Here is a 72,089-nt window from a genome sequence, read left to right on the forward strand (position 1 = left end):
CAGTACTTCATTCACACACTCTATTTTCCATCCATTAAATAAGATGCAAAATAAAAACCTGTATTGACACAACTCTGCAGCCAAAGAAGCGATCAAATATCGCACCACATATTCTCAGAAACATCCATGTGGCCTTCAGAGAATGTTTATTTTGATGCAATTGATTGAAAGATAAAGGTTGTCCATGAACACACGGTTAGTGTTCACGCTATCCGTTAAAATATTGTTCCACCATCTCCTGGATCCCTGCACGATATTTCGGTGTATCTAATTGATGCACGGTAAATTTATCCAGGATGTTCCAACTTAGAGGTTTACACTTAACACACAACACCCGGCACTCAACACCCTCTGTCTGAAAAACAAAATGTCCCTTTTGTATAGGTCCCCTCTTCTCTTAAACCTATGCCGTCCAGTGTTATACTCACCTATCTTTGGCAAAGAATGTTGACTATCTACCTTATCTATGTCCCTCATTATTTTGACGACCTATGGAAGATCACCCTCTAAGCCTCCTACCCTCCAGGGATAAAAGTCCCAATCAATCCAGCCTCTCCTTGTAACTCAGACCATGAAGCCCCAGTAGCATCCTCGCAAAACGTGTCTCCACTCTTCCTAGTGTAGTAATACCCTTTCTATAATAGCGTGACCAGAACTGTACACAGTATTCCAAGCATGGCCTGAGTAATGTCATGTACACCTTCGAAAATAATTTCAAAATACTCGATTCGTAGTTTTGACAAATGAAACCAAGCATTCCGACTGCCTTCGTCGCCACCCTGTCCACCTGGGACTCTACTTTCCAGGAGCTGTGAGCCTCTACTTCTAGATTTCTTTGTTCTGTAACTCTCCCCAACTCCCTACCACTAACTGAGTACGTCCTCTCCGATTCGTTCCACCAAAATGAATCACATCACATTTGTCTAAATTGAACTCCATCTGTTATTCATCGGCCAGCCCAATTGATCAACATCCAGTTGCAATTCTAGACCGTGGGCAGCACGGTAGCATTGTGGATAGCACAATCGCTTCACAGCTCCAGGGTCCCTGGTTCGATTCCGGCTTGGGTCACAGTCTGTGTGGAGTCTGCACATCCTCCCTGTGTGTGCATGGGTTTCCTCCGGGTGCTCCGGTTTCCTCCCACAGTCCAAAGATGTGCAGGTTAGGTGGATTGGCCATGATAAATTGCCCTTAGTGTTGCCCTTAGTGTTGGGTGGGGTTACTGGGTTATGGGTATAGGGTGGAGGTGTTGACCTTGGGTAGGGTGCTCTTTCCAAGAGCCGTTGCAGACTCGATGGGCTGAATGGCCTCCTTCTGCACTGTAAATTCTATGTAAATAACCTTCCCAACAACATTGGTGCAATCTGAAAACCGTGAGTTCTACATAAATAACATTGGACCCAACGTTGACCCCTGAGGCACACCGCTGTTTACAGGCCCCCAGTTTGAAAAAACAACCCTCCACAACCACCCTTTTTCTTCTGTCGTCAAGCCAATTTTGTGTCCAATTGACTACCTCACCCTCACTCCCGTAATATTTAACATTGTGCAACAACCTACCATGCGCTACCTTATCAAAGTCCTTCCTAAAGTCCATGTGGGCAACGTCAACAGCACTGTTCTCATCTACCTTCTTGGTTACTCCTTCAAAAAGCTCAATCAAATTCGTGAGACATGATTTTCCACTCACAGAGCCATGTTGACTTTCCCGACTCAACCCTTGCCTCCGTAATTGCCTGTAGATGCTGTCTCTAGGAATACCTTCTAACACCTTACCCACCACAGACGTTAGGCTCACCGGTCTGTAGTTCCCAAGCTTTCCATGCGGCCATTCTTCAACAAAGGCACAACATTTGCTGCCCTCCAATCTTCAGGCAACTCACCTACTGTTGTCCATGAATCAATTTTCTCTGCTCAGGGTCCCGTAATTTCCTCGCTAACTTCCCACAACGTCCTGGGATACATTTAATCAGATCCACTTTGATACGCTTTCAGACTTCCTTCTCTGCAATTTGTACACTCCTCAAAACATCACTATTTATTTCATAGTATCATAGAATTTACAGTGCAGAAGAAGACCATTAGGCCCACAGAATATGCATAGGAGCTTGGATAGAGCACCCTCCTTAATGTCATACATCAATCATATCTCCGTGACCCAGAACCCCCACCTAACCTTTTTTGGGCAATTTATCATGGTCAATACACCTAAACTGCTCATATTTGGTCTGTGGGAGGAAACCGGAGCGCCAGGAAAAATCCACGCTGACACAGCGATAAAGTCTCCACAGAAAGTTATCCGAGGTCTAAATGGAACCAGGGATCCTGGAGCTGTGAGGCAGAAGTGCAAAACACTGTGCCACCGTGCCACTTCTGTGGCACTATCTTTGAGTTGGGTGAACGTTTGAGATTTGAAATAACGTCCAAGTGTTTGTTCCTTTACAAATTTGCTCCCTCATCAAAATCTTTATTATTATTGTCACATGTAGGCTTGCATTAACACTACAATGAAGTCACTGTGAGAAGTCCTGGTCGCCACACTCCGCTGCCTGTTCGGGTAGACATAGAGTGAATTCAGAATGTCCAAGTCACCTAACAGCACGTCTGTCAGGAGTTGCGGGAGGAAACCGGAGCACTCGGACGAAACCCACGCAGACACGGTGAGAATGTGCACACTCCGCACAGACAGTGACCAAGCCGGGAATCGAATCCGGGACACTGGTGCTGTGAAGTAACAGTGTTATGCACTGGACGACTGTGCCGCACAGACACCACATCGCTAAACCAATTGAACCTTAACATTTCATTGTGGATGTTTTAAACTGATTCCTGAACACATACTTCCTGCACAATTCCAATATATTTGCTGTGAGTGTGAGCTTCAGTAATTTACGCCCTTTCGACTTTTCCATGGGCGCATTTAAAAAAAAATAATGAGTGGGCGAAGGCAAAATATTACTAAATGTTGTTTTGGAGCAATCACTTTTGTGGATATCAATTTTGTTGTCGAATGCAAAATACATCCCTCACAACCATCAAATTTGGGATGTATTTTGCATTCCACAACAAAATTGATATCCGCAAAAGTGATTGCTCCAAAACAACATTTAGTAATATTTTGCCTTAGCCCACTCATTATTATTTTTTACTGACTGCAACCTCTTTCTTTGGGGGGGGGGGGGGTATCTTGCCATTTCCAGGACCTTGTACCGTCTCATTGGAGACTAAAACAATTTTTAAACTTGGCGATTCCGCCAGATAAGTCCTTTCGTGGAATTTGACCATTCCCCACGTCAGGAGATGTTGAACTGTTTTTTCTTCTTCCTCATTAATTCATTTTGTTTCGCCTGAAGACGAAATGGGATGCTGAATGAAATGAGCAACAGCTTGTAGATATTGTCACTTCCTCTGTGACTCTACATTATAATATAACTTATTTTTAAAATGTTAATACACCTAGCCTGCACATCTTTGAGTTGTGGGGCTGAGAGCACACAGGCACGGGGAGAATGTGCAAACTCCACACGGACCTGACCTCGGGCCTGGATCGAACCTGGGTTCTCGGCGCCACGAGGCCGCAGTGGACAGCCATGCTCCCCTTACATTGTAATATAACTGAGCAAAACTGTGGATTATTTATGATTTGCGGCACAGAGTAAGCCAATTCTGCTCCAACAGTCCACGATGGCCTGCATGCTTCATATGAATGTAAGCCATCCTCTTCCATCATAATTTGCCATAATAATCTTCTGGATCCATTATCATCACCATTCCCCTTCCACACCCCTCTTTAAAATATATCCACTATAATTTTCAAACAATCCTTGAAATAGCGGATTCCTAATTAATATAATAATAATCGGTTATTGTCACAACTAGTCCTCAATGAAGTTACTGTGCAAAACCCCTGTTCGCCACATTCAGGTGCCAGCTCGGAGAGGCTGCTACGGGAATTAAATCCGCGCTGCTGGTCTTGTTCTGTGTTCCACGCAAGCTGTTTAGCCCACTGTGCTAAACTAGCCTCTATTATTCTGATCGGGAGAGAAAACTTAATTTGTATTTATTGTTACAATTGTATTTTAATAACTTCCGTTGATGGATTCCAGTCATGTTGTTAACCGAAATCTAAAATGGCCTCACTATCTCCAAACTTCCAAGAAAATTTAGTGTTTCACCGAACGATGTTTGGAAAGCTCTCTGCAATTATTTTCGTGCAGGCTGGATAGAAAGTTTGTGGAATCAGCAAAGGCCAACGAACCATAGGGACATATAAAAAGGATGGATCATTTGGTCATTTCTATTGTGTAGCCAAGACAAAGCTACAAGCCTGTTTCTGGTGGCGGGTGGGGTATAGGGGTCGGGGCTGGGATGGAGAAACATCATTTCAACCTTTCGTGGAGGCCAGAATTGAAAACCTACCCCATCGGTTTTTGTTTCAGCCAAATGTCCTCAAGGTTAAGTCTGTATTTAAGTAAAAACACGCTTGACACTTTAGAGCAAATAATTTCATTACCGATATCTCAGAAGAAACATTGGAGCTCGGAGATTTCACTGGCATTTAAGACATGGCCTGAACGTTTTTGACGAGTTCACTGCTTTTAGAGTCTTTCCACACATAGGTTAATTGTACTGAATCGCCCAATGCAACGTTATTTGCACGGTACCAGTTACTTGGCAGTAAATCTTCCAACAGACCGAGAAACTAAAGTCGCCTGGCTCTGCGAGAATAAAATCCCCCCCCTTCCACCCCAGACCCCCCCCACCCCCTTCCACCCCAGACCCCCCCCACCCCACCCCCCCCCCCACCACCCCCCCCCCCCCCCCACCACCCCCACCACCACCACCACCACACGTCTCCCTCGCTCTCTCGGAATGCAGCCGACACTCCTTATTCCTTAATTAAACGTTACAACTTCGATCCACAGGAATTTAATTATTTTAAGTGGCAGTGGAATTTCAATCATGCACTAGCTCCCTGCACCAACCACTGAGGCAAGAATAGAACTGCTTGACTGGGGTCTGTACTTGTAACTGATGGCAGCAGTAATAAGCTTTCGGAACCTGAGCTCATTGGCATCTGTCAATGAGCTCAGGTTCCGAAAGCATATTACTGTTGTCATCTTTCTCCTCCGTAATTCGTCTGAATGTAGGCAGCATAAATTAAACAAGTTGAACAGGCTGCTTGTGGATACGTGTGTTGCAATTACTTGCGCATTATATACATACGTGTATCACGGTAGCATGGTGGTTAGCATCAATGCTTCACAGCTCCAGGGTCCCAGGTTCGATTCCCGGCTGGGTCACTGTCTGTGTGGAGTCTGCACGTCCTCCCCGTGTGTGCGTGGATTTCCTCCGGGTGCTCCGGTTTCCTCCCACAGTCCAAAGATGTGCGGGTTAGGTGGATTGGCCATGCTAAAAATTGCCCGTAGTGTAAGGTTAATGGGGGGATTGTTGGGATATGGGTTACGTGGGTTTAAGTGGGGTGATCATTGCTCGGCACAACATCGAGGGCCTAAGGGCCTGTGCTGTACTGTTCTATGTTCTATATGCATAATAGCGGGGATCTATTTAGGGGCATTACAGCTTTTGTAGTGGAGGGTTCTAACCTTTGATATTTAAATTGGTCAAACATTTTTCCATTTTTGTGCTGAATTATCTGAATCCGAGGGCCATTTCATGCATATCATACTAATGTTCAATCTAAAGTGCTTTATCACTATTTAAATTAGATTTAGATGTATTGTCACGTGTACGGAGATACAGTGAAATGTATTGTTCTGCGACCAGACAAGACAGATCATTCCACACATGAAAAACGTGTAACATACGATAAATACATGATGCAAGTACATAAACGTAGACATTGGCAGAAACATGCGGAATGCCGTGCTACAACTGTGGCAGAAATGAGTGGACAGTGTGGATGTGTGGACAGACCAGGCCAGTCCAGAGGAGGTCCATTCAGGAGTCTGGTAACAGCGGGGAAGAAGTTGTGTTTGAATCTGTTGGTGCGTGTTCTGAAATAATTGTATCTTCTCCCTGATGGAACTGGTAGATGAGAGAATAACCCGGGTAGGAGGGGTCTTTGATTACTCTGCCCGTTATCCCAAGGCAGCGGGAGGTGTAGACAGAGGCAATGGATGGCATTGCAGATTGCGTTATGAACTGGGCTGTGTTTCACTGTGAAACTTCTTCGTAGTTTCTTGCGGTCTTGGGCCGAGCAGTCACCGCACCAAGCTGTGATGCAACAGACCTGGAACTCCCTCTCCAGCAGCAGAGTGGGTGTACATATACCTGAAGAACGGAAGCGGTTCAAGAAGACAGCTCACCACCAACTTCTGAAGGAGAACTACGAATGGGCATTAAATGCCGGCCTAACAAGCGATGTTCACATTCCAGAAATGATTTTTTTCTAAACACGAGGAATGGCATTGAGGAATGGAGGTGGCTGTGACGCAGTTTTATTCACGTAAATGTGCCAATTGATAGGAATGTTCAAGAGAGGTTTGAGCTGTGAGTCATCTGATTTGTCAGGCCAGCGTGTGAGTATATAAAGAACACCGGATTCACTTGTGCAGATTTAGAATCCACTGTTCCTTTGAAAAGTCTTAATAGAGAAAGGAGGCAGCTTTCCAAAGAGCCATAGAACAGATAATATTCGTTGGGAAGGACAGCAGGGCGAACAAATATGAAGCTCTTGTTTGTTATTGCCATCGTCTGCAGTTGTATAACTGAAGGTGAAGTATATTTTACTTAACCTTTCGCAATGTGTAACATGCTGAGATCGATTGACTAACTAGAGTTGTTAAAGAATCTAACGTAGGATCTGCAATACAAGTGCACATCGTCGAAGAACATCGGTTGTCAACGAATTGTTGTGTTTCTCCCATCATTCAGTCCAATATTAATTGTCGTGTCAACATTAGAATTCAAATTAAGCCATTTCCTCTGGAGGAACGAAAACTAGTGCTGTAAACAATCACCAGAAAATATAAGTGAAGGTATCAATACAAATGCGGCATTTTATTTTAATTTTATCGTTCTGTCAAATTCACCTTGCCAGGAAGTTCGGCACGACAGATCTGCTGCGCATCTGACGCGTTTACAAAGCTAGAACATAGAACATAGAGAAATAAAGCACAGAAAAGGCCCTTCGGCCCACGATGTTGTCCCGAACTTTTGTCCTAGGTTAAACATAGATCATAGAATTTTGGACACTAAGGGCAATTTATCATGGCCAAACCACCCAACCTGCACATCTTTGGACTGTGGGAGGAAACCGGAGCGCCCGGAGGAAACCCACGCAGATACGGGGAGAAAGTGCAGAGTCCACACAGACAGTGACCCAAGCCTCAGAGCTATGAAGCAATCGGTCCATCCACAATGCTACCGTGCTGCCCTTAAGAACAAATTAATGTACACTTTTTATTCTACCACAATCCATGTACCTATCCAATAGCCGCTTGAAGGCCCCTAACGTTTCCGACTCAACTACTTCCACAGGCAGTGCATTCCATGCCCCACCACTCTCTGGGTAAAGAACCTACCTCTGACACCCCCCCCCCCCCCCATATCTTCCACCATTTACGTCCCCTTGTAATGGTTTGAAAGCTCCGTGAACATTCACACCTACATGTCACCTGAATCTGAGGGGTAAGTGGATGACATTAGGGAGAAAGGAATAGATAGATAAAAAGATGTGATTCGACGAAACGGCTGATCGGAAACTTGTCGAAATTATTAACGTTGGAATTAGCCAAAAGCACTGTTTATTGACTTCTATTGTCTCCGTTTCGAAATCACATGTCCCTATTGTTACTAACGTGTTTATTTATTGGCTGTAAATTAAAGCACTCAACGAAATCATAGAATTCTGCAAGAGGTGATGTTGGGCCTTTTGGAGTGGAGACGACATTAGGCCATGGTTCGAAATATCTGATCGAAAACAATAATTTACTAATTCTAAAATGTGATCAGCTTTCTCTTCATATTGTGGTCCGATTTATACGATTATCTTCTGATCAGCTGACATGGGTTTACATTATTGACGTTTACGACACTGCGATAAAAAAATGGATAAAACAGTCCCACTGAAGGTCCATAAAATGAGTCTCAGAAACTGTCTGATTGTGCCTGTTTTTTTTTCATTGTACAGTTCGATCTTCCGTCTGTTATAAATGTTCTGGAACAACATGTTCCGGAATTATTACGTTGTGTCTGCCTTCCAGCACCTGCCAGACTACTTCAATCACAAGATCTACAGGTAATGTAACTCTGCAGCAAAAATAAGTTTAATGTCGTAAACACATCGTGAACATTACATACGCTGTTAATCAATCCGGAAAAACGTGCCCCTAAATCTAAACTGCGAACCGTGGAAATTAATTGTGGATAAATAATGAATATCAGAGGGGATGTTTCACATTCCATTCATAGTCAGAGTGCCAGAAATTTGCCCTGATATCGGAAGTGTTTTGGAGTTAATTGATTAACTTCGTCACAATAATGTATTTCCACGGCCTTAAATGTCTGGAAAGAAGAGTGTTTTGGGCCAAGAAACCAAGAATGGTGCGAAAATATAGATTGTTTTCAGGGAAGGGCAATTTTGAAAATGTTGCCCCTTAGTGGCACAGAAACAGTACAAATAATAGAAAAGTCGCTGCGGAATTCAAAGAAAAATACTCGAAAGGAGGAAGGCAAGGACCTGAGACAAAGCTTGTTAACAGTCCCGGTGCACGCACGCTGGGATATATTACATCCGACCGCGATGTGTCAATTTGCTCCTTTTGTGAATACAACAAGGACATTTCATCCAGATCTGCGGTAAGCTGGGGTCTAGCTACAGCAGAGGCAGAGATGCCGAGTGCGCAGTGGGAAAGAGAGGAATCGAGATTGACCTGAAGTGGAAGCCACAGCGATGAGGATGAAGGCCGATAGAATACAGCGAAGTATTGAATGCAAACGGGAATAGGAGGAGTTAGGAAATGAAGTGTTTGTCTTTGTGTATGGGGGGGGGGGAGTACGGGGGATGTATTGATCCTGATGCGAACGACCCTTTCAACGTTTTCAAAACTCAGAAAAGAGTTAATAAATTTTAAAAATTTTGAAGGATTTGAAAAAAAGTGCTGCACCTATTCCAATTATATCCTCATTAATTTTCCTGAAATTTACAAATTGTTTTACCCCAAGCATTCGTGGCTTACAAAGTGGTAGTAGAGAGCGGGAATTTGGGTGCTGGTTTTATTGGCAATGGGAATGAAAAAAGCCTCCTGGTTTCTTCTGGCGCTGGGACTAGTTGCAGCACTAGATCATTGCTGTGACAATCATACTGAAAGAATGTCAAAAAGAAAAATATATTGTCAGTTTAACTCCACTCTGTGTTTATTTACAGGAGCAATCAATACCACGTTGATTGAACAAGGATGTCCGGGGGCCACTCAGGAAGTATCTTTCACCAGCCGCCTCGTTTTCGGCTCCAAAAACGTCAAATCATGTAATGGCGCAACCTGTAATACTGCGACGGTGGCAGGTAAATTTTCAAAATATGCGTTTCTCACCGGGAGCCAATTTTCTTCTTTTTATTGGATGGATTTACTCCTCAGGCCAGTTTGATCGATCCCTCGTTGTGATAGTTTTCAGATGCTAATCATTTTGACTATGGTCCCACTTCTCTGCCCCTCTCACCACTTCAAACCTATTTCTTTGATCCACCTTATGGTGAAAACCTAAATAGCCATTTAGTTGACTTGCTCATATGGTTTCTGGAATCAAAGATCAACAATGATCTATCCAGCACAGAAACAGGCCCTTCGGCCCTCCTAGCCTATACCGGCCATGATACCATACTTGGCCAAATCCCTCAACACTTCCTTGTGACGTATCCCTCTCAATAATTTTTGGCCAAAGAGAAAACAGAAGTTCATATGGAGCTCAAAAATTGTTATGTAAAAAAAGCATTTCTGTAATGCTGATACTTCAGACTAAATATTGTTGCCAATATTTCCAATCGATAAATATCCTGCCACCTGATTTAGATTTGCCCATCAAACGTGATAATCCGCGTATAACCTCAACTGACCCTGTACCAATGAGTTCAGCCTGAGTTTCCTATGGAATAACTCGTCAACACTTTACAAATAATGTGAGCCCTCACATTGGCAAACATAGAAGCACCTGTCAGCATTTTAGTCTTTCGATTCCGTGAGTGATCCTTGACTCTGCTGTGTTGTTGTATCATGTCGGTTAAAAATATAATTCCTGTTCCGTCGCCATTGCCGGCATTCCACCCCTTAGAACATGAGTCTTGAAGTGAACTCGACTGGAAACTGATAATAGGCAGGGAGCAACACCAATGAATGATTAAAGCGTCCAGGAATGAATTCGCCCCTGAGCGATGAAGAGACACATTGACAGCCAATGTAATGGCACTGATGATTTCCGAGACATTGGCTTAATTTTGCCTTTGATTTCAGATCCGTCCAATAGGACCCAAAATGGATTGGAATGCTACGGATGTTTTAACAGCACCTCTAATTCCTGCGCCACTAGTGAAGAAAAAGTGAAATGTGTGGGCCAAGAGGATCGCTGTTTCAATGGGTCAGGCACTCAAAGTTTAGGTACGTTTATATTTTATTTTTCATGAGCTGATACTCTATGTTCCTGGTTTCTCTTACCCTCATAAACTGATAACTGGCAAAGATTTGCGGAAAGAACAGATATAAAACACAAAAGGAGTGATGAAATTTCTAAACAACACACTACATTTCACAGATGTTCTCTTCAGTTGAAGAGAGTCACAGACTGTAAGAGAACCGGAGTAGTATATTTGACGTATCTTTTTTACGGTCACAGTGAAATAACCATTTAATTTATTCACGTCACGGTGGTTGAAATAGCGCTGCTGCCGCACAGCACCAGAGACGCGTGTTCAATTCCGGCATTAGTTAACTATGTGGCGTTTGCACTTTCCCCCCTGTCTGCATGCGTTTCCTCCGGGCACTCCGTTTCCTCCCACAGTCCCAAATGTGGGAGGATGATAGGTGCATTGACCATGCTAAATTATCTCTTAGTTTCCAGTGATGTGCAGATTAGATGGTGTTACGGCAATAGTGTGGGGGATATACAGAGGTGGGTTGTTCTTTCAGTGGGCCGGTGCAGACTCGAAGTACCGATTGGTCTCAATCTGCACTGTAGGGATTCGATGATTCTAAGATCACTCTAAACTTTTTTACCTTCAAAAACTTTAATCTGACAGCATGCCCTTATGTTTTCGTAACCTACTGAGCACCAATATCAGGTGGAGGCCAAATGAACAAACAGCTTTTACTACCAGAGCACCTGGTAAAATATTGCTCCTTCCTTTTGGCTTCATATGTTTCAATATCAATAATTCCCTTATTTTGTATAGCGATCGCTTCGCTTTGAAAGAATAACAATCTTGGTGTTTTAACACAGCAGCAGGACAGCGTTTACGCAGCTTGTGGTGAGCCCCTTTCTCAGGCCTTCCCTAAGCCAGCGTCTAAACCATCTGCAAGTTACGGCGTGGGGTATGTTCCACTTACCCGACTGATTGCAGCTGCAACAGCGCTCAGTTTTCTCGACACTATTCAGGGAAAATCTGCCCTTTTGGGAGATCTGCGTGAGAATCCCAGATCGTTCATTTGAATTCAAATTATCAATTAGATCTGGGATTCAATTTTTAATTACGATTGACCTTCAACAAACATACACGCCCTCGGGCAAAAGGAGAGGGCCGCCGTAACTGTCATCTACAAGATGCACTACCCAAACTCTGTCTGTCTCCTAAATCTACAGAATCCAATCTGTTCTCAGAAATTGCGAGTGTAAATTAATTTTCATCCATTCAAGGGGCAATTTAATTCACCTAAACCGCACATCTTTGGGTTCTGGCGTGACCCCAATGCAGGCACGGGTATACTGTGCGGTCTCCACATAGAGAATGACACGGGGCCGGGATCGTACCCAAGTCCGCAGCGCTGTAGGCAGCAGTGGTAACCACCTCGCCACCATTACGCCCTTCATAATCCAATCTGACCAACATCATGATGAACTCTGACAGGACCATTACCAGCTGAAAGTTCCTTCCAGGTCACGCAACACTCAATTGGACGTAAATCTTCACTGGCGCTGGTTCAGGATCCTGATACACCATCCCTACCCGTTTGTGACAAGGGGAGAGCGTTCAAGAATGCAGTTCAGCATCACAATTTTAAAGACAATTGAAGATGGACAGGGAACTCTGGACTGGAAGCTCCAGCTTGGAGAATGTGACACCGATATCCCGGAAATTATTTAACACAGATGTTATTGGTCACATAGACATAGAATTTGCAGTGCAGAAGGAGACGTTTCGGCCCATCGAGTCTGCACCGACCCTTGGAAGGAACACTCCACACCTCCACCCGAACCACGTAACCCAATACCCCACCCACCATTTTTGGTTACTGAGGTCAATTTAGCATGGCCAATCCACCTAATCTGCACATCTTTGGACTCGTGGGAGGAGACCGAAGCACCCGGAAAGAAAACCCACACAGACACGTCGAGAACATGCAGATTCCGCTCAGACAGTGACCCAGCGGGGAATCGAACCTGGGAGCCTACAGCTGTGAAGCAACTGCGCTAACCACTACGCTACCGTGCCACGCATGCTCTGTCCCGCCTGAAGATTCGACATCCCGCGATGTTGAGTTGCCAATTCTGGCCCTCCCGAAACCACGTTTATGTGATGGCTACGATACCGCACTTCCACCAGTCAATCCGCGCGTTTCAGCTGTAAAACACCTGGCATTAAAGTAGAGGCCATCCAGCTTTGACCTCTTCGCATCAAATGTATGTTCCCCTATATTCCCTCTGTCCTGCTTGTTTTTCAATAGTATGTTGTGTCCGTATTCTGCAGACCATCTGCGTCCGCTCCCCCTGTCGAATTAGTTGAAACTCAATCCAAAAGCATGAGCAAACCCACTAGTAAGGACGTTCGTTCCCCCTTTGGTTCAGATGTAGTCTGTATCGCGTGTACAGGTCCCACCTTTCCCAGAAAATATCCCCGTGATCCAGGAATATTACACCCTCGCTCCTGCACCAGCAATACGCCACACATCTATCTGAGTTATTCTCCTGTTGCTGTACTCGCTAGCATGTGGCTACATCGTGGCACAGGGATTACAACTCAGGAGGTCCTTCGCTTTACTCTAATACCCAACTCCCTGAATACTTGATACAAGACGTCATCCCTCTTTCTGCCTATACAATTGGCGCCAACATGCTCCATGACCTCTGCCTTTTCACCCCCCTCCACCCGCTTAAGGATGCCCTGCAGCCAATCAGTGGATTCCCAGACCCTGGCGCCATGGGGGTAACACATCATCTCGGAATCACATTGACGGCCGGAATAGCGCCTTTCGGTTTCCCTGACGACAGAAGGTCACATTACTATTGCTCTTCCTCTCTTTCCGCCGTCCTGTACAAACAGGGTGGTAGTGGTATCAGAAGCTCGACACTGTCAGCACCTCATCACTCTCCGAAATGGAACAACTGTTTGCGGGCGTTAATCCAACGGCTTTCTGAACTACCTTTCTGTTGCTCCTGCATTGCCTGTCGGTCACTCATTCCCTTCCTTCCGCAATTGGCTTCAGCTGTGGTGTGACTACCTCTCTCAACTTACTGCCCCACGACACTCTCGGGTTCGCGAATGTTCCACAGTGTCTCCAGCCGCCGTTCATGCTCTGACACTAGCGTCCAAGAGCTGTAACTAGACACATATTCTGAACATCGGCTGTGTCAGAGGCCTGGAAACATCCTCGCAATTCTGACATGGATCAAGAGCAGCAGACAAGAAGCTTAGTGCTCCCCAGAATGCCAAGGTTTTCACGTCAGCACTCGATTCCAGCCCCAAGTCAGCACTCCAATGCAAACAAAGCGAGCACTGTAAGATGGCCCACTTTTATTCTGCGTGACTCTCCCCAATGACAATTGGCTTAATCCATTTTGTAATTAAAATGTTGCATGGACAAGCATAGCTTGAGTGAACTGTGTTTGAAATTGGCATAAAACTCACCTTCTTCTAAATCTCCAAATCCAACAGCAACTTCTAAGGTAATGAACTAACTAAAAGAAACGCTAGACTTTAGATATATGAAAACCTTTAATTAACCCTTAATTCCCCACAGGCAGAAAACTCCCACTTAAGCACTCAAATGCACCGTGAAGAGAGACTCCAGTGCAAATGACGAAATAACATTTGAAAACTATTAAACGGGAATTCAAATGTGTTTCCCTAACCCTTGAATGCATACTGTATTGGAAATAAAGCATCAGGACAATTGATCTGCATTTGCGTAACAAAATGATTTCTCATCAGCATCAATTGCATCGCATGGTAAAATGTTTTGTATCTTTGCAGCGTCCTTTGGATCGAGCTTTTTCGCCAAAGGATGTGTTACTCAGAATGTCTGCAATGGATCAGCCAATCTGAATGACTTCCTCGTAAACCTCGATGCGCAGACCAAGTGTTGTCAGGGTAACCTCTGCAATGTTGAAAGTGGTGAGTGTAATGATGCGCAGATAGGGTGCTATCAGGGTAACCTGTGCAATGCTGGAAATGGGGAGTGTAATGATACACAGAACAGGTACTGTCAGGGTAAACTGTGCAATGCTGGAAGTGGTGAGCGTAATGATGCACAGACGAGGTGCTATCTGGATAACCTGTGCATTGCTGGAATTTGTGAGTGTAATGATGCACAGAAAAGGTGCTGTGAGTTTAACCTGTGCAATGCTGGAAGTGGTGAGTGAAATTATGCACATACGAGGTGCTGTGAGGGTAGCCTGTGCAATGCTGGAATTTGTGAGTGTAATGATGCACAGACTAGCTGCTGTGAGGGTAACCTGTGCAATGCTGGAATTTGTGAGTGTAATGATGCACAGAAAAGGTGCTGTGAGTTTAACCTGTGCAATGCTGGAAGTGGTGAGTGAAATTATGCACATACGAGGTGCTGTGAGTTTAACCTGTGCAATGCCGAAACTGGTGAGTGTAATGATGCACAGACCAGGTTCTGCCAGGGTACCTGCGCAATACCGGAAGTGACTGTCTGACTTGTGCCTGTTTTTTTCATTGTATAGCTCCACCAGTGAATGTTCGCTGTTGGGAATGTTCTGGAAAAACATGCAATCAAAGTCAGACATTGTGTCCGCCTCTCAGCACCTGTCAGACCACTTCAATCACACGATCTACAGGTAATGTAAATCTGCAGTAAAAACACGTTTAATGTCGTAAACACATCGTGAACATTACAGACGCTGTTGGTCAATCGGATAAACGTGCCCCTCATTCTAAACTGCTAACCGTGCAAATTAATTGTGGATTAATAATGAAGATCAGAGGGGATGTTTTACATTCCATTAATAGTAATTGTGCCAGAAATTTTCCCTGCTATCGGAAATGCTTTGGATTTCGTCACAATAATTGATTTCCATTGCCTTAAATGTCTGGAAAGAAAAGTGTTTTTGGACAAGAAACCAAGAGTGAGGCGAAAAAATCAATTGTTTTGAGGGAAGGGCATTATGGCAATTTTGAAAATGTTGTCTCGCAGTGACAGAGAAACAATACAAATAATAGAAAAGAGGCTGCAGAATTCAAAGAAAATACTCGAAAGGAGAAAGGGAAGGACCTGACACAAAGCTTGTTAATAGTCCCGGTGCACGCACGCTGTGATATATTACATCCGACCGGGATTTGCCAATTTGCTCCTTTTGTGAATATAACAGGGACATTTCATCTAGATCTGTGGGAAGCTGGGGTATAGCTGCATCGGAGGCAGAGTTGCCGAGTGCGTAGTGGGAAAGAGAGGAATCAAGATTGACTTGAAGTGGAAGCCTCAGCGATGAGGATGACGGCCGATAGAATACAGCGAAGTACTGAATGCCAACGGGAATAGGAGGAGTTGGGAAATGAAGTGTGTTTGCGTTTGTGTGTGTATGAGGGGGGATGGGCAATGTTATTGGGGATGTGTTGATCCAGATGTGAAAGACCCTTTTAACGTTTTCAAAAGTCATAAAAGTGTTAATAAATTTTGAAAATTTAGAGGTGTTTGAAAATATTGCTGCACCTATTCCAATTATATCATCATTAATGTTCCTGAAATTTTCAAATTGTTTTACCACAAATATTCGGGGCTTACAAAGTGGAAGTAGAGAGCAGGAATTTGGGTGGTGGTTTTATTGGCAATGGCAATGGAAAAAGCCTCCTGGTTTCTTCTGACGCTCGGACCATTTGCAGCACCAAGATCATTGCTATGACAATCATACTTAAAGAATATCAAAAAGGAAAATATATTGTCAGTTTCACTCTAGTCTGTGTTTATTTTCAGGTGGAATCAATACCACGTTGATTACCCAAGGATGTCCGGAGGCCACTCAGGAAGTATCTTTCACCAGTTGCTTCACTTTCGGCTCTAAAAACGTCAAATCATGTAATGGCGCAAACTGTAATACTGCGACGGTGGCAGGTAATGTTTCAGAAAGTGCGTTTCTCACCGGGAGCCAATTTTCTTCTTTTTTGCTGGATGGATTTACTCCTCAGGACAGTTTGATCAATATAGTTTTCAGATGCTAAACATTTTGACTATGGTCCCACTTCTCTGCCCCTCTCACCACTTCACAGCACTTTCTTTGATCCCCCTTGCCGTGAAAATTTAAATAGCCATTTAAATGACTTGCTGATATGGTTTCGAGAAACAAAAATCAACAATGATCTATCCAGCAGAGAAACAGGCCAATCGGCCCTCCTAGCCTATTCCGGCCATGATACCAACCTTGGCCAAATCCTTCAGCACTTCTTTGTGACGTATCCCTCTATAGAAATTTTTTTTTGCCAGTAAGAAAACAGAAGTTCATATGGAGCTCAAAACATCATGATATGATGATGTAATTGTTATGTAAAAATAAATCATTGCTGTAATGCTGATACTTGAGACTAAATATTGTTGCCAATATTTCTATTCAATAAATGTCCAGCCATCCGATTTAGATTTGCCCATCAAACGAGATAATCCGCGTATAATCTCAACTGACCATGTACCAATGAGTTCAGCCGGAGTTTCCTATTGAATAACTCGTCAACACTTTACAAATAATGTGAGCCCTCACATTGGCAAACATGGAAGCACCTGTCAGGATTTTAGTCTTTCGATTCCGTGAGTGATCCTTCACTCTGCTGTGTTGTTGTATCATGTGGGTTAAAGATATACTTCCAGTTCCGTCGCCATTGCCGGCATTCCACCCCTTAGGACATGAGTCTTGAAGTGAACTGGACTGGAAACTGATAATGGGCAGGGACAAACGCCAATGAATGATTTCAGCGTCCAGGAATGAATTGGCCCCTGGCCGATGAAGAGAAACATTTAACACCAATGGCACTGATTATTTCCTGAACATTGGCTTCATTTTGCTTTTGATTTCAGATCCGTCCAATAGGACCCAGAATGGATTGGAATGCTACGGATGTTTTAACAGCACCTCTGATTCCTGCGCCACTAGTCAAATAAAAGTAAAATGTGTGGGCCAAGAGGATCGCTGTTTCTATGGGTCAGGCACTCAAAGTTTGGGTACGTTTATATTTTATTTTTCATGAGCTGATACTCTATTTTCTTTCTTTCTATTCTCGTCATAAACTGATATCTGGCAACGATTTTCCTAAAGTTCAGAAATAAAACATAAAATGAGTGAGGACATTTCTCTGCCACACACTGCATTTCAAACGGGTTCTGTTCAGATGAAGAGAGCCACAGACTGTAAGAGAACGGGAGTAGTATATTTGACGTGTCTTTTTATGGTCACAGTGAAGTGAATATTTAATTTGTTCACGCCACGGTGGTTCAAATAGCGCTGCGGCCTCACAGCACCAGAGACACTTGTTCAATTCCGGCCTTAGTTAACTATGTGGCGCTTGCACTTTCTCCCAGTGTCTGCATGTGTTTCCTCCGGGCACTCCGTTTCCTCCCACAGTCCCAAATCTGGGAGAATGATAGGTGCATTGACCATGCTAAATTGTCTCTTAGTTTCCAGGGATGTGCAGATTAGATGGGGTTACAGGAATAGGGTGGGGATGTACAGAGGTGTGTTGCATTTTCAGTGGGCCGGTGCAAATTCGAAGGGCCGAACGGCCTCCATCTGCACTGTAGGGATTTGATGATTCTAAGATCACTCTAAATCATGTTCTCTTCAATCTCTTTGATCTGTCAGCATACCCTTATGTTCTCGTGACCTACTGAGCACCAATAACAGGTGGGGGCCAAATGAACAAACAGATTTTACTTCCAGAGCACCTGGTAAAATATTGCTCCTTCCTTTTGGATGCATATGTCTCAATATAAATGATTCGCTTCTTTTTTATAGCGATCTCTCTTCGCTTTGAAAGACTAACAATCTTGGTGTATTAACAGAGAAGCAGTACAGTGTTTAAGCAGCTTGTGGTGAGCCCCCTTCTCAGGACTCCCCTAAGCGAGCGTCTAAACCATCTGCAAGTCACTGCGTGCAGTATGTTCCACTTACCCGACTGATTGCAGCTGAAACAGCGCTCAGTTTCCTCGACACCCTTCAGGGAAATTCTGCCCTTTTGGGAGATCTGCGTGAGAATCCGAGATCGGTAATTTGAATTCAAATTATCAATTAGATCTGGAATTCAATGTTTAATTACGATTGACCTTCAACAAACATACACGCCCTCGGGCAAAAGGAGAGGGCCGCCATAAGTGCCATCTACAAGATGCACCACTCAAACTCTACAGAGTCCAATCTTTTTTAAAAATTTAGAGTGTAAATCAATTTTTATCCATTCAAGGGGCAATTTAAGGAGGTCTATCCACCTAACCCGCACGTCTTTGGGTAATGGGGTGACCCCAATGCTGGCGCGGGGAGACTGTGCAGTCTCCACATAGAGAATAACCCGGGGCCGGGATCGAACCCAGGTCCGCAGCGCTGTAAGCAGAAATGCTAACCACTGCGCCACCATTCCGCCCGTCATAATCCTATCTGACCAACATCACGATGACCTCTGACAGGACCATTGCCAGCTGAAAGTTCCCTCCAGGTCACGCTGATTTGGACGTAAACCTTCACTGGCGCTGGTTCAGGATCCAGATACACCATCCCTACCTGTTTGTGACAAGGCGGAGAGCGGTTTAACAATGCAGTTCAGCATCACAATGTTAAAGACAATTGAAGATGGACAGGGAACTCTGGGCGGGAAGCTCCAGCTTGGAGAATATGACACCAATATCCTGGAAATTATTTAACACAGATGTTATTGGTCACATAAACATAGAATTTGCAGTGCAGAAGGAGACGTTTCGGCCCGTCGAGTCTGCACCGACCCTTGGATGGAATACGCCACGCCTCCACCATAACGCCGTATCCCAGTACCCCGCCCACCCTTTGTGGACACTGAGGTCAATTTTGCATGGTTAATCCACCTAATCTGCACATTTTTGGACTTGTGGGAGGAAACCGGAGCACCCGGAGAAAACCCTCACAGACACGGCGAGAACGTGCAGATTCCGCACAGACAGTGACCCAGCGGTGAATCGAATCCTGCAGCTGTGAAGCAACTGCGTTGACCACTAAGCTACCGTGCCACTCCTCCTCTGTCCCGCCTGATGATTCTATATCCCGGGTTGTTGAGCTGCCAATTTTGGCCCTCCCGAAACCTCGTTTCCGTGATGGCTACTGTACCGCAGTTCCACCTGTCAATCCGCGGCATTAATTCGCCCGTTTAAGCTGTAATACACCTGGCATTAAAGTAGAGGACATCCAGGTAGAGGCGTTGACCTGCTCCCCTGTATTCCCTGCTTGTTTTTCAATATTATGTGTCCCTATTCTGCAGACCATCTGCGTCCGCTATCCCTGCCGAATTAGTTGAAACTTATCCCAACAGCATGAGCAAACCCACGAGTAAAAATATCCGTTCCCCCTTTGGTTCAGTTGTAGACCGTTCCGCGTGAACAGGTCCCATCTTCCCTAGAAACGGTCCCAGTGAGCCTGGAATCTTATGGCCTCCTTCCTGCACCAGCAATACGCCACACATCTATCTGAGTTATTCTCCTATTGCTGTACTCGCTCGCATGTGGCTAGATCGTGGCACAGGGATTACAACACAAGAGGTCCTTCATTTTACTCTAATACCCAACTCCCTGAATACTTGATGCAAGACGTCATCCCTCTTTCTGCCGATGCATTGGCACCAACATGTACCATGACCTCTGCCTTATTACCCCCACCCCCACCCCCACTCTCCTCCCGCTTAAGGATGCCCTGCAGCCGTTCAGTGGCATCCCAGACCCTGGCGCCATGGGGGTAACACATCATCTTGGAATCACATTGACGGCCGTATTAGTGCCTATGGCTTTTCCTGACTACAGAAGCCTAAATTACTATTGCTCCTCCTCGCTTTACGTCGTCCTGTACGAACAGGCTGGTAGTGGTATCAGACGCTCGGCACTGTGCGCACCCTGAAGGAACCAGCCTCATCACTCTACGAAATGGAACAATTGTTTGCAGACGTTAACCCAACGGATTCCTGATCTGCCATGCTGTTGCTTCTGAATTGCCTGTTGGTCACTCATTCCCTTCCTTCCTCAATTTCCTTCAGCTGCGGTGTGACTACCTCTCTCAACGTACTATACTGCGACACTGTCAGACTCGTGAATGTTCCACAGTGTCTCCAGCCGATGTTCCAGCTCTGAATCCGAACGTCCAAGAGCTGTAACTAGACATACATTCTGCACAAAAGCTGGGTCAGGGGCTTGGAAACATCCTCGGAATTCTCACATGGATCAAGAGCAGCAGACAATAGGCTTTGAGATCCCCAGGATGCCAAATCTTCCAAGTCAGCACTCTAATGCAGCCCCAAGGCAGCACTCCAATGCAAACAAAGCGAGCACTGTAAGATGGCTCACTTTTCTTCTGCCTGCACCTGCCCGATGAAAACTGGCTTAATTCAGTTTCCTAATTAAAATGTTGCCAGGACAAACATTTCTTCCAAGTCTCCAAATCAAACAGTAACTTTTAAGGTGATGAACTAACTACAAGAAACGCTAGACTTCAGATATATGGAAACATTTAATTAACTCTTAATTCCCCTCAGGAAGAAAAGTCCCACTTAAGCACTCAATTGCATCGTGAAGAGAGGCTCAAGTGCAAATGATAAAATAAAATTGGAGAACTATTAAACTGGCGTTCAAATTTGTTTCCCTCACCCTTGAATGCATACTTAATTGGAAATAAAGCATCAAGACAATTGATCTGCATTCTCTTAATGAAATTATTTCTCATCAGCATCAATTGCATCGCATGGTAAAATGTTTTGTGTCTTTGCAGCGTCCTTTGGATCGAGCTTTTTCGCCAAAGGATGTGTTACTCAGAATGTCTGCAATGGATCAGTCAATCTGAATGACTTCCTGGTAAGCCTCGATTCGCAGACCAGCTGTTGCCAGGGTAACCTCTGCAATTCTGGAAGTGGTGAGTGTAATGATGCGCAGATCGGGTGCTCTCAGGGTAACCTGTGCAATGCTGGAAATAGTGAGTGTAATGAAGCACAGGCGAGGTGCTGTCAGGGTAAACTACAATGCTGGAAATGGTGAGTGTAATGATGCACAGACGAGGTGCTTTCAGGGTAAACTGTGCAATGCTGGAATTGGTGAGTGAAATGATGCACAGACCAGGTGCTGGGAGATTAACCTGTGCAATGCTGGAACTGGTGATTGCAATGATGCAATGACGTGGTGCTGTGTGGGTAACCTGTGCAAGTGGTGAGGATAATGATGAACATGTGTTGTGAGCTTAAGCTGTGCAATTCTGGAAGTGGTGAGTGTAATGATGCAGGAGCCATGTGGTATCAGAATGACCTGGGCAATTCTGAAATTGGTGAGTGTAACGAAGCACAGACCGGCTGCTGTCAGTGTTAACTGAGTAATACTGGAACTGGTGAGTGTAATGGTGCAATGACGATGTGCTGTCAGCATAACAAGTCCATTGACTGAAGTGGTGAGTGTAAAGATACACAGACCAGTTGCTGTCAGCATAACATTGGCAATCATAGAAATGGTGATTGTAATGATGCACAGACCATGTGGTATCTTGTGCACGGTTTGAAGTGGTGAGTGCAATTATGCACAAACCAGATGCAGTGAGGCTAACCAGTGGAATGCTGGAATTGATGAGTGTATTGAAGCACAAACCAGCAGCCGTTTGATGAACCTATGCAATGCTGGAAGTGGTGAGAGTAACGATGCACAGACAGGGTGCTATCAGGCTAACTTGTGCAATACTGGAAATGGAGAGTGTAATGATGCACATACCAGGTGCTGTGAGGGTAAGCTGTGAAATGATGGAATTGTTGAGTGCAATGATGCACAGAACATTTGCTGTTAGAGGAACCTATGCAATGCTGGAAGTGGTGAGAGTAGCGATGCACTGATAGGGTCCTATCAGGCTAACCTGTGCAATGCTGGAACTGGTGAGAGTAACGATGCACATACCAAGTGCTGTGAGGGTAAGCTGTGCAATGATGGAATTTTTGAACGTAATGATGCACAGGCAGGGTGCTCTCAGGCTAAATTGTGCAATGCTGGAAGTGGTGAGTGTAATGATGCACAGACCAGTTGCTGTCAGCATAACATTTGCAATGCTGGAAATGTTGAGAGTTATGATGCACAGACCAGGTGCTGTCAGGGTAAACTGCAAAGCTGGAATTGGGTAGCACGGTAGCATTGTGGATAGCACAATCGCTTCACAGCTCCAGGGTCCTAGGTTAGATTCCGGCTTGGGTCACTGTGCGGAGACATCCTCCCCGTGTGTGCGTGGGTTTCCTCCGGGTGCTCCGGTTTCCTCCCACAGTCCAAAGATGTGCAGGTTAGGTGGATTAACCATGATAAATTGCCCTTAGAGTCCAAAATTGCCCTTAGTGTTGGGCGGGGTTACTGGGGATAGGGTGGAGTTGTTGACCTTGGGTAGGGTGCTCTTTCCAAGAGCCGGTGCAGACTCGATGGGCTGAATGACCTCCTTCTGCACTGTAAATTCTATGATATGGTGAGTGCAATGATGCACAGACCAAGCGCTGTCATTGTAACCTGTGCAATGTTGGAAGTGGTGAGTGTAATGATGCACGGATCAGGTGCAATGCTGGAAGTGTGATTGTAATGATGCACAGACCATGTGGTATCTGAATAAACTGGGCAATACTGCTGGATTAGTAGTGCACTATATCGCTGACTTGGAATGCAGAACAGAGCCAGCAGCGCGGGTTGAAATCCCGTGCCAGCCTCCCCGAACAGGCGCCGGAATGTGGCGATTGGTGACTTTTCACAGTAACTTCATTGAAGCCTACTGTGAAAATAAGTGATTATTATTACACTGGAAGTGCTGAGTATAAAGATGCACAGACCACGTGCTCAGAGGATAACCTGAGCAAAGCTGGATGTGGCGAATGCAATGATGCAATGACGAGGTGCTGTGAGGACAACCTGTGCCATACTGGAAGTCGTGAATGTAATGAAGCACAGACCAGGTTCTGTCAGGTAACCTGTGCAATTTTGGAAGTGGCGAGTGTAATGATGTACAGACCAGGTGCTGTCAGGTTAACCTTTGCAAAGTTGGAAGTTCTGAGTGTAATGATGCATACGCCAGGTGATGTGAAGGTAACCTGTGCAATGCTGGATGTGATGATTGTAATGATGCACAGAGCAGATGCTGTGACGTTATCCTGTGCTCGGTTTGAAGTGGTGAGTGCAATTATGCACAGACCAGATGCAGTGAGGCTAACCAGTGGAATGCTGGAATTGATGAGTGTACTGAAGCACAAACCAGCAGCCGTTAGAGGAACCTATGCAATGCTGGAAGTGGTGAGAGTCACGATGCACTGATAGGGTGCTATCAGGCTAACCTGTGCATTACTGGAAATGGAGAGTGTAATGATGCACATACCAGGTGTTTATTATTTTTATACTGGATGTGCTGAGTATAAAGATGCACTTGCTCTGAGTGTAACCTGAGGAAAGCTGGATGTTGCGAGTGTAATAATGCAATGACGAGGTGATGTGAGGACAACCTGTGCAATACTGGAAGTCGTGAGTGTAAAGAAGAACAGACCAGGTTCTGTCAGGTAAACTGTGCAATTTTGGAAGTGGCGAGTGTAATGATGTACAGACCAGGTGGTGTGAAGGTAACCTCTGCAATGCTGGAAGTGGTGATTGGAATGATGCACAGATGAGGTGGTGTCAGAATAACCTGGCCAATACTGGAACTGGTGAGAGTAATGATGAACAGACAATGTGCTGGGAGGCTGACCTGTGCAATGCTGGAAATGGAGATTGTAATGATGCACATACCAGGTGCTGTGAGAGTAGACTGTGCAACAATGGAATTGTTGAGTGTAATTATGCACAGACCAGATGCCGTTAGACTAACAAGTGCAATGCTGGATGTGGTAAGTGTAATGATGTATCGACCACGTGCTGTCAGGCAAACCTATGGAATGCTGGAAGCAGTGAGTGTAATTATGCACAGCCCAGCTGCTGTCCGGGTAAACTATGCAATGCTGGAATTTGTGAGTATAACGATGCACAGACGAGGTGCTCTCAGGATAACCTGTGCAATGCTGGAATTGTTGAGTGTTTTGAAGCACAAACCAGCTGCTGTTAGAGGAACCTGTGCAATGCTGGAAGTGGTGAGTGTAATTATGCACAGACGATGTTGTGTCAGAATAAACTGGGCAATACTGGAAATGGTCAGTGGAGCGATGCACAGACCAGATGCTATCAGGTGAACCTGTGCAATGATGTAGTTGTTGACTGTAATAATGTTCAGACCAGGTGCACTTAGAGCAACATGTGCAATGCTGGAAGTGTTGAGTGTAATGAAGCACAGACCAGGTGCTGTCAGGTAACCTGAGCAATGTTGGAAGTGGCGAGTTTAATGATGTACAGATCCGGTGCTGTCAGCTTAACGTGTGCAAAGCTGGATGGATGGAATGTATGATATACAGACCAGGTGTTGTCAGGGTAACCTGTGCAATGTTGGAAGTGGTGACTGTAGAGATGCACAGACCAGGTGCTTTCAGGGTAACCTGCAAAATGTTGGAACTGCTTAGTATAACGTGAACAAAAAGAACACATAACAAAGAAAATTACAGCACAGATACAGGCCCTTCGACCCTCCTGATCCAGGTCCATTGTCTAAACCTGTCGAATATTTTCCAAGAATCTACTTCCCTCCATTCCACGCCCGTTCATATATCTGTCGAGATGCATCTTAAATGATGCTATCGTGTACGCTTCTACCACCTCCGCTGGCAAGACGTTCCAGCCACTCACCACCCTCTGCGTAAAAAAACTTCCCACGCAAATCTCCCTTAAACTTTCCCCCTCTCACCTTGAAATCGTGACCCTTTGTCATGGACACCCCCACTCTTGGAAAAAGCTTGTTGCTATCCACCCTGTCCATGCCTCTCATGCGTTTGTAGACCTCAATCAGGTCCCACTCAACCACAGTCTTTCCAATGAAAACAATCCTAATCTACCCAACATTTCTTCATAGCGAGCACCCTCCATACCAGGCAACATCCTGGTGAACGTCCTCAGCACCCTCTCTAAAGCATCCACATCCTTCTGGCAATGTGGTGACCAGAACTGCACGCAGTATTCCAAATGTGGCCTAACCAAAGTCATACAAAACTGTAACATGACCTGCCGACTCTTGTACTCAATACCCCGTTGAATTAAGGCAAGCATGCAATATGCCTTCATGACCACTCTAGCGACCTGCGTTGCCACCTTCAGGGTATAATGGACCTGAACTCCAAGATCTCTCTGTACATCAATTTTCCCCAGTAATCTTCCATTGACCGTATAGTCCGCTCTTGAATTCGATCTTCCAAAATGCATCACCTCGCATTTGCCTGGAATTAACTTCATCTGCCATTTCTCTGCCCAACTCTCCATTCTATCTATATTTTGTTGTATTCTCTGACTGCCCCACTCGCTATCTGAAACTCCACCAATCTTAGTATCATCTGCAAACCTGCTAATCAGGCCACCTATACCTTCGTCCAGATCATTTATGTATATCACAAACAACAGTGGCCCGAGCACGGATCACTGTGGAACACCACTGGACACCTTCCTCCATTTTGAGATACTCCCTTCCACCACTGCTCTCTGTCTCATGTTGCCCAGCCAGTTCTTTATCCATATAGCTAGTACACCCTGAACCCCATACGACTTAACTTTTCCCATCAACCAGCCATGGGAAACTTTATGAAACGCCTTATGCAAGTCCGTGTATATGACATCAACAGCCCTTCCCTCATCAAATAACTTTGTGACTTCCTCAATGAATTATGTTAGGTTTGTAAGACATGACCTTCCCTGCATAAAACCATGCTGCCTGTCACAGATAAGTCTATTTTCTTCCAAATGTGAATAGATCCTTACCCTCAGTATCTTCTCCAACAGTTTGCCTACCACTGACGTCAAGCTCACAGGTCTATAATTCCATGGATTAACCCTGCTACCCTTCCTAAGCAAAGGGGCAACATTAGACATTTTTCAGTCCTCCGGGACCTCACACGTGCTCAAGGATGCTGCAAAGATATCTGTTAAGGCCACAGCTTTTTCCTCCCTCGCTTCCCTCAGTAACCTGGGATAGATCCCATTCGGCCCAGGGGACTTGTCCACCTGAATGACTAAGAATACGCAAATCTTCACCCTTCCGTATGCCGACTTGACCGACAATATTTAAACATCCATCCCCAGCCTCAACGTCCGTCCTGCCCCTCTCCTTGGTGAATACCGATGCAAAGTACTCATTAAGAATCTCACCCATTTCCTCTGACCCCAGGCATAAATTCCATCTTTTTTCTTTGAGTGGGCCAATCCTTTCTCTAGTTACCCTCTTGCTCCTTATATACGATTAAAAGGCTTTGAGGTTTTCCTTAACCCTGCTAGGCAAATATGTTTCATGACCCCTTTTAGCCCTCTTAATTGCGCGTTTGAGATTTGTCCTACTTTCCCAACATTCATCCAATGTTTCATCAGTTTTAAGTCGCCTACATCTTATGTATGGTTCCTTTTCCATCTTGGCTCGTCTCACAATTCCACCCGTGATCCATGGTTCCCTAATCTTGCCATTTCTATCCCTCATTTTCACAGGGTCTGTCCTGCACTCTAACCAACCTTTCCTTAAAACACTCCCACATTTCAAATGTGAATTTACCCTTAAACAGTTGCTTCCAATCCACATTCCGGAGCTCCTGCCGAATTGTGTTGTACTTGGCCTTTCCCAAATTCAGCACTCTTCCTTTCGGACCACTCTCGTCTTTGTCCATGAGTATTCTAAAACTTACGGAATTGTGATCGCTATTCCCAAAGTAATCACCGACTGAAAATCCAACCACCTGGACGGGATCATTCCCCAATACCAGATCCAGTATGGCCCCTTCCCGAGTTGCACTATTTACATACTGCTCTAAAAAAAACTCTCCTGGATGCTCCTTACGAATTCTGCTCCATCTACGTCTTCAACACTACAAGAGTCCCCTTCAATGTTGGGGAAGTTAAAATCTCCCATTACGACCACCCTATTGCTCCTACATTTTTCTATAATAAGTTTACATATTTGTGCCTCTACTTCACGCTCGCTTTTGGGAGACCTGTAGTAAAGTCCTGACAACGTTATTACAACCTTCCTATTTCTTAGCTCTACCCATATTGTTTCAGTGCTCGAATCCTCCATCGTGCCCTCCTTAATCACAGTTGTGATAGCCTCTCTAAACAGTAATGCTACTCCTCCATCCTTTTTACCTCCCTCTCTATCCCTCCTGAAGCATCAATACCCTGGGATATTTAGTTGCCTGTCTTGCCCATCCCTCAACCAATTCTGAGTAATACCTATAACATCATATTCCCAGATACTAATCCAAGCCGTAAATTCATCCGCCTTACCTGCTACACTTCTCGCATTAATACAAATGCATGTCAGACCATCTGTCCATCTGTCATCATCAGGGCAGCACGGTAGCATTGTGGATAGCACAATGGCTTCACAGCTCCAAGGTCCCAGGTTCGATTCCGGCTTGGGTCACTGTCTGTGCGAAGACTGCACATCCTCCCCGTGTGTGCGTGGGTTTCCTCCGGGTGCTCCGGATTCCTCCCACAGTCCAAAGATGTGCGGGTTAGGTGGATTGGCCATGATAAATTGCCCTTAGTGTCGAAAATTGCCCTTAGTGTTGGGTGGGGTTATTGGGATAGGGTGGAGGTGTTGAACTTGGGTAGGGTGCTCTTTCCAAGGGCCGGTGTAGAATCGATGGGCCGAATGCCCTCCTTCTGCACTGTAAATTCTATGATCTCTTCCCCTTAGTCACATTGAGTTTATTATCTAGTACATTACTGGCTTTAGTTGCGGCCTCTTTACTGACCTCTAACTTCCTAATCTGGTTCCCATCCACGTCCACATTAATTTTAAAGCTCCCCAACATTTTTAGCAAAATCAGCCCCTAGGACATTGGTTCCAGTACTGCCCAGTTGTAGACAGTCCGATTTTTAATTGTCCCACCGCCCCCAGAAACGGTTCCAATGTTCCAAAATCTGAACCCATCCCTCCCGCACCATCTTTGAAGCCACGTATTCATTCTGACTATTCTACTCTGACTGTCTCGTGGCACAGGTAGCAATCCTGAGATTACCACCTTTGAGGTCCTACTTTTTAACTTATCTCCTAACAATCTAAATTCTGATTATGGGACGTCATCCCGTTTTTTTCCTATATCGTTGGTGCCTCTGTGCACCACGACAACTGACTGTTCACCCTTCCCCTTCAGTATGCCCTGCAGCCGGTCTGAGAAATTCTTGACCCGTGCAGCCGGGAGGAAGCATTCCATTCCGGTGTCTCGTTTTTGACAACAGAAACGTTTGTCTTCTCCGCTTACGATTGAATCCCCTGTGACTATAGCCCTTGCCAGTCTTTTTTCCCTCTCTTCTGTGAAGCAGAGCCAGGCACCGTGCCATGAACCGGGCTACTAGTGCCTTCCCCTGGTGAGTCATCTCCCCCAACAGAATCCAAAACGGTATACCTGTTTTGGAGGGAGATGGCCGCAGGGGACACCTGCTCTGCCTTCCTGCTGTATCTCTGCCTTTTGGTCACTCATTCCCTGTCTCCCTCACCAATCCTAATATGCACTGTGACCAACTCACTGAACATGCTATCCACGGCCTCCTCAGCATCGCCGATGCTCCAAAGTGAGTCCATCCGCAGCTCCAGTGCCGTCATGGGGTCTATCTGGAGCTGCAGCTGGACACACTTCCCGCATATAAAGGAGTCAGGGGCATCGGACGCGTCCCTGAATTCCCTCATTGAGCTCACGGAGCATAACACGGGTCTGGGATCTCCTGCAATTTTTACACTTTACCTTAACTGAGCACAAATATAATATCAAATAATGAATACGTGAGAGGAAGAAAGATTTTACTTACCAATCACAATGCTTACCAACACACGAAGAGTTGAATTTCTCCCAGCTACTGCTAATTGGAGCACTGTCCTTACCATCCAATCATGTCACTACTTTGCTCTTATGTCACTCTTCTGGACAGATCCCTGGCCACTGCCCCGACGAAAACCTGAAGGGCGCTTCTCCGGTAGATGTGCCCCCGCCGCTCTCCTCGCACTCATTCACTGTGTCCCCGCCGCTGTCCACGCTTCACTGTGTCTCCGCCTGTCTCCTCGCTCTCTCTGTGTTCCCCGCCGCTCGCCTCACGCTCTTTCACTGCGTCCCCGCCGCTGTCCACGCTTCACTGTGTCTCCGCCGGTCTCCTCGCTCGCTCTGTGTTCCCCGCCGCTCTCCTCACGCGCTTTCATTGCGTTCCCGCCGCTGTCCTCGCTCTGTGTCCCCGCCGCCCTCGTCGCTCTCACTGTGTCTCCGCCGCTCTCCTCGATCTCACTGTGTCTCCGCCGTTCTCCTCGCTTTCAGTGTCCCCGCCGCTCTCCTCGCTCTCACAGTGTCCCCGCAGCTCTCCTCGCTCTCACTGTGTCCCCGCCGCTCTCCTCGCTCTCACAGTGCCCCCGCCGCTTTCCTCGCTCTCACAGTGCCCCCGCCGCTTTCCTCGCTCTCACTGTGCCCCCGCCGCTCTCCTCGCTCTCACTGATTCATACGCCAGGTGCTATGACGGTAACCTGTGAAATGCTGCAAGTGCGAAGTGCAATGATGCACAGACCCAGGTGCTGTGAGCGTAACCTGTGCAATGCTGGACGTGGTGAGTGTAATGACGCACAGACGTTGTGCTCTGACGGTAACGTGTGCAATGCCGGAATTAGTGAGTGTAACGATTCACAGACAATGTAGTCTCAGAATAAACTGAACAATACTGGAAGCGGTGATTGCAATGATGCACAGAGGAGCTGCTGTCAGGGTAAACTACAATGCTGGAACTGGTGAGTGTAATAATGCACAAACGAGGTGCTGTCACCGTATCCTGTGCATTGCTGGAAGTGGTGAGTTCAATGATGCACAGACCATGTGGTATCAGAATCAGCTGGGTAATATTGGAATTGGTGAGTGTAATTATGCACAGACCTGGTGCTGTGAGGGTTACCTGTGCACTGCTGGAACTGGTGAGTGTAATGCTGCACGGATGAGGTGCTGTCAGGATAACCGGTGCATTGCTTCAATTCGTGATTGAAATGATGCACAGTACAGGTGCTGTCAGGCTAACCAGTGCAATGTTGGAAGTGGCGAGTGTAATGATACACTGACCAGGTGCTGTGAGGGTAGCTTGTGCAATGCTGGAAGTGGTGAGTGTAACGATGCACAGACCAGCTGCTGTCAGGGTAAACTAGGCTTTGCTGGATGTGGTGAGTAAAATGAAGCACAGACCAGGTGTTGTGAGTTTAACCTGTGCAATACTGGAAGTGGTGACTGTAACGATGCACAGCCCAGGTGTTGTCAGCGTAACCTGTGCAATGCTGGATGTGGTGAGTGTAATGATGCACATACATGGTCCTGTGAGGGTAACTTACGCAATGCTGGAAGCTGTGAGTGTCATGGTGTTCTGACAATGTGGTATCAGAATAATCTATGCAATGCTGGAATTGTTGACTGTAATGATGCACAGACCAGATGCTGTCAGGGTAAACTGTGCATTGCTGGAAATGGTGAATTCAACGATAAACAGACCATGTGCTGTGAGGTAAGTTGTGCAATGCTGGAAGTAGCTTGTGTAATGATGTATACACCAGATGCTGTCAGGATAACCTGTGCAATGTTGGAAGTTGTGAGTGGAATAATGCACAAGCCAGATGTTGTGAAGGTAACCTGTGCAATGCTGGAATTGGAGAGTGCAATAATGCACAGACCATATGATGTGCGGCTACCCTGTGCCATGCTGAATGGGTGAGTGTAATGATGCACAGACAACGTGCCCTTGAGGCTAACCTGTGCATTGCTGTGAGTGGTTAGTGCAATGATGCACAGGCCAGGTGCTGTCAGGGTAACCTGTGCAATGCTGGAAGTTGTGAGTGTATTGATGCACAGATCATGTGGTATCACAATAACGTGGGCAATACTGGAAGTGATGTGTGTAACGATGCACAGACTAGTTGCTGTGAGTTTAACCTGTGCAATGCTGGATGTGTTGAGTGTAATGATGCACAGACCAGGTGCTGCGGCGTTAACCTGTGGAATGCTGAAATTGCTGAGCGTAATGAAGCGCCGACTAGGTGCTGTGAGGTTATCCTGTGCAATGCAGGAAGTGGTGAGTGTAATGATGCACAGGCCAAGTGCTCTTAGGTAATCTGTGCAATGTTGGAAGTGGCGAGTATAATGAAGTACAGACCAGGTGCTGTGAGTTTAACCTGTGCAATGCTGGAAGTGGTGAGTGTAGTGATGCAGACGGGGTGCTCTGAGGGTAACTTGTGCAATGCTCGAATTGTACAGTGTAATGCTGCACAGATCAGTTGCTGTAACAGTAACCTTTGCAATGCAGGAACCGGTGAGTGCAATGATGCACAACCGACGGGCTAACAGGTGACCTGTGCAATGTTTGAAGTGGCATGTGTAATGATGTAGCTGACCAGGTGCCGTCAGATTAACCTGTGCAATGCTGGAAGCGGAGTATCTAACGATAAACAGACCAGGTGCTGTGAAGCTAACCTGTGCAATGCTCGACTTGGTGAGTGTGATGATGCACAGAGCAGGTGTTGTAAGGTTACCCACTGCAATGTTGGATATGGTGAGTGTAAGTATGCACAGACAAGGTGCTGTGAGGGTAACCTGTGCAATGCTGAAATTTTGGAGTGCAATGATGCACAGACCAGATGCTGTTAGAGGCAGCAGGGTAGCATGGTGGTTAGCATAAATGCTTCACAGCTCCAGGGTCCCAGGTTCGATTCCCGGCTGGGTCACTGTCTGTGTGAAGTCTGCACGTCCTCCCTCTGTGTCCGTGGGTTTCCTCCGGGTGCTCCGGTTTCCTCCCACAGTCCAAAGATGTGCGGGTTAGGTGGATTGGCCATGCTAAATTGCCCGTACTGTCCTAATAAAAGTAAGGTTAAGGGGGTTGTTGGGTTACGGGTATAGGGTGGATACGTGGGTTTGAGTAGGGTGATCATGGCTCGGCACAACATTGAGGGCCGAAGGGCCTGTTCTGTGCTGTACTGTTCTATGTTCTAGAGTAATCTGTGCAATTCTGTAATGATGCACAGATCAGGTGCTGTACGTTTAACCTGTGAAATGATGGAATTGGTGAGTGTAATGATGCACATACTAGATTGTGACCCTGTAACCTGTGCAACGCTGGAATTGGTGAGTGTAATGATGCACCCGAGCGCGTCAGTTACATGTTCTTTTGGATCATGAGGAATCTGGAAAGTTGGCCTGCCCTTGTGTCGCTGAATTTAGTATCAGCATCTGCGCTGTTTGGCGGGTGGGTGGAACGTTATATATATTTTGTTTTAATTGTGATCAGCTAACGTGGGTCTGACTATCAACAGATATAAGGAGAAATAAGGAGAGAGAGGAGTTGAACACGTGGCTACAGGGATGGTGCAGGAGGGAGGGTTTTGGTTTCCTGGATAATTGGGGCTCATTCTGGGGTAGGTGGGACCTCTACAAACAGGATGGTCTTCACCTGAACCAGAGTTGTACCAATATCCTGGGGGTAGATTTGCTAGTGCTCTTCGGGGGGGGGGGGGGTTTAAACTAATTCAGCAGGGGGATGGGAACCTAAATTGTAGTCCCAGTGTACAGGATGTTGAGAGTAGTGAGGTCAGGGATAGGGTTAAAAGTTCGAAAGAGGGCACCGGCAAGCAGGACGTTGGTTTGAAGTGTGTCTACTTCAACGCCAGGAGCATCCGGAATAAGGTGGGTGAGCTTGCAGCATGGGTTGGTACCTGGGATCTCGATGTTGTGGCGATTTCGGAGACATGGGTAGAGCAGGGACAGGAATGGTTGTTGCAGGTTCCAGGATTTTGATGTTTCTGTAAGAACAGAGAAGATGGTAAAAGAGGGGGGGGGGGTGGCATTGTTAATCAAGGAAAGTATTACGGCGGTAGAAAGGACGTTTGAGGACTCGTCTACTGAGGTAGTATGGGCCGAGGTTAGGAACAGTAGAGGAGAGGTCACCCTGTTGGGAGTTGTCTATAGACCTCCGAATAGTTCCAGAGATGTAGAGGAAAGGATTGCAAAGATGATTCTCGACAGGAGCGAGAGTAACAGGGCAGTTGTTATGGGGGACTTTAACTTTCCAAATATTGACTGGAAATACTATAGTTCGAGTACTACGGATGGGTCAGTTTTTGTGCAGTGTGTGCAGGAGGGTTTTCTGACACAGTATGTAGACAGGCCAACAAGGGGCGAGGCCACATTGGATTTGGTACTGGGTAATGAACCGGGCCAGGTGTTAGATTTAGATGTAGGTGAGCACTTTGGTGATAGTGATCACAACTCGGTTATGTTTACTTTAGCAATGGGCAGGGATAGGTATATACCACAAGGCAAGAATTATAGCTAGGGGAAAGGCAATTATGATGCTATTCGGCAAGATTTATGATGTATAGGATGGGGAAGGAAACTGCAGGGGATGGGTACAATCGAAATGTGGAGCTTTTTCAAGGAACATCTACTGCGTGTCCTTGATAAGTATGTACCTGTCAGGCAGGGGAGAAGTTGTCGAGCAAGGGAACCGTGGTTTACGAAGGAAGTTGAAGCACTTGTCAAGAGGAAGAAGAAGGCTTATGTTAGGATGAGACATGAAGGCTGTTAGGGCACTTGAGAGTTACAAGTTAGCCAGGAAGGACCTAAAGGGAGAGTTAAGAAGAGCGAGGAGAGGACACGAAAAGTCGTTGGCGGATAGGATCAAGGAAAACCCTAAGGCTTTCTATAGGTATATCAGGAACAAAAGAATGACTAGAGTAAGATTAGGGCCAATCAAGGATAGTAGTGGAAAGTTCTGTGTGGAATCAGAGGAGATCCTAGGAATCTTGGGTAAAATGTTGGAAAAGGTTATAAGAGATAGGGTTTATAATCATCCTGAGAAGAATAAGTAGATTAGCGATAGTCAACACGGTTTTGTGAAGTCATGCCTCACAAACATTATTGAGTTTTTTGAGAAGGTGACCAAACATGTAGATGAGGGTAAAACGGTTGATGTGGTGTATATGGATTTCAGTAAGGCGTTTGATAAGGTTCCCCACGGTAGGCTATTGCAGAAAATAAGGAAGTATGGGATTGAAGTTGATTTAGCGGTTTGGATAAGTAATTGGCTAACTGAAAGAAGACAGAGGGTGGTGGTTTTGGAAAATGTCAAAATAGATAAGTCACCTGGGCCAGATGGGATTTATCCTAGGATTATCTGGGAAGCCAGGGAGGAGATTGCAGAGCCTTTGTCCTTGATCTTTATGTCGTCTTTGTCGACAGGGATAGTGCCGGATGACTGGAGGACAGCAAATGTTGTCCCCTTGTTCAAGAAGGGGAGTAGAGACAACCCTGGTAATTATAGACCTGTGAGCCTTACTTCGGTTGTGGGTAAAATGTTGGAAAAGGTTATAAGAGATAGGGTTTATAATCATCTTGAAAAGAACAAGTTGATTAGCGATAGTCAACACGGTTTTGTGAAGGGTAGGTCATGCCTCACAAACCTTATTGAGTTTTTTGAGAAGGTGACCAAACAGGTGGATGAGGGTAAAGCTGTTGATGTGGTGTATATGGATTTCAGCAAGGCGTTTGCTAAGGTTCCCCACGGTAGGCTATTGCAGAAAATAAGGAAGTATGGAATTGAAGGTGATTTAGCGATTTGGATCAGTAATTGGCTAGCTCAAAGAAGACAGAGGGTGGTGGTTGATGGCAAATGTTCATCCTGGAGTTCAGTTACTAGTGGTGTACCGCAAGGATCTGTTTTGCGGCCACTGCTGTTTGTCATTTTTATAAATGACCTGGAAAAGGGTGTAGAAGGATGGGTTAGTAAATTTGCAGATGACACGAAGGTCGGTGGAGTTGTGGATAGTGCTGAAGGATGTTATAGAATACAGAGGGACATAGATAAGCTGCAGAGCTGGGCTGAGAGGTGGCAGATGGAGTTTAATGCGGAAAAGTGTGAGGTGGTTCACTTTGGAAGGAGTAACAGGAATGCAGAGTACTGGGCTAATGGCAAGATTCTTGGTAGTGTAGATGAACAGAGAGATCTCGGCATCCAGGTACATAAATCCCTGAAAGTTGCCACCCAGGTTAATAGGGCTGTTAAGAAGGCATATGGTGTGCTAGCCTTTATAAGCAGGGGGATTGAGTTTCGGAACCACAAGGTCATGCTGCAGCTGCACATCACTCTGGTGCGGCCACACCTGGAGTACTGCGTGCAGTTCTGGTCACCACATTATAGGAAGGATGTGGAAGCTTTGGAACGGGTTCAGAGGAGATTTATTAGGATGTTGCCTGGTATGGAGGGAAGGTCTTACGAGGAAAGGCTCAGGGAATTGAGGTTGTTTTCGTTAGAGAGGAAACGGCTGAGAGGTGACTTAATAGAGACATATGAGATAGTCAGAGGGTTAGATAGGGTGGACAGTGAGAGTCTTTTTCCTCGGATGGTGATGACCAACACGAGGGGACATAGCTTTAAATTGAGGGGTGATAGATATAGGACAGATATCAGAGGCAGTTTCTTTACTCAGAGAGTAGTCGGGGTGTGGAACGCCCTGCCTGCAACAGTAGTAGACTCGCCAACTTTAAGGGCATTTAAGTGGTCACTGGATAGACATATGGATGAAAATGGAATAGTGTAGGTCAGATAGGCTTCAGATGGTTTCACAGGTCGGCGCAACATCGAGGGCCGAAGGGCCCGTACTGCGCTGTAGTGTTCTATGTTCTATGTTCTAGATTGCGATAGAAATGAAAGGGCCAAATTGGTGACTGAACTAATCTGGAACAATTGAGTTGCAGAAAATGGCTGAACTTTCCCTTCTCTTTCTTTCTCTAGCGGGACTTCAGGTTTGTAATCAATGTTCCGGAACAACCTGCAACCCGACCACTGTACTTTGTCCAAGTTCCAGCAGAAAATGCGAGACCGTTTCAATCTCGCAATTTGTCGGTAATTTTACTCTTCTTTTAACAATAGAGACGTTTAATATTGTATGGACATTGTAAAAATTGCCAAATATATTCATTACTTTAGAAACGCTTAACCTGCTTCACATTCGATAGTTGTTTTGCAGAAATAGTGTAGATCAAATGGGATGGTCTGTATTCTATTCATGTTGTGTATGGTCGTTATTGAGTGTCCGCAATTGACCTCAAAATCGGACGTATTTCAGAAGGTTCTTGTGAGATTGGGTCTGCTACTCCGAGCATCACAGAATTAGACAAATAATACATTCCAAATGGCAATGCGATAAATAACTGAAAGGTAAATTGTTGCATGTGAGGAGAAAGGCCGCTGTATTTGGGTGTTATTGGGTAGCTGTTTCAATGTGTTAACAGTGACCCAATGGGCTAACTGTCCTATCTCAAAGCTCTTTCAATTCAGCACTGGAAGATGTCCAAAATAGGCACTTTGTGCCATATATATGGGGGGGGGGGATGGGTACGTCCATAGGTGATACGGAGTTGTAAATAGTTCCGTCTTTTCCATCTCCCGCTGATTTATCCAAAAACCTTAGATGACCTTACACCCTGGAATGACAACACGGTGCGGAATCTGGAAGAAACGCCTGAAGAATTATTTCACTGCCAACCCTAACAGCAAGTGCCTCTCAACAACTGAGAGCGTGTGATCTGAAGATGCCTTCTTGGGATATCCCGGTATCATCGGTCGAGTAGAAGCGAAAACAGTTTTGGTGCGCTGAAAGTGATAACTAAGTCAGTCCGATGGGCCTGTGTCAAAGCGGAACCGTGGTTCCAACTCACCAATCAGGCAACGCATTTAGACACAGTCTCTATTGGAAGTAAATTTCATTTTGAATACAAGGAGCTGGGTGAACCTGTAATAATTCCACCTTTTTATTTAAAGTGCTGAATGTAGGTTAGTATTATTGTTGAATTTCCGGCTGTCGCTTCATTTGCACATTTCTAATAGAGTCATCTGAACATACCCAGAGCACCACAGCTTTTATTACCCATCGGGCCAGTGCCGATACCGCTCTAAAATTATATATGCCAATCGTTCTTGCGTCCTGAATTCCATTAAAAGCAATTTATTTCTTCCCCCCCCCCCCCCCCCCCCCTCCCCCCCCCCCCCCCCCCCCCTCTCCCCAGGGGCTGGTTTAGCTCGAAGGGGCTGGTATAGCTCACCAGGCTAAATCGCTGACTTTTAAAGCAGACCACGCAGGCCAGCAGCACGGTTCGATTCCCGTACCAGCCTCCCCGGACAGGCGCCGGAATGTGGCGACTAGGGGCTTTTCACAGTAACTTCATTGAAGCCTACTCGTGACAATAAGCGATTTTCATTTCATTCATATTCATTTCACAAACAAAACGAAACAATTCAGTCCTGGGAACAGTTGTACAGATCTACAACTGCCTGGCCCAAAATCCATCGCCACAATGATATATCTTTAAATCCCCTTTTCATGGAAATCCATTAATTCCTGGATGATGAAGGGTCTGTCTCCCAGAACTGTAAATATCCCTGTTGACTGAGCAACCACGATTTCCTGAGGTAGAATATTCCAAAATTTAACAAACGAATTTCCAAAACTGACTCAACATCTGAGTCCCAACAGTCGGTCTTTCGTAGAGAGATTGTATTGTCACCTTGTACATTTGCCAGCCTATTAAACCATAAGACCATAAGACATAGGAGCAGAATAAGGCCAGTCGGCCCATTAAGTCTGCTCCGCCATTCAATCATGGCTGATATTTTTCTCATACCCATTCCCCTGCCTTCTCCCCTTAACCCCTGATCCCATTATTAATCAAGAACCTATATATCTCTGTCTTAAAGACACACAGTTTTGACCTCAACAGCCTTCTGCTGCAAAGTGTTCCACAGATTCATCACCGTCTGGCTGAAGAAATTCCTCCTCATTTATGTTATAAAGGGTCTTCACTTTAGTCTCAGATTCTTATTTCTTATTTGAAACACTTTAGTCTTATGGTTCTAGGTTTTACCACAAGTTGAAACATTCTCTCCAAGTCCACTGCATCCAGGCCTCGCAGTATCTTGTATGTTCAATAAAATCCTCCCTCATCCTTCTGAACTCCAACGAATACACACCCTGAGTCCTCAAGCGTTCCTCATACGACAAGGTTTTAATTCCACGGATCATGCTTGGCAACCTCCTCTGGACCCTTTCCAAGGCCAACTCATCCTTGCCTAGATACGAGGACCAAAACTGCTCACAATAACCGAAATGGTGTCTGACCAGATCCTTATGTAGCCTCAGGAGTACACCCCTGGTCTTGCACTCTCGCACGCTCGACATGGATGCTAACAATTCACTTACCTTCCTAACTGCCAAGTGAACCTTCACGTTAACTTTAAGGGAACTGTGAACAAGGACCCTAAGAACATTTGTGCTTCTGATTTCCTAAACATCTTCCCATTTCAGAAATAGCTCATGCCTCCATTTCTCCTTCCAAATTGCATCACCTCACACTCTTCCACGTTGTATTCCATCTGCCACTTCTTTGCCCACTCTCCAAGCCTGTCGAACTCCTTCTGCAGCCCGCCTACTCCCTCAATACTACCTGTCCCTCTACAGAGCCTTGTATCATCTGCAAACCCAGCAACGGTGCCTTCAGTTTGTTCCTGCAGAGCATTAATGTAAACAATCGTTTAGTTTGCCCCAGCAAAACAGATTCTGAATCTTCAAAGGCGAAATACAGAGACTACTGAAACAAATTAAATGGAATAGAAATCGACCGAGTCTGGTGATTGTATCGCCTTTAAGGCAAGTTTATTTGTTTCGAAGTGCGCAGAGCGAAACAATTAAGAGTAGTAGAATATGGTCATACCCAAACCCTGGAAGATTCCCTTGGAATTCATCATCTTTATTCTGAAACGTCCCTGGGATAAAGTCAAAACTGCCGTTGCTTTGCTAAATAATTGGTGTAGCTGCGTCCAATCGATCAAATCCGTTGTTTTCTGCAGCTAAGTTATTACCACATAATTCTATTTCCATAAATATTTTGACGCATCTTTAGAGGTGGAAAGTGAATGCTGTGACACTTCAACATATTATAATCCAAAAGTAGCGTTGCTTTCCACTGAGGCAACATGTTCATATCGAATTGTCAGCATGTCCTCCCCACCCCAGCACACTAACACCTCAAACAACATATATTCCCATACTGTGTTGCAACGTCAACCATCTTAGTTTTAACGTACCATCACATCCGCTAAATAAATAATGCCGATTGTCCATCACCGAGGCCGCAGCGCTGGTCTAGGCGGGATCCACTGTTCACAGAATCCAACTTCAATGTGGTCCGTTACACTGGATTTTGCTTCGTTTTCGACCACAAATTTCTAGCCCACCAATGCAATACACAAAGGTCAATGAACTCTTCCACTTGATCATTGCCCTTTCGTCTGGCAGCTTATCGAATGCCCGTTGGAAATTGAAGTTTATATATCTTGCCTTACGATTATAAACAACACCGATAATAGTCACCTTGGAATCAATAGTTCCACTGCCACTTAACGGGCTCAGAGGGAATGTTCTATAATTCTGACGCTTAACGTGGCAGAAAAGTTATTCAATAAGTGTGCTGATTCGGCCGGGATGTGTAGGTAGATTTTGTGTGTCGCACATTACAACTAATCGTCGTAGGCGACCATCACCAGAGAAGAACCAAACTGGTTAATATTATATTTAATGTCAGGATGAATATAAAATACCAGCTCGCAGTTCTTTTGAATTCTATAGTGAATTCCACAGGCTCACCACGCACTTGGCGAAATAACTAATTTTCCCAGATCGAAATGGTTCCCGCCAAAGTTTTAGACTATGACCACTGGTTCTGGCCTCGCCACGATTGTGAGCATCCTTCCTTTATCGATCATGCCTCGCCCCGTCAGAATTTGACAGTTTTTTTTATGAGATCGCCATTTATTCTTCTCACTTCAGGAATCTATTTCTAATAACCTCAATCTCTCCTGAAGGTCAGTCTCACTCTGTGGTAGGGTCATACAGATGTAAGTGCTCGCCTTGTCCTCTCACACAGATTATGATTGACCGGCTGTGATCTCGCAGATCTTTCTCGGTCTAAATTCCAGAACCTGCAGAAATTTGCATTGGTCTCAACAATCTATGTGTATCTTTCAGGAACAGGTACGAAGACATTGTTTCAACAGAAATGTGCGGGAACAGATGAAGCCGTGTCTTTCACAAGTCGAACCGTGTCTGGCTCCAGGGACAGTATATTTTGTAATTCGAGACAGTGTAATACGCAGACGCCTGCAGGTAATGTTTTCCAGTGTTATATTGTTACAGGGGTGGAAAAGCTTTCTTCAATGGACGGATGTGCTCTGCTCAGCCGGGTTGTGACCGTCTTCAGTTGCCGAGCATTTTGGATGCAATCTGACAAATTTCCTGTTTTCCTCTTGCTTCGAAAATCGTTAATCCTATTTATTTGATCCAACTGATGGTCACATTTCTCGAAAATCAAATTAGTCTGTGATAATGTTAATCAGATGATCCTTCCTGTTGATGACATTGGTACATCCTCAAAGATGAAAGTGGTTTTTGAACACAATCACTGGTGTTATTTTCATATTTTTGTGAATATTGTTTTAAATGTATCGTTTCCCGAAACATTCACCCAGCGTGAATTTGGTTACCAGGGGCTGGAAGTAGTTTAATGCAACGCCTAAGACCGAGTTCCAATAAGTTAAACGGTATTTTCCTATGGAGTATCCGTTAGAAAAGAACTCAGATTACAGGGATGATGCCAAATCGCTGACATGTCCGCCTTTGCGATGTTCTGAGGTTATTTTTTGTCGTGGATTATGGGAACGAAAATGCCGAAGCCGCTCTTCCCGAACATTGCTTGTCAATTCGGAATCATGAGTGTTCCACTGAAGGTGGACCGAAATCGAATATCAGACGGGGTGTAACGCTAGCGGCGTGTTCCTCTGTCCCCAAGTGTGTTCAGGCCCCGTGGCGCAGAGCTGATACATGGGAATCGCAATGACAGTCTTCACAAGCGAGCGAGGGAGTCAGGAGGCTGGGAATATGCAGTCGATGTTTCCTCTATTTTGTTTCTCATTTTAGATGCGGCCAATCGGACATTTAATGGATTGCAATGTTCCGGATGTTTTGACAGTACACTTCAGTCGTGCATCAACGCACAGCAAAACGTGAACTGCGTGGGCCACGAGATTCGGTGTTTCACAGGATCAGGGACGCAGAACTTGAGTAAGGGGCACATGAAATATCAGTTATTTCTCTCAATTACATTGCTGTCCTCTTTTTCCCTCATGGTTCCATTTTATCAGAAACAGAATGTAGCCATAGAAAAACATGAGATTTTATGGAGTGTACAGTTCCATCTTCAATTTCTCAGCTTTTCTCACACGTGCAGTGGCTGATTCAGTGGGCATGAAATAGCCATACTGGTTGCAATTCTGGATATGCTGACCCACGATTTCTGCTTCTTAGATTATTTCAGGCAAATGTTACCCTTGTCATTTCCCACTGCGCCCCTGTTTGCAATACCATGCAATATGATGCCTACCAGAGCAGATCAACGGGAAAAAATCCTTCACCGAGCAAATCCCTCTCTGACGCCTGAAGATATCCAGAATCTAACCGTCACAAGTCAAAGAAGGAAGATCAAAGACAATTCGAGCACAGGAACAGGCCCTCGGCCCTTCCAGCCTGCGCCGATCCAGATCTTTATCTAATACTGTCCCCGATTTTCCAAGGTCTACTTCCCTCTGCTCCCCGCCCGTTCATATATCTGTCTAGATGCATCTTAAATTTTGGTATCGTGCTCGCCTCGACAACCTCCGCTGGCAAAGCGTTCCAGGCGCCCACCACCTCTGAGTAAAAAACTTCCCACGCACATCTCCCTTAAACTTTCCCCTCTCATCTTGAAATCGTGACACCTTGTAATTGACACCCCCAATCTCTGCAAAAAAGCTTGTTGCTATCCACCCTGTCAATACCTCTGATAATTTTGTAGACTTCAATCAGGTCCCCCCTCAACCTCCGTCTTTCCAACGAAAAAAATGCTAATCTACTCAACCTTTCTTAATAGTTAGCACCCTCCATACCAGGCAACATCTTAGTGAACCTCCTCTGCACCCTCTAGAAAGCATCCACATCCTTCTGGTAATGTGGCGACGAGAACTGCACGCAGTATTCTAAATGTGGCCGAACCATAATCCTATAAAATTGTAACATGACCTGCCGAATCTTGTACTCAATACCCCGTCCGATGAAGGAAAGCATGCTGTATGCCTTCTTGACCACTCTATCAATCTGTGTTGCCACCTTCAGGGTACAATGGACCTGAACTCCCGGATCTCTCTGTACATCAATTTACCCCAGGACTCTTCCACTGACCATATAGTCCGGTCTTGAATTAGATCTTCCAAAATGCATCACCACGCATTTGCCTGGATTGAACTCCATCTGCAATTTCTCTGCCCAAATCTCCAATCTATCTATATTTTTCTGTATTCTCTGACAGTCCTCCTCGCTATCTGCAACTGCACCAATCTTAGTATCATCTGCAAACTTGCTAATCAGACCACCTATACCTTCCTCCAGATTTATGTGTATCACAAACGACAGTGGTCCGAGCACGGATCCCTGTGGAACACCACTAGTCACCCTTCTCCATTGTGAGGCACTCCCTTCCACCACTACTCTCTGCCTCCTGTTGCCCAGCCAGTTCTTTATCCATCTAGCTATTACACCGTGAACCCCATACGAATTCACTTTGTCCATTAACCTGCCATGGGAACCTTTATCAAACGCCTTACTGAAGTCCATGTATATGACATCTACAGCCCTTCCCTCATCAAATAACATTGTCACTTCCTCAAATAATTCTATTAGGTTTGGAAGAAATGACCTTCCCTTCACAAAACCTAACTGGCTATCACTGACAAGTCTATTTTCTTGCAATTGTGAATAGATCCTATTCCTTAGTGTCCTCTCCAACAGTTTGCCTACCACTGACTTCAAGCTATCATGTCTATAATTCCATGGATTATCCCTGCTACCCTTCTTAAACAAAGGGGCAACATTAGCAGTTCTCCAGTCCTCCGGCACCTCTCCCGTGCTGAAGGATGCTGCAAAGATATCTGTCAGAGCCCCAGTTATTTCGACACTCGCTTCCATCAATAACCTGGAATAGATCCCATCCGGTCCTGGGGACTTGTCCACCTTAATGCCTTTTACAATACCCAAAATATCCCCCTTCTGTATGACATCTTGACCTAGACTATTTAAACATCCACCGCTAGCCTCAACATCCGCCTTGTCCCTCTCCTTTGTGAATACCGATGGAAAGTACTCATTAAGAATCTCACCCATTTCCTCTGCGTCAACGCATAAATTCCCTCTTTTGTCTTTAAGTGGGCCAATCCTTTCTCTGGATACCCTCTTGCTCCTTACATACAAATAAAAGGCTTTGGGATTTTCCTTAACCCTGTTAGCCAAAGATATTTCATGACCCCTTTTAGCCCTCTTTATTGCACGTTTAAGATTCGTTCTACTTTCCCGAAATTCTTCCAAAGCGTCATCAGTTTTGAGTTGCCTCGATCTTATGTATGCTTCCTTTTTCATATTAGCTAGTCTCACAATACCACCCGTCATCCATGGTTCCCTAATCTTGCCATTTCAATCCCTCATTTTCACAGGAACATGTCTGTCCTGCACTTAAATCAACCTTTCCGTAAAAGACTCTCAAATTTCAAATGTGGATTTACCCTTAAACAGCTGCTCCCAGTTTACATTCCCTAGCTGCTGCCGAATTTTGTTATATTCAGCTTTTCCAAAATTTAGCACTCTTCCTTTAGGACCACTCTCGTCTTTGTCCATGAGTATTCTAAAACTTACGGAATTGTGATCGCTATTCCCAAAGTAATCACCGACTGAAACTTCAACCACCTGGCTGGAATCATTCCCCAACATGAGATCCAGTATTGCGCCTTCCGGAGTTGGTCTATTTACATACTGCTCTAAAAACTCTCCTGGATGCTCCTTACAAACTCTGCTCCATCTACGCCTCGAACACTACACGAGTCCCATTCAATGTTGGGGAAGTTAAAATCACCCATTATAACCACCCTATTGCTCCTACATTTTTTTATAATCTATCTGCATGTTTGTACCTCTACTTCATGCTCGCGTTTCGGAGGCCTGTAGTAAAGTCCCAACAATGTTACTGCACCCTTCCTATTTCTTAGCTCTACCCATATTGCCTCAGTGCTCGAATCCTCCATAGTGCCCTCCTTATTCACAGCTGTGATATCACCTCTGACAAGTAATGCAACTTCTCCACCCCTTCTACCTCCCTCTCTACCCCTACTGAAGCATCTATAACCTGGGATATTCAGTTGCCAGTCCTGACCTTCCCTCAACAATGTCTCAGTAATACCAATAACATCATATTCCCAGGTACTAAGCCAAACCCTACGTTCATCTGCCTTACCTGCTACATTTCTCGCATTAAAACAAATGCACCTCAGACGACGTGTTCGTTTGCGTTCATCATCTCTTCCCTGTCTACTATTCCCCTTAGTCACATTGAGTTTATTATCTAGTACCTTGCTGGCTTTAGTTGCTGCCTCTTTACTGACCTGTAACTTCCTAATCTGGGTCCCATCCCCTCCCACATTAGTTGAAAACGGCCCCAACAGTGTTAGCAAAACCATCCCCCATGACATTGCTTCCAGTCCTGCCCAGGTGCAGACCATCAGGTTTGTAATGTTCCCACCGCCCCAAGAACCGGTTTCAATGTCCCAAAAATCTGAACCATCCTGCACCATCTCTCAAACCACATATTTTCTGACTATTCTTGAATTTCTTCTCTGACTGTCTCGTGGCACTGGTAGCAATCCTGTGATTACTACCTTTGAGGTCCTACTTTTTAACTTATCTCCGAACTCCCTAAATTCTGATTCTAGGACCTCATCACGTTTTTTTACCTATATCGTTCATAGAATATACAGTGCAGAAGGCGGCTATTCGGCCCATAGAGTCTGCACCGGCTCTAGGTAAGAACACCCTACCCAAGGGCAACACCTTCACCCTATCCCCATAACCCAGTAACCCCACCCAACACTAAGGGCAATTTTGGACACAAAGGGAAATTTAGCATGGCCAATCCACCTAACCTGCACATATTTGGACTGTGGGAGGAAACCGGAGCACCCGGAGGAAACCCACGCACACACGGGGAGGACGTGCAGACTCCGCACAGTCAGTGTCCCAAGCCGGAATCGAACCTGGGACCCTGGAGCTGTGAAGCAATGGTGCTATCCACAATGCTACCGTGCTGCTCTAAGGCACCGTTGGTGCCTATGTGCACCACGGCAACTGGCTGTTCACCCTCCCACTTCAGTATTTCCTGCAGCCGATCGGAGACATCCCTGACCCGTGCAACCGGGAGCCAACAAACCATTCGGGAGTATCGTTTTCGACCACAGAAACGCCTGTCTGGTCCCGTTACGATTGAATTCCCTATGACTATAGCCCTGCCAGTCTTTTTCCCACCCTTCTGTGCAGCAGAGTCAGCCATGGTGCCATGAGCCTGGCTACTACTGCCTTCAACTGGTGAGTCATCTCCCCCAACAGTATCCAAAATGGTATATCTGTTTTGGAGGGTGATGACCACAGGGGACACCTACACTGCCTTCCTTTCTTTCCCTGCTTTTGGTCACACATTCCCTGTATCCCTCGCCAATCCTAATCTGCGGTGTGACCAACTCACTGAACGTGCTATCCACGGCCTCCTCAGCATCACGGATGCTCCAAAGTGAGTCTATCCGCAGCTCCAGACCGGTCATGCGGTCTAACAGGAGCTGCAGCTGGGCACAATTCCCGCACATGAAGGATTCAAGGGCATCGGCCGCATCCCTGAACTCCCACCTTGAGCACGAGGAGCATAACACGGGTCTGGGATCTCCTGACATTTTTGTCCTTTACCTTAACGGTCTACAAATATAATATCAAATAATTAATAAGTGAAAAGAGTAAAGATTTTACTTACCAACCACAATACTAACCAACACACGAAGAGTTAAGTTTCTCCCAGCTGCGGCTAATTGGAGCACTTTCCTTACCAGCCAATCAGGTCGCTGCTTTACTGTGATGTCACTCTTCAAGGAACGTTTTTAAAGTTTTAAATAGGTAAAATTTCCTTCCCAACGGCCCCTCAGGAGGCTCCCGCCGAAAATCTGAAGGCTGCTGCTCCTTATCACCACAGTGTTTTTTTTCTGGTTAGAGGAGGAGGGCGGGTGGGAGACACTACAAGTGTAGTGCCTCGGGTTTAGCCGCTGCCCAAATATATAAGTTCACTCACCTTCCCAGAGCGCAATTCGACCGCTCCCGCTCAGCTCCTTCCACACCCTGCTCCTGCAAGGTAAATTTTTAAAATAGGAAAACTTACCTTTCCAACAGCCCCCTGGTTACTGCCTCACTCACCTTCCCAGAGCGCGATTCGACAGCTCCCGCTCAGCTCCTCCCACGCATTGCTCCTGCAAGATACGTTTTTAAAATAGGAAAACTTACCTTTCCAACATCGCCCTGGTTACTGCTTCACTCACCTTCCCAGAGCGCAATTCGACCTCTCCCGCCCAGCTCATCCCACACACTGCTCCTGCAAGGTAAGTTTTTAACACAGGAGTATGATGGAATCCTCCTTACTGATTTGGATGAATGCAGCTCCAACAACACCCAAGGAGCTCGACAGCATTAGCCAGCATGTTTGTCAACATTTGTACAGATCTATGCACCAAAGTGCCACAGAGACATAAGTGCTTGTCACTTAGAAGGTGCAATGGAAACTCAGATCTGCTCCGGAGTTAGCACCGCCCTCGCCCACGACCTCTTCATCCAAAAGGATACGCATTTCAGACACATAGAAGACCAGTAACTTGAAGTGGCCCTGCAATAAAAAAAGTCCTAGATTCAAAATATACCATATGTCTTTCATTGTTTGGTCAAGGATTTGACACTCACAACCTGTCAACACCAAGGATGTATCTGCAACGCGTTGGCGAGATGTTTTTAAGAGTGCAATTCACTATAACCGTGTCAAGGTCAATTAGGGACGGCCAATGAATGCATAATTCTGAACGCCATATCACAATTTACAGAAACTCTTTTTATAAGGTAGCACATTCATCACAAAGAAAATTCTGTCAACCTTCGCTTGTAACACATAAAATGCAGTTATATCATTTCCTGAATATGCAGCCCCAAAAAGGACAACGTATTCTGGAAATGGCCTCAGTGGTGCCCTGAACGATTGCATCAGAACGTCTTTAGTTATGTACTTTAATGTAAATGCAATGCAACGCAACATATATTTCCTTCCAGACTCCTTGCTGGTTCTGCATACGACCGTTCGCTATTCCTTGTTCAAGCATACACAATGTTCTTTGAAAGTCTGCAATGAACATTGCACACCATTAGAAAAGAAAATGACTGACCAATAAGCCCCAGGTCCCCTACGTTATACGCCATCAAAGATACTTATCCCCACTCAGCTAAACTGTTTAAAGCTTCGTGATTGAAAAGACCTCGAAACGATAATCTCAATTTCACTGTTCTGGGAAAAGGTGACCAGCAAGCAGTAACCAGCACCTAAATGATCTGGTGTAAAACGAAATGGGTTAGCTGGCTACAACTGGGACAGCGCAGGAAAAGTAGGCACTGGGGAATGAACCATCGCATTAAAAAATGTCTAAATGTTGGCTTCGATCTGAACCATGCAAGCGCGGCGGTGGAGGAAAGTAATTGTAATTCATTCCTGCTATCGGCGGCAGCATGGCTCTTGTAGGAACACCTGGAGCTGTATCTGAATGGCGAACTATACATCTTGCACGAAGTGTGTTCCAGAAATATTTGCATCGATAAAAATTTCCAAATTGTGCATCGACATCATTGAGTCCCGTGTGGAAATTAAATGATTTCCCGTGAGCATCATCGGGACAGAAGGTTAAATATTGTCTCTCTATGTGCAGTGCCGCAGAGCCCGCCATCAGTTACCATCAAAGGATGTATCACTAAGAATGTCTGCGATGGGAAAGCCAACCTGAATGATCTTAACATCAACTTTAATGGAACTATCAACTGCTGTGCCGGGAGTGGCTGCAATTCCGTCAAAGTGTAAGTATAATCATGTCGTCACAGTGGAATATGTTATTCCTAGATCTTTTATTTCATAAGAAACCTGGAAAGAGGCATCAAATAGATGATTTGGAGTCGAGGACCAAGTGCAATGTGTCCACTTTTGCCGGCGACACTTAGATGAGTTGTAAACCAAGAAGGGCAGAGGATACCGGAAATCTGCAGAGGGATTTGGATAGGTTCAGTGAATAGGCTAGGGTCGGGCAAATGGAATACAATGTTGAAAAATGTATGGTTATCCATTTTGGTAGGAAAAACAGCAAAAATGATTATTATTTATATGGTAAAATATTTAAACATGCTGCTGTGCAGAGAGACCTGGAGGTGCGCGTGCATGAGTCGAAAAAAGTTGATTTACAGGTGTAACTCGTTATTATGAATGCAAATTAAGTTTTGTCCTTAGTTGATAGTGGGGTGGAGTTTAAGACTAGGGAGGTTATGTATAAGGTGTTAGTGAGGCAACACCTGGGGCATTGTTTTCAGTTTTGGTCTCCTAATCTGAGAAAGGACGTTGTGGCGCTGGAGGGTGTGCAGAGGAAATTCACTAGATTAAGCCCAGAGTTGAGGGGGTTGAATTACGAGGCGAGGTTGAGCAAACTAGGACTGTACTCGTTGGAATTTAGGAGGGTGCGGGGGGGGGGGTATCTTAAAGAAACATATAAAATTATGAAGGGAATAGGTAGGATAGATGCGGGTTGGTTGTTTCCACTGGCGGGTGAATGCAGAACTAGGGGACATAGCCTCAACATAAGGTGGAGCAGACTCAGGACTGAGCTGAGGAGGAACGTTTTCACCCCAAGTGTTGTGAATCTATGGAATTCCTTCCCCAGTGAAGGGGTTGAGGCTCCTTCATTAAATGTTTTTAAGATAAAGGTAAATAGTTTTTTGAAGTATAGATGGATGAAGGGTTATGGTGTCCGGGCCGGAAAGTGGAGCTGAGTCCACAAAAGACCAGCCATGATCTCATTGAATGGTTGGCGACTCATTTCGCCAACAGATGCTGAAATTAGAATAATGGAAGACACATAGTCCTTCTAAAATGCCACCAAGTCGCGGACTAGTTCACGCATGATACAAACAGAGCGGCCAATCGGTGGTTGTTCTTTATCTGTGCATAATTAATCACGCCTCAGCCCCAGCAGTCACCTCCCGCCCCACCTCATGCCGTAATCTCCAAACCTAGCTCATTTCTGTAACGCTCAGAACGCAGGAAACATTCCTGCCTCCAACGCAAGATCATGCAAGCCAAAACTGCACACATTCCGAGATGCCTCCCAAATAAATGTCCGATACAACTGCAAAAATAATTCCACGTTTGTTTCAATTCATAAACATGGATTGACTACGAACAGGATCTTTACAATTACTTTCTGAACCGGGGTTTAACTCGTTGTTGTTCTTGTGCGATGGGAGGCGGTGACGTAGTGGTCTTGTCACAGGACCGGTTTTCCAGACAGCCAGAATAATGCTCTGGGTCCCAGGTTCAAATACCGCCGCAGCAGATGGTGAAATATTAATTCAACAAAAATCTGGAAACAATGAGAACCATGAAATCATTGAAAACCTATCACTTAAAATAATTAGGCTCCAAAATAGAAACTGTCTGAAAATCTATGCTATGTTTCCATTCCCAGGGCAAAAGTAAATCAAAACACAGGTTGCCATGAAATATGACGCTATCCACCTACTTGTCGAGTACCATTACCATCTTCCTCACGCCCTGCGTTCACAATTAAAATGTTGTTGCATGATCGCATGAATTTACATCTTTGCACTATCCATGTGTCCGTTCAATAAGGATTCAATATCTGAGACTCCAGGATTGATCATTGAAATATAACGCTACTCCGCGATTAACAACTTGATAAAATTCCTTGATAGCAACATCCCTGCTGGATCTCTATCTGTGTGAAGTCTGCACGTTCTGCCCGTGTCTGCGTGGTTTTCCTCCGGGTGCTCCGGTTTCCTCCCACAGTCCAAAGACGTGCAGGGTAGTTGGATTGGCCATGCTAAATTGCCCTTTGTGACCAAAAAGGTGATTGGGTTCAGGGATAGGGTGGAAGTGAAGGCTTAAGTGGGTCGGCGCAGACTCGATGGGCAGAATGGCCTCTTTCTGCACTGTATGTTCTATGTTCTAAAGCTCAATGTAACTTTGCACTCTGGATTATGCGTCAATAATCCATCCCTGCCCAATGTATTAAAAATACATTAAACAGACCTTGTCTTGTGCAATAGCAATTTGAATGACAACTGATCATGGGTCTTTTGGAATTTCGACGGCAGTACTTCTAGTACTTCCGTTAACAAGCCTCTTGTTGTTGATCACATAACTAGTCCATTCAAATTATCAAAGAGAGTTTCCTTTGAAAGTCCATTCTGACTATTTTGTACATATGATCATTCTACAACGTTCTGAGCTCAACCCATCCTTAGCTCTGTAGTGACCTTACATATGCGACCTTCCCAACATGTCCAGAATACAGCGAGATTTTGAATTCAATAACCTGTGCCACCGTTATTTCTGCTATTGCACCTCATAGCTCCTACTAGTTAGACTACTAGTACAAATGATTAGGTGGATTGGCCATGCTAAATTGCCCGTAGTGTCCTAAAAAAGTAAGGTTAGGGGGGGTTGTTGGGTTACGGGTATAGGGTGGATACGTGGGTTTGAGTAGAGTGATCATTGCTCGGCACAACATCGAGGGTTGAAGTTGCCTGTTCTGGGCTGTACTGTTCTATGTTCTAAATGAATTTGCGACTTTAACTAATTGGAATTTCTTCAGCAGGTTAACTCTGCTGTTGCTAATTGCATGAACTTCCTTCCACTGATAACCCTCTTTACTAAGCTATATTTCTGGAACCAAATGTTAACCATTCACTGTGAAGACAAAGAGTAACATTTCTTGGGCACCTGCGGAGTAAATCTTCTTCTTTCGCAAATCTGTGTAACGAGGAACAAGTGTAAATTTATATGAAACGAATCACACGAATTATTTACCGCAGAGGGCTGCATGATTTTATGTGTTTTTATGGTTTTCGATTCAAATTCCTGGCGAAAGTATTTCCGAATTATCCCAGTTCACTTTATAACAATTTGTTGGGTGCAACTTGTTGGGTATTGGGCATACTATTATTCTTTCTTCCATTTTAAGACTCTTCGAACAATGCTATACGAAAATTCCTGACGAATCCATGTATGGATCTTTCTCGCTCCCCCATCATTTTCAATAAAAAGATTGATGCACATCATGAGCCTATTCTTTATGTGCTCCCCGCTAATCCAAATTCAATGTCTTTGATAAATTCAGCGAGTTCCCCAATCACAAATAGCCCACTTCCAATCGTATTATTTCTGCCTGTTGCAGATGCATGTCGCTCTCATACATAATGTGGCAATCGATTGTATTCGAAATACAGTTTCCCAGATGACTGGGTGACTCTCAAAGTCTAACAGAGATCTGATAATCGAACGAAGATTGTCATCCTTTATTTTAAATAACCGAAATTGTCCATTTATAGACTGATACAGGTCATGAGGGGATCAATGTTTTTGAGGACAAGGCAGGAGAATGAGGATATGAAAATATCAGCCATGATTGAATTGCGGGACAGCCTCGGTGGGCCAAGTGGCCGACTTCTGCCCCTATGTCTGATGATCTTATGGCCTTATGAAAAATGCATGCAGCATAAAGGGCTGTTCGCATTGATCGGTAGTGAAAGCATATTGAAACCAGTCCTGCGCCCGAGAAATGAAAATTATTTAATTCTGAACAAAAAATATTTCCCTTCACTAATCAGTCTTCTGTGTGTGTCCTTTTAGATGACGACCTCACCGGCAGCAAGAAACACGACAGTTGCAGCTGTAACTAACACAAAGCTCTAAATAGCACCTAATCCAAGAGATATAAAATAACTAATATACTTCAGCTTCAGCTAACACATCATCCCAGCTGCGGACAACACACCAACTCCAGCTGTGAAAATCTCACCGACTCCAGCTGTGAACAAAGCACCCACTCCAGCTGTAAACATCACACCGACTCCAGATGAAAACAACACATGGAATCCAGCTGTGACATCACACCGACTCCAGCTGCAAACACACGGGTCAACACTGACAACACTCTTCCAGTAGCAATGGCGGTGTGCTGATATTCCTGTTTCTTGTGGCGTAATATGTCATTGCTTGGAGGTCTGGTGAGTTTGCGTTAGTTTGGGATTTGTTGGTTTAACACAATAATGGATCTCACATCCTGTGTCGCTGTACAAGTGTTGTCATGGGGAGGAGAACATGCACCAAATTGTCGTGTGCTCGTGGCCTTTATCCTGTTATCCTGAAATCCCCCACTCTTTCGAATAACGTCTCATTATCTGTGCAAAAGGAGACGCCGACTGTAAAGATTTATAATCCGAACTATTTGTATTCCTTCTGCTTATCATTTCTGTCTGTATATGGGGGTGGGGGGGATTGTAATAATGCACTAACTTCAATTTGGGGGATTGCTTGCTTGTTGTTAAATGTAGAATAGAAAACATCCAATAAAATTGTTCATGCTTCGTCCACTGATTTGTCGGATTTAGTCAAATGCGACGCATTTTCCCACCCAACACACATTCCGCCCTTTACTTGGTGGTGTTGGTGCGACTCTTTATCCGGAGGGGAGATAAAGGGAATGCTTTCCTGATTATCATTGCTGCAATCCACACCACTTCTGCGCATTGTTCAAATTGACTGGAGATAATAGGAATGCTCAAAGTACCTGTGTACAAGCGGAGGAACACGTTGGGCAAACGTGGCAGTGAAATAGACTGTTTCCATTTAAGGATGTGTTCTAATTGTTCAAGATATATTCTATGTCGATGTCGGTACGCCTTTCTGTATCATTCTTCCAACATTTCTTTTATTCAATGTAACCTTTGGAACCAATGTCCTGGAGGGTTTGTTTGCCAGCGCGGTTGGGGAGGGTTTAAGGCAATGTGTCAGGGGGGGGGGGGGGGGGGGTGGGAACCAATGGAGGAAGTCGGAGGGTAGTGAATAGAGGACAGCGAAAAACAGCTAGCAAGGAGAAAACTGGAATCAAGAGAAATATATTTCGCACCCCCTGCCTAACATGGCAGTAGGCGGGAAACAGAGCAGGAGGTCAGCGGAAGAAATAACTGACGGAGAGCTGCAGACTAAGGCCAGTAAGATTAAGAGGAGGAGCAGCCAGGGAGTGGTTGTTCAACGCAGAGGGACTGGTGGCTGAAATGCATTCGTTTCAGTGCGAGGAGTATTTCAAGTAAGACAGATGAACTTGGAGCTTGGAGTCATAAGTGGAATTATGATGTTGTTGCTATTGAAGAAAGCTGGTTGAAAGAGGGACATGATTGGCAACTAAACATTCCAGGATTTAGATGTTTAGGTCAGGATAGAGGGGGTGCTAAAGGGGTAGGGGAATGTCATTATTAGTTAAGGAGAATATCGCTGCTGTGCTGAAGGAGGATACCTTGAGGGTTCCGGCAGCAAAGCAATCTGGGTAGAGCTCAGGTACAGGAAAGATGCTGTCAAATTGTGGGTGGTTGACTACAGATGTCATAACAGCCAGAGGGAGATAGAGGAGCAGATATGCGGACAGATCTTGGAAAGATGTATAAACAATAGGGTTGTTCTGGTGGGTGACTTTCACTATATTGACAGGGACACACTTCATGCTGGAGGCAGGGATAGAACAGAAATTGTCAGGAGCATCGCGGAAGGTTTCTTGAAACAATATGTAAATAGCCCAATTGGGGATGGGGTCATTTTAGACCTGGTGCTCGGGAATTTGCCTGGCCAGATAATTGACGTTTCAGTAGGAGATCATTTCGGGAACAGGGATCATAATTCTGTAAAAGTTTTCCGCTGCTTATAGAAAGCCAAGAGTGGTCCTCCGGTGAAGGTGTTAGACTGGAGAAGGCTAATGGCAGCAGCATTGGGCAGTATCTGGAGACTGTTGACTGCGTGAGGCTGCTTGAGGGAAAATGAACATCCGGCATGTGGGAGACTTTCAAATGTCAATTCATTAGAATTCAGGACAGGATTGTGCCTGTGATGACGATAGATAAGTGTGGCAAATGTAGGGAACATTGGATAACGAGGGATATAATGAACCTGCCTACAAAGACAAAGGAAGCATTAGTAAGTTACAAAAGGCTAGGACAGATGAAGCAAGTAGGATGGAACTTAAGGTAGGAGTTAGGAACGCTAAAGGCGTCATGAAAAGTCGTTAGCAAATACGGTTAAGGAAAATATATTTTTAGGCATGCTTGATGATACTCATGATCTCCTGTACGCTTCATTGAATCAGGGTTCAAATGTTGTATCAAAAAAAGCATTTCGAAAATAAGTCCAATAATTACACACCAGTCAGTTTAACTTCAACAGTGGTCAGGCTTCGAGAAACAATTATTGGAGACACCTTTCTTACCACATAGAACAAAATGCGGTCTGATTAGGAAGAACTATCATTTCAAAATGGGAAATCGTGTTTAACTAATTCGAGGGCGGTTCCTGAAGAGGTAATGCAAAGCGGAGATGAGGATAGTGTTGAAAAGGAATAAACAAACTTTCAAATAGGTATTCGATGTAAATCAATACAGAAAATATGGGAAATATGCATAACGCATGTAATAAACTGGAGATACTTCTCAGGCTGGAAGGAGGTTTGTAGTAAAGAACCACTTCAGCCGATACTGGGACCCTTGCTTTTAGAATTTTTCACTAGGTGGGAGGAGAACAGATATTATGGGAAATGGGGGATGAGTGCCGGAGCAGTCCACAATCTGGGATCACTGAGGCGGAAGATCTTGTAGCTGATTGCCGAAAGTTGTGCCATAGATCATTTGTGTGTGCCCATGGTCATCCCGGATTACACATTCTGCTGCCTTCAGTAATTTGGGGACGGTTACATAGGTCCCTAGTCGCGGTGAGATGAGGGAGTTCCTGAAATGGGAACAATCCATGTATATGTTATGAATAGTCGGTTAAGGTGGGATTCAGATTTATCCATTTTCTGGGGCATGAGCACAATGATTTTATTTAAATAAATTCAAATTATACATTTTTTTTCCAATTAAGGGGCAATGTGGCGTGGCCAATTAACCTAACCTCCACATCCTTGGTTTGTGGGAGGTCACACTGATACGGGGCTGGTTTAGCTCACTGGGCTAAATCGCTGACTTTTAAAGCAGACCAACAGCACAATTCGATTCCCGTACCAGCCTCCCCGGGCAGGCGCCGGAATGTGGCGACTAGGAACTTTTCACTGTAACTTCATTGAAGCCTACTCGTGACAATAAGCGATTTTTATTTAATTTCATTCATGTGCAAACGGACAGTGATCCAGGGCCGGGATTCGATCCCGGGCTCTCAGCGCCGTCGGCCGAATGCACAGCACAGCACATGCCGTGCTTCATTAGAACAATGATGGGAGACGCACATTTCCTTGTGTTATGTGGGTGGGACTGTGCAGAGGGGTGTCGTTTTCTTTCAAAAATGTTACACCTTTCAACACTGATTGTGTCGAGGTGAGGAGGCACTGGTGTAGTGTAATTGTCATTAGTAAAGCAGAAACTAGAAACTCAGTGCAATGCTCTGGGGACCTGAGTTTGAATCCCACCAGCTCAGCCGGTGAAGTTTGAATTTAATTTAAAAAAATCTGGAATTAAATAAATTAAAACCATTGCCGATTATCGCAAAACCTCTGCGTCACTAATGGCATTTATGGAAGGAAATCTGCCCCCTTACCTGGTCTGGCCTACATGTGACACCAGATTCTGAACTGTGCCTTCAAGGGCAATTCAGCATGGGCAACAAATGCTGGCCCACGTCCCATGAACGAAAACAGAATCCAGATGTGAAGTTCTTTATGAGGGGATGAACACATGCCTGGGAAAGCTGTAGTATGGAGTTGATCCCCATGATGGTACAATGGTTTCCTCAGAGATCAATCCCATCATGGGTTTCTTTTCACGGTCACTCCCGGGGACTATCCTGTTGCTCCTACTACACCGGAATAAAGACACCGTGTTAACAAGTGAATCACCGTCTGCTGTTTCGAGTGCATCAATAAACTGCAATAACACGGTGGCGCAGTGGTTAGCACTGCTGCCTCAAGGCACTGAGGTCCCAGGTTCGATCCCGGCCCTGGGTCACTGTCTGTGTGGAGTCTGCATGTCCTCCCCCTGTGTGCGTGGGTTTGCTCCGGGTGCTCCGGTTTCCTCCCACAGTCCAAAGATGTGCGGGTTAGGTGGATTGGCCATGCTAAATTGCCCGTAGTGTCCTAATAAAAGTAAGGTTAAGGGGTGGGTGGGGGGGGGGTTGTTGGGTTACGGGTATAGGGTGGATACGTGGGTTTGAGTAGGGTGATCATTACTCGGCACAACATTGAGGGCGAAGGGCCTGTTCTGTTCTACTGTTCTATGTCTATAACAGGCCACATATTAAGTTCCCCAAGTATCGGAACGGCTTCAGGGCGATGGAGCCAATGTCTTCCACTGAACCAACATAGACATAGAGACCCCAAGTCTGGAACGCGGGTTATGGAGGGGAAGCTTTAATTTTCCGAATTATTCTCCTCCGTGCCCCAATATCAAATCACCGCCATTCCAGCGAAGGACACGGGGCAGTATTTTTCTGTATTTGAAATATTGACGTTTGCAACGACGAGATTAAGAAGCGAGACATACACCCTGTTTGCTTTAGTCACGTAAGTCTCTTGATTCAATGTGATAAAATAATTATGGAAGGAGATATCCCACCGAGAGACAGCAACGAATTTCCAATGGGTTAATTGCGGGATCAAAATGTTGTCCCCTGAGGTGTCATTGAGTCAATTTGTCCGATTACTCATGAGGTGATCGCATTGAAGTGTGCAGCATTATTGTTCCATTTTATAGGGCCGCAGCTCAGAGACTGCATCCCACTAAATCTCAGGAGTAGAGACCATCCTTTGGGCAGCACGGTAGCATTGTGGATAGCACAAGCGCTTCACAGCTCCAGTGTCCCAGGTTCGATTCTGGCTTGGGTCACTGGCTGTGCGGAGTCTACACATCCTCCCCGTGTGTGCGTGGGTTTCCTCCGGGTGCTCCGGTTTCCTCCCACAGTCCAAAGATGTGCAGTTTAGAACATAGAACATTACAACGCAGTACGGGCCCTTCGGCCCTCGATGGTGCGTCGACCTGTGAAACCATCTGAAGCCTAACTGACCTACACTATTCCATTTTCATCCATATGTCTATCCAGTGACCACTTAAATGCCCTTAAAGTTGGCAAGTCTACTACTGTTGCAGGCAGGGCGTTCCACACCCCGACCTGTCTCTGAGTAAAATAACTGCCTCTGATATCTGTCCTATATCTATTACCCCTCAATTTAAAGCTATGTCCCCTCGTGTTGGTCATCACCATCCGAGGAAAAAGACTCTCATTGTCCACCCTATCTAACCCTCTGACTATCTTATATGTCTCTATTAAGTCATCTCTCAGCCTTCTCCTCTCTAACGAAAACAACCTCAAGTCCCTGAGCCTTTCCTCGTAAGACCTTCCCTCCAAACCAGGCAACATCCGAGTAAGTCTCCTCTGAACCCTTTCCAAAGCTTCCACATGCTTCCTACAATGTGGTGACCAGAACTGCACGCAGTACTCCAGGAGCGGTCGCACCAGAGTTATGTACAGCTGCAGCATGACCTTGTGGCTCCGAAACTCAATCCCCCTACTGATAAAGGCTGGCACACCATATGCCTTCTTAACAGCCCTATTAACCTGGGTGGCAACTTTCAGGGATTTATGTAACTGGACGCCGAGATCTCTCTGTTCATCTACACTACCAAGAATCCTGCCATTAGCCCAGTACTCTGCATTCCTGTTACTCCTTCCAAAGTGAACCACATCACACTTTTCCGCATTAAACTCCATCTGCCACCTCTCAGCCCAGCTCTGCTGCTTATCTATGTCCCTCTATATCCTATAACATCCTTCAGCACTATCAACAACTGCACCGACCTTCGTGTCATCTGCAAATTTACTAACCCATCCTTCTACACACTCCTCCAGGTCATTTATAAAAATGACAAACAGCAGTGGCCGCAAAACAGATCCTTGCGGTACACCACTAGTAACTGAACTCCAGGATGAACATTTGCCATCAACCACCACCCTCTGTCTTCTTTCAGTTAGCCAATTACTGATCCAAACCGCTGAATCACCTTCAATCCCATACTTCCTTATTTTCTGCAATAGCCTACCGTGGGGAACCTTATCAAACGCCTTACTGAAATCCATATACACCACGTCAACCGTTTTACCCTCATCTACATGTTTGGTCACCTTCTCAAAAAACTCAATAATGTTTGTGAGGCATGACTTCACAAAACCGTGTTGACTATCGCTAATCTACTTATTCTTTTCAAGATGATTATAAACCCTATCTCTTATAACCTTTTCCAACATTTTACCCAAGTAAGCGGCCGAAGTAAGGCTCACAGGTCTATAATTACCAGGGTTGTCTCTAATCCCCTTCTTGAACAAGGGGACAACATTTGCTATCCTCCAGTCTTCCGGCACTATTCCTGTCGACAAAGACGACATAAAGATCAAGGACAAAGGCTCTGCAATCTCCTCCCTGGCTTCCCAGAGATTCCTAGGATAAAACCCATCTGGCCCAGGGGACTTATCTATTTTGACATTTTCCAAAATTGCTAACACCTCCTCCTTTTGAACCTCAATTCCATCTAGCCTGGTCGACTGAACCTGAGTGTTCTCCTCGACAACATTGTCTTTCTCCAGTGTAAACATTGACGAAAAATATCCATTTAACGGTTTCCCTGTCTCCCCTGATTCCACACACAACTTTCCACTACTATCCTTGATTAGCCCTAATCTAACTCTAGTCATTCTTTTGTTCCTGATATACCTATAGAAAGCCTTAGGGTTTTCCTTGATCCTATTCGCCAACGGCTTTTCGTGTCCACTCCTCGCTCTTCTTAACTCTCCCTTTTGGTCCTTCCTGGCTAACTTGCAACTCTCAAATGCCCTAACTGAGCCATCATGTCTCATCCTAACATCAGCCGTCTTCTTCCTCTTGACAAGAGCTTCAACTTCCTTAGTAGACCACGATTCCCTTGCTCAACAACTTCCTCCCTGCCTGACAGGTACATACTTATCAAGGACACGCAGTAGCTGTTCCTTGAAAAAGCTCCACATTTCGATTGTACCCATCCCCTGCAGTTTCCTTCCCCATCCTGTACATCCTAAATCTTGCCGAATACCATCATTATTGCCTTTCACCCAGCTATATTTCTTGCCTTGCGGTATATACCTATCCCTGCCCTTTGCGAAAGTAAACATAACCGAATTGTGATCAATATCACCAAAGTGCTCACCTACATCTAAATCTAACACCTGGCCGGGTTCATTACACAGTACCAAATCCAATGTGGCCTCGCCCCTTGTTGGCCTGTCTACATACTGTGTCAGAAAACCCTCCTGCACACACTGCACAGAAACCGACCCATCTATAGTACTCGAACTATAGTATTTCCAGTCAATATTTGGAAAGTTAAAGTCCCCCATAACAACTACCCTGTTACTCTCGCTCCTGTCGAGAATCATCTTTGCAATCCTTTCCTCTACATCTCTGGAACTATTCGGAGGTCTATAGACAACTCCCAACCGGATGACCTCTCCTCTCCTGTTCCTAACCTCAGCCCATACTACCTCAGTAGACGAGTCCTCAAACGTCCTTTCTACCGCCGTAATACTTTCCTTGATTAGCAATGCCAGACCCCCCCCCCCCCCCCTCTTTGACCATTTACTCTGTTCTTACAGAAACATCTAAATCCTGGAACGTGCAATAACCATTCCTGTCCCTGCTCTACCCATGTCTCCGAAATCGCCACAACATCGGGATCCCAGATACCAACCCATGCTGCAAACTCACCCACCTTATTCCGGATGCTACTGGCGTTGAAGTAGACACACTTCAAACCAGCGTCTTGCTTGCCGGTGCCCTCTTTCTAACTTTTAACCCTATCCCTGACCTCACTACTCTCATCATCCTGTACACTGGGACTAAAATTTAGGTTCCCATCCCCCTGCTGAATTAGTTTAAACCTCCCCCCTCCCCCGAAGAGCACTAGCAAATCTCCCCCCCAGGATATTGGTACCCTTCTGGTTCAGGTGAAGACCATCATGTTTGTAGAGGTCCCACCTACCCCAGAATGACCCCCAATTATCCAGAAAACCAAAACCCTCCCTCCTGCACCATCCCTGTAGCCACGTGTTCAACTCCTCTCTCTCCTTATTTCTCACTTCGCTAGCACGTGCCACGGGTAACAACCCATAGATAACAACTCTGTTTGTTCTAGCTCTCAGCTTCCACCCTAGCTCCCTGAATTTCTGTCTCAAATCCCCATCTCTCTTCCTACCTGTGTCGTTAGTACATATGTGGACCACGAATTGGGGCTGCTCCCCCTCCCCCTTAAGTATCCCAAAAACACGAACAGAGACATCACGAACCCTGGCGCCTGGGAGGAAAGACACACCAACCGTGAGTCTCTTTCGTTCCCACAGAACCTCCTGTCTGATCCTCCAACTATGGAATCCCCAATAACAAGTGCTCTGTTCCTCTTCTCCCTTCCCTTCTGAGCAACAGGGACAGGCTCTGTGCCAGAGACCTGTTCCCCATTGCTTACCCCTGGTTAGTCGTCCCCCGCAACAGTATCCAAAACGGTATACATTTTATAGCGGGGAACGACCACAGGGATTGGCCATGATAAATTGCCCTTAGTGTCCAAAATTGCCCTTAGTGTTGGGTGGGGTTATGGGGATAGGGTGGAGGTGTTAAGCTTGGGTATTGGGTCGGGTGCTCTTTCCAGGAGCCGGTGCAGACTCGATGGGCCGAATGGCCTCCTTCTGCACTGTAAAGCCTGTGTAAAATTGCTGAGCGGCCCTCAGAGATCTGAAGTTCTTTGTTTTTTCAAGAAACATGTTATGGAGGTATTTTTTGGCATTTAACAGCAGCAATGTAAACAATGTACAGAAAAATATAAACAAAGTGCAAATACCACCTCCTCCCCCACAGGTCCCACCATTAATTAAGCCCTTAATCTAACCCCCTCCCCATTCTGCTGACAATTAATTATCTGCGAAGAAGTTGATGAATGGTTGCCACCTCTGGGCGAACCCTATTAGTGACCCTCTCATGGCAAACTTAATTTTCTCCAGGCAGAGAAAGCCAGACATGTCCAATGGCCCGGTCTCCGACTTCGGTGGCTTTGGTTCACTCCATGCTAGTAATATCCGCCTCCTGGCTACCTGCGACGCAAAGGCTAAAACGTCTGCCTCTTTCTCCACCTGGATTACCGGCTCATGTGACACCACGAAAATCGCCACCTCTGGACTCAATTCCACCCTTGTATTTAATACCTTGGACATGACCTCAGCGAACCCCTGCCAAAATACCCTCAGTTTTGGACATGCCCAGAGTATGTGGCCATGTTTCGCTGGTCATTCCACGCATTTTTCGCACCTATGTTCCACCCCAAATAATCTTCTCATCCGGGCCATTGTCATCTGAGACCGGTGCACGACCTTGAATTCAATCAGACTGAGCCTGGCACAAGTTGTTGTTGCGTTGACTCTACTCAACGCGTCCGCCCAAAGGCTCTGCTCTATCTCACCCCTCAGCTCAACCTCCCACTTTCGCTTCAGCTCCACAAACTGCGTTTCCTCTGATTCCATGAGCTCCTTATAAATGTCAGAAACGCACCCCTCACTTATCCATCCTCTGAAAACCACCCTGTCCAGAATCCCCCTCAGCGACAGGAGTGGGATGTCTGGTACCTGTCTACGCAGAAAGTCCTGCACCTGCAGAGATGGAATTAATTTCCCCCACCAATGCAAACTTCTCCTCCAGCGCCCTTATACTCGGAAAGGCTCCCATAGAAGGCCTATGGTGTGCTAGCGTTCATTAGCAGAGGGATTGAATTTAAGAGCCGTGAGGTGATGATGCAGCTGTACAAAACCTTGGTCAGGCCACATTTGGAGTACTGTGTGCAGTTCTGGTCACCTCATTTTAGGAAGGATATGGAAGCTTTGGAAAAGGTTCAAAGGAGATTTACCAGGATGTTGCCTGGAATGGAGAGTAGGTCATACGAGGAAAGATTGAGGGTGCTAGGCCTTTTCTCATTAGAACGGAGAAGGATGAGGGGCGACTTGATAGAGGTTTATAAGATGATCAGGGGAATAGATAGAGTAGACAGTCAGAGACTTTTTCCCCGGGTGGAACACACCATTACAAGGGGACATAAATTTAAGATAAATGGTGGAAGATATAGAGGGGATGTCAGAGGTAGGTTCTTTACCCAGAGAGTAGTGGGGGCATGGAATGCACTGCCTGTGGTAGTAGTTGAGTCGGAAAATTTATGGACCTTCAAGCGGCTATTGGATAGGTACTTGGATTAGGGTAGAATAAGGGAGTGTAGGTTAACTTCTTAAGGGCAGCACGGTAGCATTGTGGATAGCACAATTGCTTCACAGCTCCAGGGTCCCAAGTTCGATTTCGACTTGGGTCACTGTCTGTGTGGAGTCTGCACATCCTCCCCGTGACTGCGTGGGTTTCCTCCGGGTACTCCGGTTTCCTCCCACAGTCCAAAGATGTGCAGGTTGGGTGGATTGGCCATGACAAATTGTCCAAAATTCTATGATTAACCTAGGACAAAAGTTCGGCGCAACATCGTGGGCCGAAGGGCCTGTTCTGTGCTGTATTTCTCTATCTCTATCTCTATCTCCATAAACAAGTCCCCCATCCTCTCAATGCCCGCTCAACGGTGTATTCGGAACCCCTCTTCCATCCTCCCGGGGCAAACCGGTGATTATCGCAGATTGTGGACCAGACCGATGCTCCCACTGCTCATGCATCTCCCCTCCATTGCCCCGAGACTCTCAAGGCCGCCACCATCTCAGGGCTGGTTGAGTAACGCGCCGACGGGAACGGCAGAGGCGCAGTCACTGGCGCCCCAAAAGGTGTGCCCTTACAAGAAGCCGCCTCCATATGCACCCAGCCAGACCCCCCTCCACACCAGCCACTTCCTAATCAAGGATATGTTAACTACCGAGTAATAATTGCTTAAGATCGACACCGCCAGCACGATCTCTCCACGACTCCGCTCCAGCATTATCCTCCTCACTCGCGGGGACTTGCCCCCTTGTAAAAAGCTCTAACTCTATTGACCCGCTTAAAAAGCAACAGCGGAATGAAGATGAAGATGCGGAGATATTGAAATGCAAACACGAAACTCCGGAGGTCGTGATTTTCACCGTTTGGTCTCGACCAGCTAAAGACAACAAGAGCGCATCCCATCTCGGAAATCAAATTTCATCTGATCTACCAACCGGGCCAAGTTGAGGTTATGTAGCCGGTCCCAATCGCGCGCTACTTGGATACCCAGGTACCTGAAACTCTCTCCACCACCCTGAATGGCAGTTCTCCCTGTAGCCTCTCAGGGCCCCTCGCCTGGACCGCAAACATCTCGCTCTTCCCCATGTTAAAGGTACACATCCGCAAATAATTGTCCTGTTCCACCCACGTCGAAGCTACCTAAAGCGCAACAGCGTCTATACTATAGTGGCTGGTTTAGCACACAGCTAAATCGCTGGCTTTGAAAGCAGACCAACGTAGGCCAGCAGCACGGTTCAATTGCCGTACCGGCCTCCCCGAACAGGCGCCGGATGTGTCGACTAGGGGCTTTTCATAGTAACTTCATTTAAAGCCAACTTGTGACAATAAGCGATTTTCATTTTCATTTCATTTCACTTTCACAGGAAACGGAGGCAATTTGGCATGTTTATACTGACTCTTACCAACTTTTACAGATGCACCACAGACATCATCCTGTCTGGCTTCCTCCCTGCCTGGTGTGCCAACTGCTCGGCTCAAGACCGCAAGAAACTTCAGAGAGGGGTGAACACAGCCCAGTCCATCAGTCGAACCGCGTGCCATCTATTGACTCCATCTACTCACGCCGCTGCCGAGGGAAAGCTGGCTGCATAATTAAAGCCCCTCACTCCCCGTGTACTGACTCTTCCAACAATTCCATCGCGCAGGAGATACAAAAGTCTGAGAACACGCACGAACGGACACAAAAACAGCTCCTTCCCCGCGGTTAGTCGACTCCTAAACGACCCTCTTATGGACTAACCTGATTAATACAACAGTCCTGTATGCTGTACCCGATGCCCGGGTTCATGTAATTACATTGTGTACCGTGTATTGCACTATTATGCATTTTTATTTTTATTCGCTTTTATTTTCATGTGTTTAATGATCTGTTTGAGCTGAAGCAGAAAAATACTTTTCAGGTACGTCGGTACATGTAACATTAAACAAATTCAAATCCAATCCAAAATTTGCAAGCAGAGTGGAATATTGAATGGGTTTCACTTATTTTGTCCGTAGAAATCCTATGGTGAAATTACCTTCCGTTGTGATTACAGCTGAATGGTTTGGATAGAAGTAACAATGTTCACCAGAATAACACGGAGTGGGATAGCTTGATCTTGGATTCGGACTAAGTTCGACACAGCATCGAGGGCCGAACGGCTTGTTCTGTGATGTACTGTTTTATGTTCTATAGAAAGAACATAAATCGGCCCTCGATGTTGTGCCGAGCATTGTCCGAAACAAAGATCAAGCGGTACCGCTCCCTGTCATTCTGGTGTGCTCCATGTGCCTATCCAACAACCGCTTGAAAGTTCTTGAAGTTTCCGACTCCACTATCACAGCAGGTAGTCCATTCCACACCCTTACCACTCTCTGAGTAAAGAACCTACCTCGGATATCCCTCCTATATCTCCCAATCTGAACCTAATAGTTATGCTCCCTTGTAACAGCTACACCCACCCGATGAAATAGTCTCTGAACGTCCACTCTATCCCCCTCAACATGTGATAAAGCTCTATTAAGTCGCCTCTCAGCCTCCTCCTCGCCAAAGAGAAAGGCCCGAGCACCCTCAACCTTTCCTCGTCAGGCCGATCCTGAAAACCAGGCAGTATGCTGGTTAATCTCCTTTGCACCCTTTCCAATGCTTCCACTTCCTACAGTGAAGTGATCAGATCTGCACACAATACGCCAACTGTGGTCTCACCAGGGTCATGCATAGTTGCAGCATAACCCCGCGGCTCTTAAACTCAAACCCCCTGTTAATTAACGCTAAAACACTATAGGCATTCTTCACGGCTCTATCCACTTGAGTGGCAACCTTCAGAGATCTGTGTACATGAACCCCAAGATCTCTCTGTCCCTCCACATTCCTCAGTACCCTTCCGTTGACTCTGTAATCCGCATTCAAATTCTTTCTACTAAAATGGATCCCCTCGCACTTATCAGGGTTAACTCCATCTGCCATTTTCCTGCCCAACTCTGCATCCTATCAATGTCTCTTTGCAGCCTCCAACAGCTCTCCAACTCATCCACTGCTCCACCAATCTTGGTGCCATCAGCAAATTTACTGACCCACCCTTCAGCCCCCTCCTCCAAGTCATTGATAAAAGTCACAAATAGCAGAGGTACCTATGGTACACCGCTGGTAACTGGTTTGTAGTCTGAAAATTTTCCATCCACCACCCTCTGTCTTCTATGTGATATCTAGTCACTTATACAATTGCCCAAACTTCCCTCTATCCCACACCTCCTTACTTTCTTCATAAGCCCACCATGGGGAACATTATCAAACGCCTTACTAAAATCCATGTATACGACATCACCTGCTCTACCTTCATCTGCACACTTAGTTACCTCCTGAAAGAATTCAATCAAATTTGTGAGGCAAGACTTACACTTCACGAAACCGTGTTGACTATCCCAGATTAAGCTGCATCTTTCCAAATGGTCCTAAATCCTATCCTTCAGGAACTTTTCGATTAATTTACCGACCACCGAAGTAAGACTAACCGGCCTATAATTATCAGGGTCAGTGCTATACCCTTTTCCTAAACAGAGGAACAACATTCGCCACGCTTCAGTCCTCTGTCACTATCCCCGTGGAAAGTGAGGACCCAAAGATCAAAGCTAAAGGCTCTGCAATTTCATCCCTTGGCTCCCAAAGAATTCTTCGATATATCCCATCTGGCCCAGGAGACTTGTCGACCCTAAGGTTTTTCAACATTGCAAAAATATCCTTCCTCAGAACATTTACTTCCTCCAGCCTGCCCTCCTGTATCACACTCTCATCCTCATTCATTGGTGAACAATGAAGAAAATAATTCTTCTATTTATTCTGACTCCATGCACTAGATCCCATCACTGTCCATGACTGACCCTAACCTCACCCTGGTCATTCTTTTATTTCTCACATAAGAATGAAAAGCCATGGGGTTCTCCTTGATCCGACCCGCCAAGGACTTCTTCTGCCCCCTCCTAGCTCTCCTAAACCCTTTTGTAGGTAATTCCTTGCTACCTTGTAACCCTCAAGCGACCAAACTGAACCTCCTTTTTACACTCTTACATACGCTGCATTTTTCCTCCTGACAAAACATTCAACCTATTTCGTGAACCGTCACACGACCATTTCCTCCCTGCCTGACAGGGACATGCCGATCAAGGACACGCAATATTTGTTCCTTGAACAATCTCCACTTTTCATTTATGCCTTTCCCTGACAGTTTCTGTCCCCATCTCATGCTCCCTAATTCTTGCCTAATCGCATCATAATTATCCCTCCCGCAATTATAAACATTGCTCAGCCCGTATGGGCCTATCGCTCGCCATTGCAACAGTGAAAGACTCATAATTATGGTCACTATCTCGAAAATGCTGTCCCACAAATAAATCTAACACTTGGCCTGGTTCATTACCCAGCGCTAAATCCAATGTGCCCCCACCCCCCCCCCCCCCCCCCCCCCCCCCCACCCCCGCCTCTTGTCCGCCTATCCACATATTGTGTCAGGAAACCGTCCTGTGCACACTGTACAAAAAGAACCCCATCCGATCTGTTCGACTTATAGAGGTCCCAATCAATATTTGGAAAGTTAAAGTCACCCTGAGACCTGTAAACCTATCTATAATCTGTTTTGCAATGTCTTCCTCCACATCTCTATTACTATTTGGGATCCTATAGAAAACTCCTAACAACGTGACCGCTCCTTTCCTTTCTAACCCGCCCATAATACATCAGTAGGCAGATGCCCTTCGAACTGCCTTTCTGCAGCCGTTAAACTACCCTTGACTAACAATACTACTTCATCATCGCTTTTACCACCTTCCCTACTATTACTGAAACATCTGTACCCCGGAACGTCCAAAAACAATTCCTGTCCCTGTTCTAACAATGATTCGGTAATGGCCACAACATCGTGGTCCCAAGTACCAATCCACGCACAAGTTCACCATCCCTTTCCGGATGCTCCTTGCATTGACGTAGACACATTTCAACCCACCTTCCTCTCTGCCGGTCCTCTCCTGCGACCGTAATACCCTCCTTAGTACCTCACTACTCTCAACACTGGCTTCTGGACTACAGCTCGTTTTCCCATCCACCTGACAAATTGGTTTTTAACCCCCGCACCCCCAACACCCCCCCCCCCGCCCCACGACGAAGAGCCGTAGCAAATCTCTCTCCCAGGATTTGGTGCCTCTCTGGTTCAGGTGCAAACCGCCCTGTCAGTACAGGTCCCACCTTCTCCAGAATGTGCTCCGATTATCCACGTAACTGAAACCCTCCCGCCAACACCATCTCTGCAGCCACGTGTTTATCTGCACTCTCTCCCTGTTCGTCATCTCGCCAGCACGTGGCATCGGCAACAAACCATAGATGACAACATGGTTTGTCCCGGCTCGCTGCTGCCACCCTAACTCCATAAATTCCTGTTTTAAATCCCCCGTCCCTTCTCTTACCTATATTGTTGATACCGATGTGTACCACAACTTGTGACTGTTACACCTCCCCCTTAAGGATTCTGAAAACACGGTCCGAGATGTCACGGACCCTAGCACCCAGGAGGCAAAATACCATCCATGAGTCTCTTTCGTTGCCACAGAACCGTCTAACTGTCCCTCTAACTATCGAGTCCTCAATACATATTGTTCTCCGGCTCTCCCTCCTTCCCTTCTGAGCAACAGGGACAGACTCAGTGCTGGAGATCCGTTCACCGTGGCTTCCCCCTGGTAGGTCGTCCCCCTCAACAGTATCCAAAGTGGTATACTTTTACTGAAGGGAACGACCACAGAGGGCCCATGCTCTGACTGTTCCTTGCAGTCCATCTCACCGTCACCCATCTATCTTGATTCTTCCGAATGGCTACATCGCTGAAGCTACTATCTGTGACCACCTCTGCCACCCGAATGATCCGAAGTTCATCCAGCTCCAGCTCCAGTTCCCTACCGTGGTGTCTGAGGAGTTGCACATAGGTGCACTTCCCACAGGTGAAATCAGCAAGGACACTGACAGCGTCCCTCTCCTCAAACATTCTGCAGGAGGAACATTGCACTGCCTCCCCTGCCTTCCCTTCTAGAGAAAACAAGAAAATGAAAGAAAGAGATATTATGTTATTCACTCTACCCCTTAAGTTAGAGGAGGTGGAAGTGTGGGGGACACGACAGCTGTATTGTCTAGGGTTTAGGAACCGTCCCACTTAAATACAGGTGAAAATAAAACACTTAACCAGCAACCAACTTAACTGGGCAGCATGGTAGCATTGTGGATAGCACAGTTGCTTCACAGCTCCAGGGTCCCAGGTTCGATTCCGACTTGGGTCACTGTCTGTGCGGAGTCTGGACATTCTCCCCGTGTCTGTGTGGGTTTCCTCCGGGTACTCCGCTTTCCTCCCACAGTCCAAAGATGTGCAGGTTAAGGTGGATTGGCCATGATAAATTGCCCTTAGCGTCCAAAACTGCCCTTAGTGTTGGGTGGGGTTACTGGGTTATGGGGACAGGGTGGAGGTGTTGACCTTGGGTCGAGTGCTCTTTCCAAGAGCCGGTGCAGACTCGATGGGCCGAATGCCCTCCTTCTGCACTGTAAATTCTATAATTCTATGAACCACTGCGCCCAACACGAGAGCAGCAATCAGCTGTTATGGGCCTGCGAAAACAATATAAATCTTTACTACGTACCCAGCAGTCACTCGGTCCTCATTCCGACCGGATTCAGCTGGAAACTCCCAACAGTAAGTTTTTATAAAAAATGACTGCCGTTCGCGGCAAGCACTCACTCAGCAAGCACTGTGCCCCGCACGAGAACACCTATGGGAAAATAAAAACTACTTACCAGTCACCAGCCAATCACTTACGTGCAGGCTGTGACATCACGGTTCAACTTCATTCTATTTCTACCTGCCCTCGGGTCTCCCTCTTGATCTTTATGTTCTGTGTTCTATCTGTAAGTCCTGCCTGCTTGAATTTCGGTTACCGTCTTCAGCTATGATGTTTTGAATCTTGCTGTGCATTCGTAGAACATAGAACATTACAGCACAGTACAGGCCCTTCAGCCGTCAATGTTGTGCCGACCTGTGAAACCAATCCAAAGCCCATCTACACTATTTCCTTATCATTCATATGTTTATCCAATGACCATTTAAATGCTCTTAATTTTGGCGAGTCGCTACTGTTGCAGGCAGGGCATTCCACGGAATTACTACTCTCTGAGTAAAGAACCTACCTCTGGCATCTGTCCTGTATCTATCTACCCTCAATATAAAGTTGTGTCCTCTTGTGCTAGACATCACCATCTGAGGAAAACGGCTCTAACTATCCACCCTATCTAATCCTCTGATCATCGTGTATGCCTCAATTAAGTCACTCACTTCTTCTCTCTAACAAAAACAGCCTTACATCCCTCACCTTTCCTCATAATAGCTTCCCTCCATACCAGGCAACATTCTGGGAAATCTCCTCTGCATCCTTTCCACTGTTTCCGCATCCTTCCAATAATGCGGCGGCCAGAACTGCCGCACCAGAGTTTTGTACAGCTGCAACATGACCTCATGGCTCCGAAACTCAATTCCTCTCCCAATAAAAGCTGACACACCGTCGCCTTCTTAACAACCCTATCAACCTGGGTGGCAACTTTCAGGGATCTATGTACATGGACACCGAGATCTCTCTGCTCATCCACACTTCCAAGATTCTTACCATTAGCCCAATAATTTGTATTCCTGTTACTTCCAAAATGAATCACCTCACACTTATCTGCATTAAACTCCATTTGCCACCACTCAGCCCATTTCTGCAGCTTAACTATGTCCCTCTGTAATCTGCAACGTCCTTTCGCATTGTCCACAACTCCACCGACTTTAGTGTCATCTGCAAATGTACGCACCTTCTATGCCGTCCTCCAGGTCATTTATAAAAATGACAAACAGCAGTGACCCCAAAACAGATCCTTGTGGTGTACCACTAGCAACTGAACTCCAGACTGAACATGTCCCATCAACCACCTGATCCAAACTGCTAAATGACCCCGAATCCCATGCCTCCGTATTTTCTGCAATAGCCTCCCGTGGGGAACCTTATCAAACGTTTTACTGAAATCCATATACACCACATCAACTGCTTTACCCTTGTACCCTGTTTGGTCAACTTCTCAAAGAATTCAATAAGTTTTGTGATGCAGGACCTACCCGTCATAAAGCTGTGTTGACTATCCCTAATCAAATTATTCCTTTCTAGATGATTCTGAATCCTATTTCTTATAAACCTTTCCAAGACTTTGCCCACAACAGAAGTAAGGCTCAATGGTCTATAGTTACCGGGGTTGTCTCTACTCCTCTTCTTGAACAAGGGGTCAACAATTGCTGTCCTCCAGTCTTCTGGCACCATTCCTGTAGGTAATGACGACATAATGATCAAAGCCAAAGGCTCAGCAATCTCCTCCCTAGTTTCCAAGAAAATCCTAGGATAAATCCCATCCGGCCCAGGGGACTTATCTATTTTCACTCTTTCCAGAATTGCTGAAACCTCCTCCTTATGAACCTCAAGCCAGTCTAGTCTAGTAGTCTGTATATCAGTATTCTCCTCGTTACATTGTCTTTGTCCTGTGTGAATGCTGACGAAAAATATTCATTTACCACCTCTCCTATCTCCTCGGTCTCCAGGCACAACTTCCCACTACTGTCCTTGACTGACACTAACTTCACCATTGTCATTATTTTATTTCTCACATAAGAATGAAAAGACATGGGGAGTTCCTTGATCCGACCCGTCAAGGACTTCTTATGGACCCTC

General features: G+C 45.7%; 1 protein-coding gene across 1 annotated transcript; it reads left to right on the forward strand.

Moving 5' to 3' along the window:
• Positions 1-6,459: 6,459 nt before the first annotated feature.
• On the forward strand, positions 6,460-53,419 carry LOC119957428 (urokinase plasminogen activator surface receptor-like). Its single transcript, XM_038785487.1, has 14 exons — positions 6,460-6,737; positions 8,156-8,263; positions 9,392-9,529; positions 10,473-10,616; positions 14,423-14,563; positions 15,139-15,252; positions 16,386-16,523; positions 17,478-17,621; positions 21,391-21,531; positions 36,525-36,635; positions 40,813-40,950; positions 41,761-41,904; positions 48,693-48,837; positions 52,679-53,419. Exons 1-14 carry the CDS (start codon positions 6,689-6,691, stop codon positions 52,680-52,682), a joined length of 1,659 nt encoding a protein of 552 aa, XP_038641415.1. The 5' UTR covers positions 6,460-6,688; the 3' UTR covers positions 52,683-53,419.
• The last annotated feature ends 18,670 nt before the right edge of the window (positions 53,420-72,089 follow it).

The sequence above is a fragment of the Scyliorhinus canicula genome, chromosome 26 (assembly GCF_902713615.1).
Source record: "Scyliorhinus canicula chromosome 26, sScyCan1.1, whole genome shotgun sequence".
Classification (NCBI taxonomy): Eukaryota; Metazoa; Chordata; class Chondrichthyes; order Carcharhiniformes; family Scyliorhinidae; genus Scyliorhinus; species Scyliorhinus canicula.

Coding starts and splice junctions, on each gene's coding strand:
- LOC119957428 (XM_038785487.1), top strand. CDS start 6,689: ATGAAGCTCTTGTTTGTTATTGCCATCGTCTGCAGTTGTATAACTGAA. Junction 10,617..14,422: donor GTCAGGCACTCAAAGTTTAG/GTACGTTTATAT, acceptor GTATCTTTGCAG/CGTCCTTTGGATCGAGCTTT. Junction 21,532..36,524: donor CCTCTGCAATTCTGGAAGTG/GTGAGTGTAATG, acceptor TTCTTTCTCTAG/CGGGACTTCAGGTTTGTAAT.